This window comes from Martes martes (assembly GCF_963455335.1).
Source record: "Martes martes genome assembly, chromosome: 10".
NCBI lineage: Eukaryota > Metazoa > Chordata > Mammalia > Carnivora > Mustelidae > Martes > Martes martes.
This window is the reverse complement of record NC_137898.1, coordinates 1461575-1528619: the sequence shown is the minus strand read 5'-3', so window position 1 is coordinate 1528619 and position 67045 is coordinate 1461575. Positions and strand designations below refer to the sequence as shown.

At 63.7% G+C, this 67045-nt stretch overlaps 3 protein-coding genes across 36 annotated transcripts; 1 reads left to right on the top strand and 2 right to left on the bottom strand.

The window, feature by feature from the left end:
- Nucleotides 1-8657: 8657 nt before the first annotated feature.
- Nucleotides 8658-29539, bottom strand: TNNT3 (troponin T3, fast skeletal type). 27 transcript variants are annotated; one of them, XM_080815885.1, is made up of 14 exons: nucleotides 29440-29539; nucleotides 23022-23058; nucleotides 22359-22376; nucleotides 21100-21147; nucleotides 19730-19744; nucleotides 17177-17195; nucleotides 14581-14626; nucleotides 13765-13881; nucleotides 13587-13664; nucleotides 13187-13300; nucleotides 12992-13101; nucleotides 12772-12862; nucleotides 11717-11757; nucleotides 8658-9447 (listed from the first exon to the last, which is right to left on the bottom strand). In XM_080815885.1, exons 8-14 carry the CDS (start codon nucleotides 13846-13848, stop codon nucleotides 9393-9395), a joined length of 573 nt encoding a protein of 190 aa, XP_080672011.1. In that variant the 5' UTR covers nucleotides 13849-13881; nucleotides 14581-14626; nucleotides 17177-17195; nucleotides 19730-19744; nucleotides 21100-21147; nucleotides 22359-22376; nucleotides 23022-23058; nucleotides 29440-29539; the 3' UTR covers nucleotides 8658-9392. The 27 variants fall into 27 exon arrangements, with proteins under 27 accessions (XP_080672011.1, XP_080672025.1, XP_080672022.1 ...); XM_080815899.1 differs by lacking the exon at nucleotides 29440-29539 and adding an exon at nucleotides 26020-26249; XM_080815896.1 differs by lacking the exons at nucleotides 11717-11757; nucleotides 29440-29539 and adding exons at nucleotides 11089-11129; nucleotides 26020-26218.
- Nucleotides 29540-29808: 269 nt separating this feature from the next.
- On the bottom strand, nucleotides 29809-66465 carry LSP1 (lymphocyte specific protein 1). Of its 8 annotated transcripts, none has more exons than XM_080815868.1 (11): nucleotides 66334-66465; nucleotides 41647-41784; nucleotides 38960-39112; nucleotides 37031-37226; nucleotides 36611-36703; nucleotides 36307-36350; nucleotides 36074-36155; nucleotides 35032-35166; nucleotides 34652-34729; nucleotides 34409-34514; nucleotides 29809-30327 (listed from the first exon to the last, which is right to left on the bottom strand). In XM_080815868.1, exons 1-10 carry the CDS (start codon nucleotides 66399-66401, stop codon nucleotides 34422-34424), a joined length of 1080 nt encoding a protein of 359 aa, XP_080671994.1. In that variant the 5' UTR covers nucleotides 66402-66465; the 3' UTR covers nucleotides 29809-30327; nucleotides 34409-34421. The 8 variants fall into 8 exon arrangements, with proteins under 8 accessions (XP_080671994.1, XP_080671996.1, XP_080671997.1 ...); XM_080815870.1 differs by having other exon boundaries at nucleotides 36074-36149; XM_080815871.1 differs by lacking the exon at nucleotides 66334-66465 and adding an exon at nucleotides 54795-54943.
- On the top strand, nucleotides 31649-33004 carry PRR33 (proline rich 33; the record flags this gene model as incomplete). Its single annotated transcript, XM_080817868.1, has 1 exon — nucleotides 31649-33004. One exon carries the CDS (start codon nucleotides 31649-31651, stop codon nucleotides 33002-33004), a length of 1356 nt encoding a protein of 451 aa, XP_080673994.1.
- Nucleotides 66466-67045: the final 580 nt, after the last annotated feature.

Below are 67045 nucleotides of genomic sequence, written 5' to 3'. Positions count from 1 at the left end.
AAAACCTGCTGGGATTTTGGCTGGGACCGCCTCAAATCCACAGGGTAAACTTAAGGAGACCTGGCATCTTAACAGTGTTGAACAAGCCTCCAGTCCGTAAAGACCGCTCATCCCTCTGGTCATCTAGGTCTTTAACTTCTCAGCACTGTTTCATATTTTCAACATATAGGTCTTCCACACCCTTTTTCTTGTTTTTCCCTATTTCTTGATACTACGAGGAAGCGGTGTTTTTTAAATGTCAATGTCTGATCACTCATTGCTATTTTGCAGAAGTATAACTGACTTTGTAGGGCAACCTTGTGCCCCGAAACCTTGATAAACTCCCTTGTTAGTTCTTGTAGCTTTTCCTGTAGATGCCATGGGACTAGATGGTCCAGTTGTCTGTGAAGAAAGCAGCTTTCCTTTCTCCTCTACAGTTTGTATGACTTTTTCTTGCCAAATTGCACCGGCAAGAACCTCCAACACAATGGGAAAAAGAAGGGGCGAGCAGACATCCTTGTCTTGTCCCTGCCTTTAGCAAGAAAACTTTGTCTTTCACCACTTGATGGCGGGCGTTAGGTTGAGGGGGTTCCCTCTATTCCTGGTTTGCTGAGAAATTCTCTCTCTCTCTCTTTTTAAAATCAGGAATGGACGTGGAATTTTGTCCAATGTTTCCTCTGCGCCTATTGGGATGGCCCTACGACTTCTCTTTTTTAGTTTGTTAAAATGGTGAATTACTCCGATTGATTTTGGAACGACAAACCCGACCTTCCTGGGATAAAGCACACTTGGTATTTGTATTCCATACATTGCTGATTTCCACCTGCTAAAATTTTGTTTTTGCATTGGTGTTGGTGAGGGATAGCTGTCTGTAGTTTTCTTGTATTGTCTTTGGTTTCAGTATCAGGAGAATGCTGGCATCATAGAATGAGTTCGAAAATCTTTCCTCCTCTTCAAAAAAAATTTTTTTTTTTAAAGAACGTGTACATAACTGCTCTTGTTCCTTCCTTAAATGTTTGGTAGAATCCAACAGTGAAGCCAACTTTCCTTGTGGGAAAGGCTTTAACTGCACTTTCAATTCTTTAATCCGTGCCAGGCTCCTTGGGTCGTCTACTTCTTCTTGAGTCAGATTTGATCTCAAGAAACGTGTGCACGTCCTCTAACCTATCAGATTGATAGGCGCGAAGTTGCTCATATTATTTCCTTGTTACTCTTTTATCTTTTAACATCTGTTCAAACTGTAGTGATGTCACCTTCCCCATTCCTGATTTTGATACCTCCTGTTCTCTCTCTCGTTCCTAATTAAATTGATTAGCGTTTTGTCAATTTTTATGGATGTTCTCAAAAAACCAAGTTTTGATTTGATCCTTGAAGAGTTTTTTCTATTTTTTTTTCTGTTTTCTATTTCATTGACTTTCATTTGATCTCTGTTATTTCCTTTCTGATGCTTACTTTGGGTTTCATTTGCATTTATTTTTCAACTTTCCTGGAGGTGGGAGCTGAGGTCATTGACTCGAGACCTTTCTTACTTTCTACGACAGTCATGTGGTGGTATAAATATGGCCCTCAGGACTGCTTTAATGGCATTCCGTGAGTTCCCTTAAGCTGCATTTTCATTTTCATTCAGTTGACAACACTTCCTAATTGCCTTTTTTATTTTCCTTTGACTCATGAATTATGTAGTAGTGTGTTATTTAGATTCCAAACATTTGAGAATTTTCCAAGGATCTTTCTGTTATTAATTTCTAGCTTAATGCCACTATGGTCAAAGAATATAATTTATGTGACTTGAATCCTTCTCAACTAATTAAGTTCTGTTTTATGGCCCAGAACGTAGTCTGCACTGGTAAATGATGTATATTTGAGAGGAGCGTTCTGTAAATGTCAAGGAAGTCAAGTTGGTTGGTAGCGTTGTTCAAGTCCCCTACGTCCTTGCTGATTTTGTGCTTGCTGGTCCGACTAATTGTCTGGAGAGGGTGTTGAAACCTTTGACCAAGACCAAGGATTGGTCCATCTCCTTTCAGTTCACTTGGTTGTGGCTTCATGGAACTCTGTCATTCCTTATAACCAGTTGGTGTGTTTGTTTGTTAAAATGAGTTTCTTCCAACGGAGGGCTGCTGGAGGGGGTTGCGGAGGGGGGCTGGCATAACTGGGGGGCGGGCGTTAAGGAGGGCACGTGATGGGATGAGCACCGGGTCTGATATGCAACTGATGAATCACTGACCTCCACCTCTGAAACTAATAACACACTAGATGCTAATTAATTGAAATGAGTTTCTTGTAGGTAGCACAGAGTGAGGTCTTGCTTTTTAAATCCATTCTGACCATCTTTGCCTCTTAGTTGGGCTGTGTAAGCCGTTTATGCTTAATGTACTTCTTGGTGTGGTTGGCTGTGAGTGAATCATCTTGTTATTTGCTTTCCATTTGTCTCACCCGTTCTTTCTACTCCTTTCCTCTTCTTCCGCCTTCTTTTGGACCCATCAAGTCTTATTTCTTCCCTTTTATCTCTTCCGTTGGCTTTTGAGCTGGGACTATTCATTTTATTTTAGTGATTGCTTTAGGGGTTTAAGTTTACAGTGTTAACTTATCACAGTTTGTTTTGATGGATTTTCTCCTCCTCGTGGGTCACGTTCTCCTATTTCTTTGTCTGTTCGATCATTTTTGATCAGGTGCCAGACATGATGAATTTTTCCTTGGTGGGAGTGGGGTATTTTTGTATTTCTACCAACCTGCTAGAGCTTTGTTCCAAGGGGCAGTTAAGTTACCCGGGCACGATTTGGTCCTTTCCGGTCTTCTCTTTCTGATTTGTAAGGCAGCTCTGGAGCACGGGCTCCATTATTTATCCGGGGTTAATTATTCCCGCTACTGAGACAAGGCATTTCTGAGTTCCCAAAGCCTCATGAATTATTCACTTTTCCAGTCCGTTTGCGGGGCACAGACCCTCTTCCCACCCCTGTGTGAGCAGTAGGCATTGGTCTCTCCAATCCTTCCCAGTGGCTCTCTTCTTAGCCTCAGACAGTTTCTGTCCAGACCTGTGCCCTGCTCCTTGCTCAGTGCTGGAGGACACCTCTGCATGTCTGCAGCGTTCTCTCCCTGGGCGCTCCGCAGGTCCTCCTTCCTGCAACGGGGCCCGGAGACTCTCTCAAGAGAGCAAGCTGGGCAATCGTGGGACCCAACCTGACTGCTCCCCATCTCCCTGGGAACACTGGTATTCACCGCCTAACGTCCACACTCTTGAAAAACACTTTTTTCCCCCCCTTTTTGGGTTGTTTCAGACAGGAGGATAAATCTGGCTTCTGTGACTCCATCTTGGCTAGAACGGGATGTCTGCCTTTTGATAAACACTTCTTGATATATAGAAACTCAGCATTTCCGAGTAATGAAATTGACCGGCTTTTCCTCGACTTCCCTGATGCTTCCACTGCTCGTGAGCTTAGAAAAATTTCCCCAGATCGACTTGCACCTACGTTTCTCACTAGTTCTAGTTTTAATACTTTTTTTTCTTACTGAACCCTCTCGTTCTCCTGACGTGTACTTTGGTATTTGGGATGGAGTGAAAATCTCATTGCCTTTTCTGCGTCACACACACGTCTGATTTTCTCAACCTCCTTCATTCAGTATCTTACCCCGCTGGCACCGACCGGGGCGCTTTCATATGCTTACACGTACGTGGTATCGTGCTGGTAGATACCGTAGGATTGGGAGAAATTTTACAACCGTCAAGAGCAGAGCATGTGGAGTTGTCATTCACTGTCTATGGTTGAGTAGACGCTTCATGGCTGCGTGACCTTGGGGCTTGGTGTAACCCGTCGGAGCTTCGGTTGGCTCCTCTGGAGAGAGCAAGTGATGAGACTATTTGCCTCTTTGGTCTACTGCGAACGTTGCATGGGGCAAAGCAAAAGTGGTTTTGTCGGACCGTGGGTCTGCAAGGAGCTCTCAGCACATATCAACCGTAACACCTTCCCTTGAGAAATCTGCTCTTAATTTTCAAATTTTTCTTAGCTATCCCTGGCTGTTTTTCCTCCTCTCTGAATTTGAGATTCGTCTTGCCAATGACCTCCCCGCTCCCTGGCTCACCCTTCTCTCCCAAGTAAATCGTATTTGAATTTTGCTTGAAAACCTGGCAAACCTATACATTGATTTGGGAAAGAACTGACTTTTTATAAACTTCTTACTCAAGAACAAGTCGTGTTTTTTCCTCTCTCTCTCTCATTTTTTTCTCAAAGTTCATTTTTATGTTTCTCGTTAAACTTTGTCCTTCTCTTCCTACAGACCCTGGACATTCCTAAGAGGGTTATTGCTGAGTATTTTATGCTCTTTGTTTGGTTCGGTTGTGTTTGAGGACCGTGTTTTTGTTCCAGTTTATCTTCTTGCTGGTCGTTGCTACAAAATAATAAAAAATGTCTATTTAAAATATGTATTTTGCATCTGGCTACTTTCCTGAGTTCTCTCATTTATTCTGAAAGCTCTTCCGTTGACTCTCTCGGGGCTCCGAGGAATGTGGTAGTTCGGTTTCCTCCTTTCCAGAAGTTATACATCTTATCTCCGTTTAACATCTCTCTCATTGTCTTCAGTTTCCAGCCCAGGGTTGCGACTAATGGTAAAAGCAGGCATCCTCGTTTGGGTCCTGTCTTGGACTACGTTCCACCACCAAACGTAGATAAAGGAAGTGCTTATTTATAATTTCTATAGTTTCTCGAGCCTTTGTTTTGTTCTCAGAAATAAAGACTGAGTTTTGGCAAGTGCCCTGCCCCCGGCGTTGAACAATTCTGAACTGGTTCAGATGCACCAGGAGGTATAAGTAAACATAGGAAGGCCCGCGTTGCCCGCCCACCGCTTGGCTGAGACCTAGAGCGTGACATGCCCTGTCTCAGGGCTCTGGGTCGCCCCTTCACGATAAGATCCCCTTCCCCTGCTGGAGGGCACTCTGCACCTGCCACGTGTGTTCCCCACAGCGAGGCACGGATCATCTGTCGTTGTATTTTGAAAACTGTTGTGTGAGCAAGTTTTCCCTCCTGCAGCTCACTTGTGTCATGCTTTCAAAGCTTGGCCAGGGCTTGCGTCGAGCAGTAGGTCCTGTCCGTCTGCGCCTCTGCCAGGATTTACCTCGCTGCTGCGCCCCGGGGGAAGGCTTGAACTCTCTGGGATTGCCCCCAGCGACCTGACCTGTGCCAGGAGAGGGACCGGCACGCCTCGAGGAGCGGAGCAGGTGGGGCGAGCCGCCCCCGCGCGCCTTCTCCTGAGCGCCGGAGCCCACCGCCGTGCCAGTGCTGGCTGCGTTCAGACCCGGTTCCGGTGCACCTGCTCCCCCCCACCCCGAGCCCCGCAGGAGGCCTGCGACAAGTCTCAGAGCATCGACCTCTACCTCCACGACCATGTTTCCACCGTCATGCCACCGACACACGGATGGCAAAGTGTCCTCTGTCGCTTGGGGCTTTGGAAGTGGCATGTGATCAAGGCTGATGCATTGTCTTTCATGGTCATGCCTTTCCTTCTTTTTTTTAATTTTCTTTTTGGGGGGCGGGGAGCTTTCAGGTCAGGGATGGTTTTGAAGAGTCCGAGCCAGATGTCCTGAAGGCGGGGTCCCACAGCCAGATTTGTTGGACGGTTTCTTCATGAATCGAATCGGGTTGAACTTTGGGCTAGAATAACTCCGAGGTGGTGGGTCTGCAGCACGACCCCTCGCCGGGGGCTACCGCCTGGCTAGCGTGCTGTCACCCGCTTCTCCGTTTTCAAGGTGCTTTGAGCTTTACGAGTCATCGGCAGGGGTGCTCCGTTCAGTGCCTGGAGAGGGGACTGGGGGCGCCGTTCAGGGCCGCACCATCATTTCCTGCCCGTCCTGACCCTCGCCTCCCGCCTCCCTTGACTACGGCACCTGGGGCCGCAAAGGGGAGCCTTCCCCGCCCCGTCCTCTCCCACCCGCACGCGCGGCCGGCGAGCTCCGGGAAGCACGAGCTCCTCCTTCCCCTAGCCCACCTCTGTCCTTTGCCCCCTCGTGTGTGTGGACTGGCGCTTCATGGCTGCGGAAACGTGGTCTCCCGCTTCCCATACATTCACTGACCGTCCGGGCTCTTCTCTGTGAGCTCCGTACCCCCTTTGCCCATTTTTCTCAATGGCTTGCCTTTCCCCTGATGGTGCCCCGAAGTCCCTTCTACGCACCCGACCCTGCCAACCCTGGCCTGCATTGGGGATGTGCTACAGATACCCACTCCCAACACCTGGCTTGCGGTCCACTGGGCTCACGGCATCTTTTGGTGCAGATGTGGGGAGAGACAGCAGGGAGAGACCGACAGAGTCCCTTGTCTGGAGCCCACGCCAGGCAGCTGAGCCCCCCCCCCCGCCCCTCTCCCTGTGCGGCCTCACCCTTTGTTCCCTGGGGCCCCTTCCTGCCGGCGCCTTGGCGCTGCCTGAGTCCAGCCGACGAGGACCTCAGAGCTCGCTCACTCGGACCTTGTTTTCTAACCCGGAGAGATTCATGTTCTTAAAACATGCTTTACGCCCGTGGCGTTTGTCGAAGTCTCGTCCTGTGCTTTGGAGGTTTCACACCTGGTTGAAGAAACCGCTCTGTTCCGACAGATTTCCGATGCCCTCCCACGGCCGCTTCCTAAAGTTGGGATGTTTCCCTTCTCAGGCTCAGTTCTTCAAACAGGGGCCGACCCTGGGACCACGGTGCAGAGGTGGTGCGCGGCGTCCCCTTGTTTATTCTCAGAGTTGGTCCATCCACCCCTCAGGCCCTACCGCCTGCCCGCCTCAGCACAGCCGGTGTGTCCGTGGCCCTGCGCGCGGGGCTGTCCTCAGTGTCCGTGTCCACGCCCGTGCCCCCTGGGAGCCGGCGTCTCCCCTCACGCAGTCTGTGTTGTCCTCTCCTTCCCCGCGCACGTTAGGATCAGCGTGAATTTACACGGGTCCCTGTGGGAACGTGGTTGAGTTGCCCTGAATGCATAGATTAATTTAGGGAAAATGAACAGTCTTAAGACAGTACTGCTTTCTCTTAGGGAACATAAAACCGTCTCCAGGTACTGGTGCTTTTTAGATGTTTTCAATAAAGCGATTCTCTTATGCCTGGCCGTCCTGCACATGCTGGGCTGGATTTATCCTTATTATCGTACGTTTTTACATTTCTGTTGTAAATGGTATTTTAAAATATTGTCCTCTGACTCTCAGAACTTCTATCTTATGCCCTCACGCACCTGCACGAACTCTTGATTTTGATAATTCAGAATATTGCAGATTTTCTTGCTCATTTTCTTTTCTTTCATTTTTTTTTTTTTTTTGTAGATAATCATTTGGTTGGGAATAGCGCCAATTTTTTAAGGCACAAGTAGGTAAGACAAAATACTTTTTTGCCCTTCTGTCTTTTTTTTTTTTTTTTTAAAGATTTTATTCGTTTATTTGCTGTAGAGAGAGGGCGTGAGAGGGAAGAGAGGGGCAGAAGGAGAGAGACTCTCAAGCAGACCCAGTGCTGAGCCTGGAGCCCGACACGGGGTTCGATCCCACGGCCCTGAGATCATGACCTGAGACCAAGAGTCAGACACATCGGTCACTTGCTGCTCTAGAACCATCTGGAAGCACCTATGACTCCAGAACCCCGGGAGAGGGGATGACATCATCCAAAACAATTCCTTGCACTTCCAGTGGCTCAGCCTCTCGGGAGCGAGACCCGTCTGTTCACGTCCCGCTCTTCCCCTCAAGTCAAGGCAGTGACGCCCTAGTCCCCTGGAAACCGGCCGTCGGACGCAGTTTTCAAGGACACCGTCACGAAGCGGTTTCTGACCTCTCCCCGCCCCCAACCCTGGGGCTCTTGCCTAGTCTCCTGGTGTCCACCGTAAGGTGCCAGGCGGGGCCCCAGGTGTGTTCGCGTTTCTAAACAGACGCTGATAAGTTACCTGCGCAGGGTGGGCCTGGCCGCAGACGGCTGGCCTCGGGCTCCACGTGCTGGTCGCAGGCCGAGGCTGAGGCCGCTCCTGGAAAGCTTCACGTGTGCTCCCCGTTTGCAGGAATGGCCTCCCACCAATGCCCGTCTCCCCCGCCGGACCGTCCGGTTCAAATCTGCCCCCATCCCTCCGGCCCTCCCGGCTTGTCAGCCATGCAGATGTGCTCTCCAAGCTCCCACCAAGACGCCGGGCTTGTTCGTGTTCCCTGCGGCTGGCGGGTGCCTCCGGAGTTCACCCCTGCAAGGGCGGGGGTGCTGGCCCTCCTGACCCCGTGCTGACAGGCGCCTCGGGGCAGCCTCTCAGAACAAGGCGGCAGGAGCAGGGGATGGAGAGGTGGGCTCCGTGGGTCCCACCCGATGCTCCCCTTGCATGCCCACCGTCGAGCTGGCCGGCTGTAGAGGGTCTGCGTACAGGGGTGGTGTGTGGAGTTGGGGTGTACGTACTGGGGGTCACGAGCGTGTTGGCAAACTGGTGAGCCCCACGTGGGGTGTGCGTTCACGTGGGGCTCGGATATGTGTGCTGGGGCGGGCTTGCGTGTGTGCATGTGCCGTCTGGGGGCTCGCCCTTGTTGCTGGGATCCCCCCCACGGCAGACCGGGGGCACGCTCCCTCCTTCCCTGCAGTCCGCGGAGCCTTCCCGGAGGGGAGGCTCCGACTCTGGAAGCCTCGTCCGTGAATAGTCCGCTGTGCGAGGCTCTCCGTCTCCATCCAAGTTTTGTGATTTATATTTTCCATAATTCTGTTTGGTCAGGATTTTCACATTTATTACACAGCTGTGCACTGTGCTCTCTTACGATATAGACAGAGCGGTCTGTGTCTGCCGAGTCTGCCTCTTGACACGTGCTTTCCTGCTCCTTTCCTTGGAGGCGAGAGGCCCCTCAAGCTGTGTGCACCCCCTTGTTCTTGACGCTGCTTCTGCCCCCACATTTCCAGGGGACGCCTGTAAGCGCTCCTAGTGTGTTCCCGCTCCCCTCCCCCCAGACCCTCCAAAGGCAAAGCTCTTCTGCCCCAAACTGGCTGCAGAGTGCGCTCAGGCGCTGAGGGGCCGCTCTCAGGGCGCAAAGACCTTGGCTGAGGTGCAGATCTGAGGGTCAGAGGGCCTTGCGGGCCGGGGGGCGAGCAGACGTGGAAGCCACTGGCAGAGCCGGGCAGGGTGTCCCAGTCCCCGCGGAGCCATGTGCCCTGACCCCTAAAGGGAGACCCCAGTGTCCCTTGGGCCCCCGACCTGCGCTTCTATCCTCCTTAACCCGCCCGCGCGGCCTCTCCTCCAGGCCGTGCCCCCCAGAGCCCCCCCGTCCGAGAGCCGGTGCACACTTGGGAAGGGAGTCCGTCAGCTTTATTCACAGACCCCAGGACATGGGGGAAGCCAGGACAGAGACGTTTGGCGGGGGGACCTCCGCCCCCAGGCGTGGAGGCCGGACGCCGCCCCGCGGGCTGCACGGGCCCAGGGTCGCTGCCTCTGGGACCTTCTCTGGCTGTTTCACTTCCAGCGCCCGCCGACTTTGCCCTTGGCCGGGGCCCCGGCTTTCTTGCTACTGCAAAGGGAAGCCAGTGGACCGTCAGCGGCTGGGCGTCTGCGCCCCCGGCCCAGCCCCTCCTGGCCCCCCGCCCACCCCCAGTCCTGACAGCTCAGCCCACTCAGGCCGCTATTGGGGCCAAGCGTCCAGTCTGGCTTTGAAGCCCCAGGCACACACTCCGAGCTCCAGTCACTCACCTGTACCTGGCCCGGCTGGGCCGGGGCGCCGTGTGCTGGGACGGTTAGTGTGGTTAGGGGAGGGACCAGAGAGCACAGGACACCCTCCAACCCCTGCCAGGAGCTTGGGCTCCAGGGACCTCACCTTGGGTGGACCCCAGGCCTGCCAGGGAAGCCGTCTCTACAGGTGGCTCTCATCGCCCCTGTGACTGTGGCCTGGGGAAAGCAGCCCAGGTCACAGCCTCCTGGGGCAGGAGAGGCTCTAGACAGTCAGCGGCCCAGGGCCCTGACTCCTGGCCACCAGGCCAGGCCTGGCCGACTCAGGGCCTGGGAGGCCTCCGTCCCAGCCCTTCAGTCCCCTGTTAGAGCCGGACCATGGGGCGGGGAGGAGGTCAGCACCCTGCAGGGTGGCCATCCTTAGGAGCCTGGCCCTGTCTGTCTGAGGCCACTGCGCACCAGGGAGCCAGGAGGGACCTGGGTGCTGGGTCAGGGTCCCGCGGGTGGGGAATTGGGTGTGTGGGCCCCAGGAGCCGACTCCGTGAAACAACTTCTGGCTGGTGGAGGCCATGCAGTTCCCAAGGCTGCCTTCGGGAGAAGCCCTGGCCCCCGTGGCCGTGCCCGTGGCCCGAGTCCTGCAGGGGTCAGCCTGAGAACACTTCCACGCATGCACACACACACGCACACGCATGCACACATGCTGGCACACACGTGCACACACCCGGGAGGGCTCTCACGGGGCCCACATCCACTGCACACAACAGAGCCCAGGGAGGAGGGGGTCACCTTCACCCGTCCCCCAGGCTGGAGAAGTCCAGCTCCGGGAGCAGGAAGTGGGCAGGGGCAGGGGAGGAGGGAGGGGAAACCCCAGTCCAAGCAGTCCTGGGGACACTGCCCTGTGCGGGATGGGAACCAGCCCTGCGACCAGGCTGGGAGGCAGCATCCCCGAGTGGGTGAGGTGGGGAGCACAGGCCCTTGGGGACAAGCAAGGTGCGGGCCTCTCTAGGCCCCTCCCAGCCGCTGTGCTGTCCTGGAGCCCGCAGACCCCGGGGTGACCTTATGGACAGAGGGTTCAAGTCCCGAGGAGCCAGAGGCTCCCCCAGGGCTGCAGGGAGAGACCCGTGACAGAGCCCGGCCTTCTGACGGCCCAGACCAGCTCACCGCTGAAGTGGCACTGTGAGGGGACATCTGGGAACCCCGCCTGCCTTTGCCAGGCTGCGGGGGGGCTGGCCCCGGGTCGCCCACGTCCCCACGGTCGGCCTCCTCCTAGGCTCTGGGGGTGAGGAGGGGGCAGGTGGAGGCCGCCGGTCCAGGGGCGTGGGGCCCCGACCCGCGGCCTCCCTCAGCTGCTGGTTAGTCTTGATCCTGCTCTGCGGGGGGCCGGCTGCCCCCGGGACTGGCCGAGATCGCGGGGCCCAGGGGCAGGCCGCGGCGGCCAGCCCCAAGGGGCCACGTGCCCGGCACCGACCCCCCGAGGGCTACTCACTGCTTCTGGGCCTGGTCGATGCGGCTCCTGAGGTTGATGATCTGCGGACAACACGGCGACTTACCTGGCGGGTCAGGGCAGGGCCAGGCCGGCTGTGGCCGGCGCACCCTCCTTCAGCGGAGCCCGGCCACCTCGCCCGGGCCACTCGCTCCTTTACTGTGTCCTGGCTCCTCCGGGCGGGAGACGCCAGCCCTCGGTCCTGGGGACGCTTGCCTCTGACTTACTTGGGGTGGCCCGTGCCGGAGCCCTGGGCCAAGACACACAGCAGCCCTGGACCGGCCACTTACCTGCGGCAGGCGGCGGGGTGCGGGCGGGGCGTGGGAGGGGGCCGGGCTGGCAGGGCCCTGGGGCTGGTGGCTGCGAGCGATCAGCCCCGTGGCCCCCTGACTCCATGGCCCAACGACTCTCTCCTTCCCACGGCCTGGCGGAGAGGCTCGGGGGAAGGCAAGGCCCTTCCCCACCTGCCAGCGAGGGCCGCAGGTGCAGGGGAGGAGGTGGGGGCAGGAGGCCGGCCCCCGTAGTCTCCGTGCCCACCGCTACCATCCGCAACGAACCGGCATTGCCATGCGGGAGGCTCACTGCGCAGTGCACACCACGAGCCCGTCTAGGGTGGGCTCTGGCTACTTACAACTTGGCCAGCATCTCCACTCTGGCCCGCATGTTCATGATCTAGAAAGACCGAGATGGTTAACGGGCTGGGCGCAGGCTGAGGCTCCGGGGCCTTGCTGTGTGCTGGGCTAACCTAGGCCTGGGCCCTCGTGGCCCTTCCAGACCCCCCGGAGACCCCCCGTGGGTCGTGTACACGTGTGTCAGGAGGCAGCTTGTCCCTGAGTCCACCCCGTGGACCCACACCTGCCAGCCAGCCTTCCCAGGGGACCATGGGGAGAGGGCAGTGCCGGGGCTGGCACGACGGTCCTCCCCTGGTAGAGGTGAGCAAGCTACAGGTGAAGGCCCGCTGCCCTAGGGCACGGCTCCTGCGAAGGGGCCGGGAGTCACCCGTCACTGCACACCCTCTATCTTGGTGGCCTGTAGGGATGGCCACAGGAGACGCCCCTCGGGTGTGAACTGTCTTCCCCCAGGGACCCGGGAGGACACTGAGGGGCAAGGGCTGTGCCTATGATGCGGAAGCTGGAGGTGTCTGAGTTTGCACGGAGCAGGTTGGTTCCCAGGACATTTCCTGCTCCCCAGGCCCCGCAGGGCCTCCGAGGGGACACTATCTGAACAGGACTGCCGTTTTGAGCTGTGTGTCCCTCCCAGGAAACTCTAGGCAGCCACCCCTGAGATGATCGAGCCCCAGACCCTTTTCCCAGCTGCTGGACGGGGGCCCGAGGAGGTGACCGCTCAGGGACCGAGGCTGGGTCCCCAGGGGCTCTGAGGAAGCCGATGTCTCCGCGGGCACGGCTGGGACCTCACTTTACAGAGAAGCTGCATCCAAGAAACCCACTGGCACAGCCGGAGGGGCTTTCCGCAAGCCCCCGGCCGTTCAGAAACGGGACCGCAAGGCCGCTGGGCCTCTGCTCTGTCCTGCGGCCCTCAGAGCAGGGCCAGTGGCTCGGGGGCACAGAGGCGGGCTCAGAGGGTGCCCCAGCCACGGCCGCTGGCTTCTGGGGGGGCCGAGGTGGTGGGGACTTGTGGGGGCGGCGGCCCCGGCGGGCGGCCGAGCGGTGAGGCGTCCGCACTCACGTCATACTTCTGGCGCTTCAGCTTCTCCCCAAACTCGAACTTGTCGGTCTCCAGTTGGTAGAGGGTGTCCCAGAGCTCCTTGGCCTTGTCCCTGGGAGGGGGCGAAGGTGCCGCTGGGCCGGGCAAGCAAGGGAAGCAGGGCCCAGGCGCCCCGCTGGCCGCCGCGGAGGACCAGGGCAGCCTCCGGGTCCCCCCGCCCCCGCCCCCGCCCCGAGCCTACCTGAGCTTGTCCTCGCTGAGGTGGTCGATGTTGAGCGGCTTGCGCCTCTCGGCCAGCACCTTCTTCTTCATCTCGCGCGCCGTCTGCTTCTTGCCTCTCTTCTGGTCGGCCTGCGGGGCACGGCGGAGGGCCCTGGCCTCAGGAGGGGGCCCCGCACGCGGCTGGGCGGCGGGCGCGGCCGGGGCCGGGGCTCACCTTGGCCAGGTAGCTGCTGTAGTTGGCGCCCATGGAGGACAGCGCTTTCTTCTTCTTCAGGTCGTCCTCCGCCCTCCGCTTGGCGTCCTCCTCCTCCCTGCGAGCTTTCTCCTCCTGCGGAGACCCCAGCCTGCGGGCCTCAGGGCCGGGCTGGGCCTCTCTGGCGCCGCCCCCCCCCCCAACGGGGCAGGTGTCGAGGACCCACCCTGGGCCTGGCACTGTCCGAAGGTTCTGCAGGACGTGGGGAACCTAGCCGGCCCCCCCCTCCCCGGTCCCTGGCCGGTGTCAAGGGGACGCTCGGGAGGACAGGGAACCTGTCGGGGCCGGGGGTGCGGGGCCGGGGTGCGGGGCCGGGGTGCGGGGCCGGGCTGCGGGGCCGGGGTGCGGGGCCGGGCCTCACCGCCAGCCTGTTCTGGCGCTCCCGCTCCTTCTCGGCGCGGATCCTCTGCTGCTCCGCTCGCTCCGCGCGGCGCTTCTCCTACGGCCAGACCCAGAGGAGCAGGTGGGCCCGGCCCCGCCGCCCCAGTGTCCGGGCGGCCCCCCCTCCGCCTGCTGCCGCCCCCTCCCCCGGGACTCACAATCCTCTCCTTGAGGGCGATCAGCTCCTCTTCCTCCTTCTTCCGCGCCTCAAAGTGGCTGTCGATGAGCGCCTGCAGCTCCATGAGGTCCTTGTTCTGACGCTTCTTCTGGATGTCCTGTGGGTGGAAGGGGCCCCTCCTTGCACACCCCACCCTGCCCGGGCCACCGTGCGGCAGGCGGTCCCTTCCTGGGCCCCGGCGGGGACGCCCTCCCTCCTCTGGCCACCGTGAAAGCCGAGGGTGACAAGGGACCTTTTGCCCTCACCACATCCCCGTGGCCACTGCACTCCTGGGGGCCAGAGGCTGCCAGATCCCTCAGCCCCAGGGTAGGATGGGTGCCCTCCCCGTGGGCGAGTCCAAGCCCTGCAGAGTCCTGAGGTCATAGCACCCCTGGGAAGGACTGGCTCTGACTTGGCTCTGTTGTCACCCCCAGAGATGCTCTGCATGGGCCAGACACAAGGAAACTGGGGAATGAGGTAGTTTGTTGGGTGATGGATGGACGGACGGATGGATAACCGATGAAGAAGAGGATGGGTGGAGGGATGATGAATGGGCGAGTGTGTGGATGATGGATGGGTGGACGGATGGATGGACGGATGGACGGATGGGTGGGTAGGTGGGTGGGAGAGGAGGGAAGACGGGCGTCTGACACTGCGGGTGTTTCCTCTGGTCCAGAAATAAATTAAGGCAGAATGGCCTGCAACCAGGAAGGGCTAGCTCTGGCTGCGTGGGAACAAATGACCTTCACGGGTCTGGAGGCTGAAGGCTAGGGCTTGGGTGGTGGAGGCCATGTGGATCCAGGTCCCATAAACTTACATCGAAGTCTACTTTCTCCCCTTCCGGGATCTTAGGAGCAGTGAGTCTGGAAGAAGAGAGAGGCTCACGAGCGGGAGCAGGCGGAGACGCTACCAGGGGGCTGGTCGTCCTGCCCTTCCCCTGGGGCCCCCAGCTGAGGACCCACTGCCTGACCTTTATTCTGGTCAGATGTATAACCCATGGTCCCCAGAGTGGCCTGACCCCTTTGAGGACGTTTCAGTCTCTTCACGTCCCTCCGTTTAGCCAGCATCTGGACATCGAGAGGGCCGTTTCAGCCCCGGCCTGTGCAGGAAGGGCACTCTCGCTTTCTCTCTCAAAGAAAGAAAGAAACACAGCCAGGCCAGGCCAGAGGCAGCCTGGTCACTGCAGGCCCCCGAGGGGTGTTGGGCTCTGTGGTCGGGAACGGCTGTCTTGACCCTTCCCGGGTCTCTGACCCCTCTTGAATCTCTCCTTCTGGGGACCCGAAGGAGGGGGGCTGGGCAGAAAGCAGTTTGGGGAAGAAATGAGACCCTGGGACCCGGCCGGCTGTAACCCGCCATCAGCCCCGGGCTCGGCCCCCGCGCATTCCAGATGGAGCAAAGAGTTAAAACAGCAACACGGTTTTTTCAAAACAAGCCACAGAAGGACGTGGAACTGAATATGGACCCAAATGCTGGAACAGGAGAGGCTTTCCTAAGCTCAGAAGCCCCAGAACGTCCCGCTAGGGGAAAGACAGCCAGACGACTCCACGCAAATGAAAAACTTATGTATGTGAAAAAAAAAAAAAAAAAAGCAAAAATTGAAAGGGGAAAAAAAAAACCCCAACCCAGACTAGAAAAATATTTTCAGCAAGCACAGAGAAGACTTATATCCTTGTGCACGCGGATGGCTGAAAACACGTGGAGACGTCCGTGCAGCGAGATAAATGGGCAGGAGGCGCGCGCCGCCAAGTCCCGGGAAGAAAGGCGGCCAGTGAGCGGGCGCGCGGGAGGTGCTCCTGGAGCCCTCGGAGGCGCGCGAACAGAGCGGCCCTGAGAGGCCCCCCTCATCCATCAGTGTCCCCGGGCCGGGCGGCGGCGGCGCGGGGTGCAGACCCGCTCACGTCCGCGGCGGAGCCCGCCCTGGCACGGCCCCGTGGAGAGCAATTTGGCCGCGAGCGCCAGGAGCCTGAAGAACGCTCGCACTCTTTGACCCGGTAATTCCAGTTCTGGGAACGCGGCCTAGGGAAATAACCCGAAAGACGGAAAATGCTTTCCACCCGGCGTTATTTATGATAGTAAAATATTGGGGGAAGCTTTAATGTCCTGCAGAAGACGGACGGTTAGAAAAATTATGGTTTGTCCAATTCATGGAATATTATGTGGCCATTCAAAATATTTAAGAAGACTATGTAAAAACACGGAAAAATACTTATGAATAGTGCTAAATTTTAAAAAAGCAGAATGGAAGGTTGTATAGACAGTACGATGTTTGTAAAACAGCTCAGAGTTTAAATCTTTTTTTCCGAGGCCGACGCACGGAAAGAGCGCGTAAAATTCCTCCCCGGGCCTTCCCGCAGTCTGGCTGGCGGGCTGGGAGAGTTATAGACGATTTTTTTTTTCTTCATTGGACTTTTACGTATTTTCCAAATTTTCTTTAATGAGGTGTTTTATTTTCATAATGAAAACACAAACATTTTTTTAAAACTAGAAAATATCTGGGACCCAGCCGCGTTATTCAACATTGCTGAAAAATAAAGTGCAGGGCACGGGAGCGTGCTGGCCGAGCCCTGGGCTTGCCGCAGGGCCCACGGACCCCCGAGGGCACCCCAGGTCCGGCCAGACCGTGCAGAGCACAGGCGGGACACTCTGCGGGGCGAGGACCTGAATCACACACCGTGTGCCCCCAAGTGCTCGCCCAAGACGAGACGTCAGAATCGACGGGTTAAAAAACAAAATCCCTGAAATCTTCACAAATGGCTAAAATGAGGGAAAGGCCCCCCCAGATGAGGAGGACGGCGCCCGGAGGCCCTGGGGCAGTGAAAGATGGCAGGTCCGCCGTGGTTCTGCTCGGAAGGGGCCGTGGGAACGAGACCCTCCCTCCCGCTGCCTCTCATGGCTGCCTCTCAGCTAGGACTTGGGGGCACCCGGTGGCAGGCCAGCAGCCGCAGGGGCAAGGGAGCCCCGTTCTCTCTACCCCATGTCCCCCAGTTCCCTGCCCTCCCCCGTCCTCCCTGGGCCCCCCGCCTCCTCGCATAGGGAGTCCTCCTTGCCCACGCCGGACGGCAGGGCATAGCCACGCCCTGCCGGGCCCCCAGAGTTCATCTTTGCTCCTTGCTGGCGAAGAAGTGCCCCAGTGAACTCTGCTCCCCACCTGTGGGAGAAGGCACCAGCCGCCCCAAGTAATCCCGCTTTCATCAGGACCCTTCGTCAGACGCCTAGAGCTTTAAACACCAAATCAAGGAGCACAGGCGCGGCCACCTTCCCTCAGGGGGTTGGGGTGCACTCTCCACGGTGCCCAAATGCGCTGTCTTCCGTGGGACCCCAGTTTCTCAGGTGACCTCGGTCTTGACCTCCAGGCCTCCCACACTGCCCATCCCCCACACCTGGCGTCCAGCCCTGCCTGGGCCTGCACTCACCTGGGTCTTGGCTTCTCCTCTGGCCACCACAGCGGGCATGGGGAAAGGGAAGAGAAGCGTGGTGAGTGGGGCGGCCCGCTCCTGCCCGTAGACCCCTGGGGGCACCCCCGCCTGGGGGCTGGGTTTCCTGCCTCATGCCCACCCGCTTCTCCCTCCGCAGCTGAGCCTACTGCCCATGCTCCTGTCCTGCCGGCAACAAGAGAAGGTGCCTGTGGGGTCCCAGGGGGAGAGCTCAGGGTGCGTGACCCAGAATGTGGCCCGGGAGGGGGAATGTGGGGGGAAGGAGGGATTGCCAGCCAGAGGCATGGGGTCCTCAGGGACCAGTAGGGCAGGAGGAAAGGAGGTGGTCTGATGGGAGGTGGCAGACACGGGGACCAGTGGCAGGGCAGGAGGCAGCCCCTTTCCAGGCCCCTGGTCTGTCCAAGCCTGCTGGCCGAGCCCCACTGACCACCCCGCTTCTGTGTGGGGGCACGCAAGGCCTGGCCCGTGGAGTCCCATGGCGGGACGATCAGGCCTGACCCCGGGAGAAGAGGAGAAGAGGAACACAGACAGGCGGGCAGTGGCGGTATGGAGAGCCAGTGGCCATCCAGACACAGTCTGGAAGTGGTGTGGCCAGTGGACCCGTGGCCCTGACCTTCTCCGTCCTCCCTCTGCTCCTCCACAGTGGCGGTGGGCATAAGGGCATACACAGGAGAGAAGCCAGCAGGCTCGGGGCACTGGGGGGGGGGTGCTGGGGGGACCGTGGGGGCAGCCCCTGGGCCCCTCGTCCCTTGGTGAGCACTGGCCTGGACCCCATCAGCGGTCTGCTGTGTGGGGAGTGGGCAGAGGCGCTGGCTGCTCCGAGGGTTTCCACGGGGACCTGGCGGAGCCCACCCGGGAAAGCTGAGACCCTCCCTAACACTGGACCCGTGGAGCCGGGGGTCGGTCCCTGCGGCCCAGGCTGGATTGCCCCGAAGGTGAAGGGGCTCCTGACCTCCCGGGAGACGAAGAGCCTTCTCTTCCTGACGTGGGATGCGCCCCTCCCCGCTCGCCCGTGGCCACCTCCTGGGGCCTGCCGTGTGTCTGTCCACCCAGGCCTCCAGGCCTGAGGTGAGCCCCCCCTTCCCGGGCCTGCGGGGGACTGGCTGCCCTCGCGTGGGGGTGCTTTCTCTTGAGGCACGCCTGGCCGGCCGGGTCACAGCCTGGGGTCGGCACAGCCCCGCAGGGTCTTGTGCTGGGCCCTTGGTCTCTGCTCCGGGCCCTCCGGCTCCCCACACCCAAGGAAGCCCGGCTGGGGACACAGGTGGGCCTCCTGCACCGCCTCCTCCGCCCGTGGCCGTGCAGGCGGGGGTCGGGGGGCTGGCTGCGAGCACACGGGCGCGTCCCCTCGTCTCCCGCTGGGCTCGGGTCCCCCTGGGTGCTCGGGAGCCTGCTACACGCCCATAGACGGCACCTTGGCTGCTTACAAGCGGGCTTGATGTCACTCTTTCCCCACACCTTGGGGGGCTGTGGCGTGAGGGAACTGAGCAAGAAAAGGGGGTGCTTTGGGGGCAGGAACCTCACGGAGGGGCAGAAGGAAGGGCTTGGTGGGGAAGAGGGGTGCCACTGAGGTGTGCTTGCCTTCTCCGGGGGCCTGGCCGGAGCCGCCCCGTGTGCAGGGGGCGCGTGAGGGGAGGCCGAGAGCTGGTGGGAGACGGGCCCCGCGCCAGAGCTCCCGCAGCGGTGTCTAGTCGGGGGCAGCCTGGCATCCCCCCGGCGCCCCATCTGCCTGTCTGACTCTCAGCCTCAGGGTGGGCTCCGGGGTCCCTGCTGACCGTGTGCCCCTACAGGCCCGCAGCCCCCTAGACGCCTCCCCCTGCACCGCGAGTGTCCACCGCCCCACACCGGGGCCGGCACATCCCTTCATCGTGCAGGCGGCCTCTCTGGGGCCCCGGGAAGGGAAGACGCTCTCAGGGCTGTGCTTGCGGTTCAGGGCCAGCCCGGAGGCCCCACGGCCCCGCCGAGTGGAGGGCCCCTGACTCGAACCCGTGTGTCCCCTGCCTCCGCCCCGGCACGGCCCACCCAGGGGCCCCCTCACGTCAGGATGAGACTGGCTGTGGCCCGGGGCGGGGGGGTGGGATGCGGGGCCTGAATGATCGCTCCTTTGCACGCGAGGCCCCTGGCTGTCCAGTCTTGCCACGGGCCTCAGCCTGACTTCCCGCTCCACCCGGCTTGGCCTCCACCCTCCCTCCACCCGCACCCCTCTGACGCCCTCTCTGACATGCCATCCCGGGCAGGGTGGAGGCGCCGTCCCTGTGTCTCGCCCTTGCTCTCCCCCAGGTCCAGAAGGCCCTAGTGGACCTCAGCACCCTCCTCCCCAGGCCGGCACCCTCTCAGGGCTCTGCGCTCCACCTCAGGGCCGGCCGCCCCCACCTTCCTGCCGGCGGCCCCGGAAGGGCCTCCTCCCCGCACCCCCGAGGGCACCCAGACCCAACCCTTCCCACCGTGTCCCCAGCCCATGGGAAGGTGGCGGGAGTCAGCCAGGGAGCGGCGCAGGGGGAGACGAGCGGGGATGTCCGCAGGGGCGGGACGTACCTTCTTGGACCTCCTCTGCGGGGACAGCACCGTGGGCGGGGGAGAGAGAGAATCAGCGGTGAGCCTGGGCAGAGGCTGAGGGCAGGGGCGGTGGGAGTGGGCGGAGGCGCGGGGTCCGAGCGGGACCACACTGGACAGAGGTCACACGGCCCCTCTTGTTCCTGCGCGGCCCGGACGCCTGCTCACCCCTACACGTGTCACTCGTGTGCACCGGCACCCACACGGGACTGAAGTCATGGCACATACCTGGTTCATGGACTTCATGGGGGAGGGAGGGCAGCAGAGCAAGAGGTCAAAGGAGGAAGGATCCAAGGTTAATGGGAGCACCGGTCGCCATTCGGGAGGGTCAGTGGCCGAGGACAGGGGGCAGGGGGCATGCGGGAAGCCAGTGAGACACGGTCAGTGTTGGCGGGCACTGCCGTCCCCAGATCCTGTTCCCGCCTCGCTGACCTGACAGGGAACCAGGGCTCAAGGGTGGCTCTGTCGGGGACACTGGGGTCCCGCCTGTCCTTCACCCCCAGGAGCGATCGGCAGGGGCTTATGGGCTCTGGCCGCAGCCTGATGAGGGGACACAGGAGCTGGCCGGGCAGGGCCCACAGCCCAGGGAAGCAGCCCCAGAGGGCACCGCACTTCCTGCCCCCACTGTCCTTCGGGTCCTAGCCTCTGGGGGCACATAGACCTGGGCGCCAGGCCCGGCTGCCCTGCCCACTGATCTGAGCGCAGGTTCCCCAACCCGCCCGTCGTCACCTCAGGGCCCGAGGAGGGGCCCACGGGTTGGGATATGGGGGGATGGTTGCAGAGTGTCCCTGCCGGAGGCTGATGGGCTGGACCTCTGTCACCCCGTGCTCACCCACCCTCTGGCCGGGGGCCCTGGCCTGGTCCAGGGGTCGGACTCAGCCGCGGGCTCTCAGTTCCCCACCCTGGGCCTGGGTTCAGGGCCGGTGAGGCCGGGCCTGTCCAGCAGTCCCACTGCCGACCCGGTCTCCCTGTGCTGGGGGCATGAGCCCCACCTGCAGCCCAGCCCGAGTCAGGGGGGCGCCTGGCCCTGGGGGACCCACCCCCGGTCAAGCGTTGGCCGTGGTTAGCGGGTGATGTTAGGGCCACATGTGGGAGTCCTTTGCTGGCTGGCACCTCGCTGCCTCCCTGCCCCCTCCCCCACCCCACGTGGCCTCCAGCCAGGCCAGGGCCCCACATGGGGACCAGAAGTCCTAGGTGCTCATACCTTCCTCATGGACTTCTGCGGGTGGAGGAGGCCGGGTGCACAGGCGGCGGGGGGAGAGAGGAGAGGTTAGGCCAAGAGCACACGGCATGTCCTTAGGGGGTGGGGACACACTGGGGGGAGGCAGAGCGCTGAGAGTACTTGTGGGGGCCGGGGTCTGGACCCCGCTTTCCCCACTTACCTTCCTCCTGGGTCTCCTCTGATGTGGGAGCAGTGGGAGCAGGAGGGAGAGAGGAAACAAGGAGAGTCATTTAGGGGTTCACGCGGGGTGGCGGGGAAGGAGGTCTCCGCCCTGGGAGAAGGGGCAGCTGGTGCCCTGGGCCGGAGATGGCGAGCCCTGGAGACCCGGGCCGAGACCCCGCCTCTGTCCCGTGACCCCCTCTGGGACCCCAGGGCTCTGGCTCCTTTCTCCCTCCTTGGGGTCTGGGCCCCCCAGATGGGCCTTGGGACCCCGCCGCCTGCCTGCCCACCCCGGCGTGGCGTGTCTTTGGTGTAGCCCAAGTCTGCTCTGCGGGGGATGGGGGTGAGGACAGGGGACGAGACCCCCTGTGGCAAGAAGCTCCCGGGAAGGCCTGGGCGGGCGACGCGGTCTCTGTGCGCGCCCGAGCTGACGTGGACGCTGAGGGTCTTGGAGGAAAACGGGGGTGGGGGACCCTTCCTGCCCGCCACGTGGCCTTCCCTTGGGGAAGGGGCGGCTCCCCAGGACCACGTGGCCCGCTCAGAAATGAGTCTTTCCACCTTTCAGCACAGAAAAAGAAATGTTTTTCTCACGTTGTTAGGGCAGCCAAGTGTTTTCAAAATATTTTCAAAACATAGCACCCGGCACGACTTACAGCTGAGCCTGCCCGGCGGAGTTGCGGGGACGCTTCCCCGGGTTCGAGCGCGTGCCAGGGATTTCCAGGGCCTCCCACCCGGCTTGAGAACCGCCTCTCTGCGCGGTTCCCAGGTGTGGCGGCTCCCCTGCGCCCCACACCTGCCCGGGCACGACTGGGAGGGTCCCCGCCCAAGACGGGCTGTGCGAGGGAGGGGTCTCCAGGTGAGCCTGGAGGTTAGGGCCCCAAGGCGGGGATGCTGGGAGACACGGGGACACAGAGATGGAGAGAGACAGGGACAGAAGCAGAGAGAGAGAGACACAAGCGGGGTCCACACAGCTCAGCCCTCGAGGTAAAGGAGGGAGAGTCGTGACGCACACATCCGCTCTGTCCGCAGGGCGTTACCAGGATGGGGATTAATGACGAGTGTGTGTCTGTTAGTGGACGCGGACATGGGAGACGAGTGCTGGTAGCAAGCGTTCATGCATGACAAGGAGGACAGGCTACGGGAGCGGAGAGCACAGTGGGGCTGAGGCCGGGAGCCGAGGCAAGGGGGCAGCCTGGGTTGGGGCGTGGGGCATGGGACCGGCAGCTTTACCTTCCTCCTCGCACTGCTCTGCAATGATAGGACGCGGGAGCCGTGTTAGCAGGCGGCCCCGGGAACCAGCCGCCCCACTCCCAAACCACCGAGGATGGGATGTAGGGAGCCTTGGGCCCCAGACACCTGGGGATTCCTGCTGGGACGGGGGCTGGGGGGCCAGATCCCCCTGGGAGAGCATGGCAGGGTCCCGGGCCAAAGGCTGCCCCGGACGGGTCTGTAGGGTAGGCTGGGCATACAGAGAGAACCACATCTTGGGATGTGTCCTGGGAGGAAGAGGGCCCCGGTTGCGGGAGCAGGAGTGGGGAGCCCGTGTTCAGAGGGGTGGTTCTGCTGCCCACGGCAGAGCACGGCAAAGCTCGGGCTTCCCACCAGGGCTTCCCGCCAGGCGTTCCGGAGGAGAGCCCCGCTGTCAACGGCCAGACGGGCCTGTGTCATGTGTGACTTGTGCACTGGGTGTGGATGTAGGGGAAAATCACTGGACACTTACCCTCGACCTGTTCACTGTTGGGGGCCGAGGGTTGGGGGGGGAGAGAGAGAGAGAGAGAATGGGTGAGCCGGGCTTTCACTCAGTGTCTCCCAAGAGCCCTGGGTTCTCTGGCCTCTGCACGCAGCCCCGGTCCAGGGGCCCCACGCGAGGCGGGTGGTGGCTGGGGCTGGTACTCACACTTCCTCGTCAGACATGGTGGCGGGGTGGCTTCTGCAGGGGAAGGAACGGGACCAGAGTCAGAAGGGCCTTGGTCTGGAAGTGCTAGAAGGGGTGAGCTCCTGGGGCTGGGGGTGTGAGGGACTCCAGGGACAGGGTGGAGGCCAGCACTCTGGCCGTGGCCGACCTCCTCCGCAGCACCCATCCCCCGCCCTCCCCGCCGAGCTCTGATCCCACCCCGCCCCCTTCCTGCCCTGGCTCCAGCCTGGAGCTTGGGATCCCAGGGTTGGACGGGATGTTGGAAGGTCGTGGCGTCCACCCCCACCCAGGGCAGACATCCTCTCTATAGCGTTCCCCGAGGGGGGTCATCCAGGATGCCCGGTGCCGGTCCAGGACAGTAGGGAAGTTGTGCTGGTGGGGCTCGGAGCCCGTTTCTTGACAGCCTCTGCCTTTCCCCGAGGCGGTTGAGGGGTTTGCTGGGACCCCCGCTCTCCCCGTGGACATGCTGGACCTTCCTGGGTCTTTGGGCCTCACCAGCGTCCTGACAGCCCTCCTGGCGTGAACCCAGAGCTCCCTTCCCCAACTGACGGTTTCCTGCAGGGACCCCACATTCTCCTACATGGGTGCCCCGGGAGTCCCCCACGGCCCCTGTGCTGTCCTCCCTCCCCAATCACAAGGGTGCACAAGCCATTCTCCTTGTCTCCCCTTCACTCCCGCCCAGAGGAGACTGGGCCCCAAGCTCACGGGGCCGGGGTCTGGGCTGTTTGCGCATTCCCCAGCCCGGGGCCCTGAGCAAAGGACTGCGCGGGCAGCCCCCTCTGGCCGCCCCCTCCCCCCCCCCCCCGCTTTCCCAGGCCCCGTGGCTGCTCTTGAATTTGTCACCGTCTGCAGGGAAGCTCCGTGCCTGGGCCCGGCCGCACGTGCGCAGGTGCGGCTGGGGCGCTCGGGGACCCCGGTCCCGTGAGCTGGCCTGCGCACCGGGCTGGGGCGGCCCAGGGCCTGGGAGCGCTCAGAGCAGCTGCCTCCGCGTGCTGGCCTGGGGCTCGAAACGCAGAGCTCGCGCCGGCCTAGCGCAGCTCCAGTGGAACGCGACCGTTGGGCCCCCAGCCCCCTGGGAGCTCTGTACCGGGAAACCACAAGCTCCTCATTGAAGCGTGTGTGTCTGTCGCACCGCTAAGGTGGGAACGGCTGTCGAAGCCTCCGGCCAGCATGTTAATTTTCCCAGAGCCGTTGAAGCTCCGTGCGACGTCAACCCCCAGATCTCTGCTCCCCGCACCCCAGCCCGAGACACGGCTCTTTCCTGAAACAGGGCTCTGCTGCCCCCTCAAGTTACAGCCTCTCGCCTGCGTACAGCGGGGGTCTCGGCCTCCCGGTGGGCCTTGCACTCACCCCCCGCCAGCCCCCGGGGCCACTCTCCGGGGAGGGAGGGTCTGTGACAGCCCAGGGCCTCGTCCTGCTGGCCCCCCTGACCCTGGCCGGGCCCTACACCTGTCAGCAGCCTCGAGAGGGGCGGGGTGACCCGAGCCCAGGGTAGGTTATTTTTAAGAAGCCGGTGGCAGCTGAGGTGTCCAGAAATAGGCTCCCGAATCAGCCAAGACGCCTCTGACCAGAAACCCAAGATGCAGGGAGGGGGGCTGAGGGCAGCCGCTGGCTCAGGTCTCCACCTGGCCCACTCCCCCGGCCCCCGCCGGCGTCCCAGGCCTGCCTGAGCTCCTGCACCTTGCTCTCCTGCTTTCTGGGCTGGAGCCCAGGGGGCGGCAGGAAGACCCCCGTATCCCCGGGTGGGGTGTCTGGAAGCCCCTTGTGAGTCGGGGCAGCAAACCCCACTGATCCCGGGAGAGGCTGCGGCTTCTCCGGGATCCTGCCGCTCTGTCCAGGGGAGCCCCGGAGGCCACACCACAGAGTGGCTCTGTCCCCCCAGCTCGCCATCTGTTGGGAGGGGCTGGGGTGGGGCGTGCTGGAGGGCAGGGGACAGCGTTTCAACAGTTGGGCAGGAAGTCAGATGTCCGTTTCATGCTCTGCCCTTGGCGTTGGGGGGTGGGGTAGAGGGAACATAGCCGCCGAGGTCAGACCTCCTTGGAGACACACATCTCCTTCCCAGGTGACCAGACGGGGTGGGGAGCAGGGAGTCCCCGCCCGGCTGTGTCACCCCGCACGGCCTCGGCCCCCATCCTATCCTGCAGGGGCTCCTTGCCCGGGTCTCCCCCCCAGCGAGGGCTGAGGGTGTGCAGAAGGAGCTGGTGGGTGAGGGTGCTGGGAGGGCAGCGCGGGTGAGGCCGTGGGGAGCGGGGAGGGCGGGCAGGGCAAGAAGCCTGGGCAGGGCCTCCGGGCACACGTGCTGCTCCTCCACGGGCAGCAGTGGGACGCGTCCAGGGCAGCGGGATAGATCCCAGGTCCCCAGTCCACCTTGGCCTGGCCCTGTTTGCTCCTGTCCTTGGCCTCTAGGAGCTGTCCCTGAAGCGCCCACCTCTCTCCGTGGAGCCGCTCCTGGGGTGCATCCCACCAGGTCACTCCTGTTTGTCTCTGCACATGGCGGCATTGGAGGCAACGACCGCTCGAGGCCAAGAGCCCTCAGCCTCTGAGGGAAGCTGGCCTGGGCCCCTGCACTTACTGGAGCCCCGTGGAGAGGCCCAGATGGCCCGGGGGCGGGGAGCCAGGACCCGGCACTGGGCGGCCCTCGGAGCTGTGGGCAGTGGCCTTCCGGGGGCCCTTTGTCTCGACCCCTGCTCCTCTCCCCACTTCTCCGTCCCCTTCCCTCCAGGGAGGCCCCTTCCGCCTTCTCGGGCCTCCCCGGCTGCCAGGCCGCGGTTTGGGACAGCTTGCCCGTGTTCGCATCCCAGAGTATCACCCTCCGTGCCAGTACCCTCGGGACCCTAGGTGGCTTTGTGGGTTCTCCAAGCTGCCGTGCTCAGAGCTGAGACGTGGAATCACGGTGTCCCAGACCCTCAGCACCCCAGAACCCCGGACGCGCCTCAAATGGCAGGCCGGCCCTGCCTAGCCCCGGGCCATACCAACCTGTGGCCGAGTCTGGAGAGAAGGCTGGAGCTCCCTGTGGACAGGACGGCCCAGACACTGCCCGCCCGGCTCACGGCCTCATGTTATAGTGACATTTGATCTTGCCCAGAAGGCCATTGGCTGGGGACTGGGTGGCCGGGCTCGTGGGGCAGGCAGGAAGGGGCCGTGCCCATGCAGGCCCCTTACCAAGTATAGGAACAGCAGAGGAGGAGGCCCAAGGAGGCAAGGATGGGGGGACGTGTGTGGAGAAGGAGACAAGGAAGTGTCAGCGTCTATTTTTAGCCCCCCCCCCCCCCCACACCCCCGGCAGCGGGCACATTCCTGACGGGCTGAGGAGGGCTGACAGGACGGACTGGGTGGCCCAGGGCTCTCAACCAGCCCTAGCCTGGGGCCCCGATGCCCCCAGCCCGGCCGCCGGCTCTCTGCGGCGTCTGGGGCATGTGTCCCTCGCCGCAGCCCCACCTGCCTCCTCCGTCAGAGCACGTGGCCCGAGGGCCCGGGTCCCCCGCGGAGTGGAGGGCTCTGCGAGTCCTCAGCCAGGCGTCTGCCATGTCTGAGCCCCGCGTAGTGCCCAGACCTGGGGCGTGCGGGACAGACGGGCCTGAGAAGTAACAGCCCAGGTAGGAGCTCGAGCACTGAGGGTCCTCGTCACCCCAGGGGCTGGCCCTCCCCAAGGCCAGGGCCACACCTCTGCCCTCAGCCTGGGAGCTCCCCTTCTGGGGGTCCAGACCGTGGGGGCCTCTGGCCCCGCAGCCGAGCTCCGCGAGCCGCTCGCTGCACGTTCCGCCCTGTGCTGGGGGGGCCTGGCCTTTCTGTCCATGGGACTCCACGTGGTACCTTCTGTCTTCGGGACTCTAGGTGGCACCGTCCGGCTGGCAGACATCTTGCCCGGGCCTCTGATGGTCCCCTTGCTTGCCCCTCAGCTAGCGAATCCGAGAGATGGAGAAGAGACACAGCCATCGGGCACCTCCTTCTAGACCTGAGGGCTCCGGGCAGGGGGCTGCCGAGCACGGACAGTGGGGTCCGCTGGACAGCTTGGTCCAGGGCAACAGCTGGTGGGCCAGCACGTGGGACAGGGTGAGCCCTGTGGAGACGCAACCGAGGCCCCTGCCCTCTGGAGGCTTCGAGTCAGGGACGACAGCGTGGCAGGCAGGAGACTCATGCCCCAGCCCCAGCGCCACAAGGCCCATGGTCCTCGGAGCCTTCTGGAAGGGTCCCACTAGCACCTCATTCAATCCCCCCAAACTGGGGATAAGGCCACAGGGACCCAAGACAGGACAGGCATACCTACAGGCATACAGCAAGGGGACACAGAGACCCTCTCCCACCTGCCCCCCCGAGGCCCGAGCTGCTGGGGACAGCCCTGCCCTCCTTCTCTGAGTGCTGTTCCCTCCACCTGTCCAGGTCCTCGGACCGGCAAGGGCTTGGAGGGCCACATGCCCTTGACCCTTGGCCAGCTCTGCCCAGTGGGGCCACCCGCAGAGTCCCTTCCGGGGAAGCCGCCAGGGTAGCTCCTTCGGGCTCGCCGTGACTGCCTCCCCCATGGGGGGCTTCTCCCTGGCTCTTGTCGCTCTGCTCGGAGACCTGAGGACAGCCCCAAACCTACACACAGACAGACATGGGCACACATGTGAGGACAGCACATTCTGGAGCACTTGGCCTTGTCTGTAAGCCGTGCTGGAGTCTGGCCCGGGAGGCCCCGCACGCACCCAGCCCCGCTCAGCCCACGGGTGCCCGGCTCCTGGGAGCCTCCAGCTGCCCCGTTGCTGGGGCCCGTGGTTCTTAGCAGCTGCACCTGCAGTGGCCCTGCCCGGACCCTGCAGTGGCCCTGCTCGGCCAGCAGAGGAGGGTGGCTGCCCACTCAGTGGCCTTGGCCCCTGGCAGGTGCTCTCCCGTGAATGGGCGAGCCAGGGAGCGGACGCTGAGGTCAGAGGAATCGCACAGGTTTTATTTTGGGCATCCGTGACCTCCTCCTCGGGGCACCAGGCCCGTGGTGCAGCGGGACAGTATTGAGCCGGCACTGCTGGACAGGCCGCAGGCCTCTGAGAGCCTTCGACAGGTAATCCACACCCCAGTCCACTGGGCCTGGCCCAGTTTGGGTGGGAGGAGAGGGCCGGGCAGGAGCCTGCTCTGGGGCCCGGAGGGGGTCTGGAGGCCTGGGGTGGAGGCAAGGGACGGGGTGACCCAGCCCTGGTTGGGGCGGAGGACTGATCTCCACCCCAGAAAGGGGTTGGCTAGGGGGACCTCGGGGACAGCTCCACCCAGGGGCGGTGGGGTGCGGGCTTCTGAAACCAGCAGAGCTGTTGAGGCCACAGAGCAGGGAGGAAGCTATGAGGAGAGGTGGTGCCCCAAATATCTTGGCTCCAGCAGTCTTCAGAGGTGACCCCAGGGTGGGTGGGGGGAGGTCAGGGCCCCCCACAGTCTGGGTCCTGGCCCCAGTTTGCATGGATGGGGGAGGCGGGGCCCGAGGGACCTTGAATGGGTTCTGGGCGCCCTCGCTGGTGCCAGCACCACCAACTTGGGCTCTGCCAGGCCACAGATAGAAGCTGCTGACACAGCACTTCGGGGACAGTCCTTCCCCAGCCCTGGGCACCTGCCACCCCACACACCCTGGTGCTCCTGCAGGACCTGTAGCGGACGGTCGGCTCCTGTGTCGGGAGCAGAGGAGTGGTGGGGCGGACGGGGCTCTCAGGCAGGCAGGACATCCCAGGCCAGGGACCCCTTGGGCAGAGACCATTCCGATCCTCCGGACCCTTTAGTGGGTAGGCCCTGACCCAAAGTCTCTGGGAGGAAGTGGCTTGCCATCACGCCGCAGTGGGGTCAGTGGTGCTCAGAGGCGTCAAGCCCTGGGTCCTCATCCCCGGGGCGCTGAGCAGGTCGAGCGGGGCCCGCGTGGGTCAGGGCCGTGTGGCTGGCTGGCTGGCACCATCCCCCCACTTGCCTCCCATCCCATGGTGCCAGCCACTCCGGTCCCTGCTCTGTGTCCAGCCCTGGACCTTTCATGGTCAACTCTGCTGCTGCCCTTGGACGTCCCATCCAGCTGGGTGGGAAGGGAGAGAGTGGCATGTCCCCTGGGGGACGTCCCCCCCACCCCCAGCAGAGCAGTCTCTGAGGTGGGCTGTGGTGGGAGGAGACGGCCGTGGCTTCGTGGAGTCTGAACGCTCCGGGGTTGGACCTATTTACCCCATCCTAGGGGATGCAGGCAGATTGCGACCAGAAGACCTCAAAAAATGGGCATTTGAGCAGAGCCAGGCCTAGAATGCCAGAGGCCTAGCCATCCTGGCCTTCGAATGGGTTCCCCAGATGATGAGGGCATCAGGGCCCAGGGATGGGGAGCACGGCCTCCAGCCTGTCTCCCCCTTCCCACTCTGGTCCACTCCCGACCCAGCCAACCATTTGTTCCCACGCATCCGTTCTCACGTTTACTAGCTGCCGTCCTCCCTTCCACGGTCCGTCCAAGCAACGTCCAGCACACTCACTACCAGCACACTCACCCGGCCTCCCAGCCAGCTGTCCACCCACTATTTATTCATTTTGTCCTTCTATTTATACGTCAGTCTGTCCACCCTCCATCCTCTCGCCCTTCACCCGCCCACCCATCCCTCCACCCACCCACCCTTCATCGGTCCTCCCACCCACTCATCTCCACCCTCCCGCCGTCCACCACCGACATCTGTCCATCCACTAAATCTTCACTGAGCATCACCCAGGTGCCAGGATAGGGAATAACCCCGAGGGGGGTGTTCTTTTGGGAGGGGACACAGTCTAGGGACAAAGACCAGAAATGCACACTGTTTCAAGCGCAGTAAAGTTTAATCAGGCCAATCAAGGGGGGAAGCATCACAGGTGCTCTGGGAGAGGAGGACCGGATCTCAGCCATCATGAGCGCCCGGACCGAAGCCACCATACACCTCGGATCCCAGAGGTTAACACTGCAGAAGGCCATGGGACAGGACAGGCTGTCTGAACCTGGAGGCCAGAGGCCTGGGGGCTACCACCGTCCAGGGTGGGTGGGGAGGGCTTTCCAACTGGGCTGACACCACTCCCTTGTCCCTCCCCCAGTTAGTGAACACAGAAGGAGCATTTGGAACACACGAGGGCTTTATTGCACTAGGAGGAGGAGGCTGCAAGCAGGGGCTGGGGGCCGGCTGGGGCCTGAGAATGTGGTGCAGGAGGTGCTGTCTCTTGACCTGGAGATCCCCCGGCAGGTGTCCTCTCTCTGCCCATCCTGGGCCTTCCTTGGGAACCGTTGGCCTCTGTGAGGGGTGGCTCCTTGGTCAATCACCAGTGACGGTCCCTCTCCTGCCCCTGCCATGAGAGGCAGAGTGGCGTCAGAGAGTGGGAGGGGAGAGAGGTCAGGGGGTCGAGGAGCAGAAAGGTGGTGATTATAGTGGGTGACGGAGGGGTGTGGGCAGGCCAAGTGGGCCATGGCAGCAGCTCTCGCGGCAGGGCCGGGGTGGGCTTCGGGCTGGACCCCCCCCCCCCCGCCCACCCCGAGCGTGGAGGTTGCTGCCAAGAGGTACCTGTAGTCTCAGGAGAGCTGAAACGCAGGGGTGTGTGGGAGCATGAGGCTGCGGTCTAGGGAGGGGCTACCTGCCCTGCCCTCCGTGCCGCCAGCCTGGCTCCGATGGCCACCTAGGCCCTGCCTACGCCCGCCCCCCCCAGGGGCAGGCTCCCCGTTCCAGCTGCCGAAATGCTGTGTCTGCTCCCACCTGGGAAGCTTGCTTCCCCGACGCTGGGCCCCAGGACCCCGAGCCTCTGTGGGACTCAGGGTGGAGGGGTTTCTGCCCATTGCCTGCTCGCCCGCTGGCCGCGCAGCCCCAGAGCGGAACCCGGCGTTCCCGCGGTTCCTGGGGTCCTGGGCCCCCAGAAGCAGGCGCAGCCAAGAGTGAGCCCCAGGCAGATCCGCTCTTGCCTGACAGAGCCGGCCCCCACAGGGCGGCGGCCCCAGGCCTCCTTCCTCCCACAAACCGGCCGGCCTCTGGCTTGGCCCAGACGCCATTTGTCAACGTCCTTGCAAGCACGTGGCGCCCAGAAACCAGGGCGGGCGGCTTGGCCAGGACCACCCCAGCCAGGATGTCTGCGGGAATATCCCATTTAGCGTAGCTCAGCGAAAACTGCTCCCACCTCCCGGCCAATCTACCTCTGATGATGCAGCCTCTGGCCGCCGCCCTCGCCGCTGGCTCGCAGTGGACGAGCCTGTGGTCTGACCGGCGACGGCGCGGCGCCCCTCACGCGTCTGCGGGCGGGCGCTCTTCGTGCCCTGGCCGGCCGCCGGCCCAGCACGTGCCTCCCCTTGGAGCGTTCCCGTGGGCCCCACGGCCCAGGCTGTGCACCGGGGGGCATCCTCGTCTGTCACCCGCCAAGGGCCCCAGGCCTCTGTGGGCGGCCTTCTAAGTCAGCGTGAGGTGCAGCCGCCCCACAGAGTCGCTGACGCAGACGGATTTGCTAGGGACGCCCCCAGTGGGTGCCAAGTGGTCGGAAAGCAGAGCCCCCGACGGTCAGGCGGGGACCCCTGGACCTCCGGGCCTCCCACAGAATGGGGGAGCCACGTGCCCCTTGCAGGAGGGGTGCTGGCCGTGAGGAGGGCTAGCCTGATGGCTGTCTCTCGCCTCCCCAGGGCGCGACGATGCTCATCGTGGCTGGCCTGTGCCCCCAGGGGCCCTCTGGACCCCCGCCGCCCCTGCTGCCCAAGCCGGGGAAGGACAACGTGCGTCTGCAGAAACTTCTGAGGAAGGCCGCCCGGAAGAAGATGACGGGGGCCGGGCCTCCTGTGCCACTGGGGGCTTTCCGCACCTCCCTGTCCCCCGTGAGCGAGGCCAGCCACGACCAGGAGCCCACGGCCCCGTGCTCCCCGGAGGCCCCACCTCCCGCAGAGGCCTCGCGCCCCGTGGCTGCCCTGCCACGCTCCGCCCGCAGCTCCGTCATCCGCCACGTGGCGTCACCTCTGCAGAAATGCCCGTTCCCCTCCAGCTTCACCCAGCGCAGGAGCCTGGCCGCGCACTCCAAGGCCACAGGGCCCCGGCTTGCGACCCCAGCTCCGGCCCCCGCCCGGCCCCCCAGCGGCCTCACACAGGTCTCGGCCCCCGCGGCAGGCGTCACCCATGTCAGCCACTTGCACATCCAGCTAGTGCCATCCCCACAGGCCGGGACCCCTGAGCCCTGGCAGACGGCCCCAGATGGGGGGCCTGGGGGGCAGAACCAAGACACAGCCCCGTGCCCTCCCGGGGCCCAGCCCCTGGTTCCCGTGGCCCACATCCGCCCACTGCCCACTGAGGCCCAGGCTGCCAGCCCCTGGCCTGAGGCGCCCCCCGCACCCGGGCCGCCTCCAGGCTCTGAGGTCTCGGGGCCCAGAGAGGCCAGCACTCGGGTTGTGCTGCCCGTTGCCCCTACCTCCTGCTCCCGGGGACCCTCGCCTCACGAGCCCGCCCCCGAGGGCCCTGCTGTGGAGCCCTTGGAGGGGCTCCCCGCATCCGGGCCTGCGGCTGAGGCTGAGCTGGGCTCCAGACCCCCTGGGGCCTCACCCCCCGCCCCACTGTCAGGCCCGCACCCGAGCCCTGTCCCCAGGGTGGCTCCCAAGCCCCAGCTCAGTGGCTGGATGCGCCTCAAGAAGCAGCTGGTGGAGGGGGCGGAAGCGCCCCCGTTGCCGGGGCCGGAGCAGAGCCCGGAGCGCGGGGAGCAGGCGGTGACAGCCCCCGTGGGCCCAGCGTCCCGGCCCCTGGCCTCCCGGGCCTCCAGGATGTGGGACGCGGTGCTGTATCGTATGTCGGTGGCCAAGACCCAAAGCGGCCCCGCTGGGCCCGAGAACAGGGCTGGTGCCCCGGCTGGCCTGGGCCGCCTGCCCTTCCTGTGCAGGCCGCGGTTCAACGCCCGGAAGCTGCAGGAGGCGGCCCCCCGGCCCCCTCCCACCGTCCGCCCCGTCCTGGACCCGAGCCCCAAGCCCAAGAACTTCAACCGGACGGCGGCCGGCTGGAGGCTCCAGTGAATGGCCCGGGTGGCCCCAGGGCCCAGGACCATGGTGCGGACTGAAGAGGGACGGGGGTCCGGGGGAAGGCCGCGGCCACTGAAGAGGACGCTGGGGCCAGACGGACGCTGGGCAGCCAGGAGGGGGCAGGGCAGGCGGGTGGCGGCCTGAAGGAGGGCAGCAGAAGGGCGATGAGGCTGGGGGCAGGTGGGGTGAGGGTGGAGGGGTCCGTGTGGGGGTAGAGTGTGGGGGCTGACGGGGGAAAGGAAAGCGGGGGGTGGGGGGGTCGACCCGCATGGCCGGCCCTAGGCTTGGGCCCTGGGGCAAAGAGGGGCAGGGGTGCGTCCGGGGTCCCGAGGGGCTGCAGGCAGGCAGGGAGGGTCTCTGAGCCTGACGTGATCTCTGAGGCTCGTCAAGGCGGGGAGGATTCTGGGGCTCGCTCTGCGGCACCCCCACCCCTCGCCCGCCGTGAAAGTCTGGGGACAGATTGACATTTGCTGTGCAGAGTGGGACCGGTCGGGGGAGTCAGCCGTAGGTGGGCACCAGGAGCTGAGGCAGAGGCTCCACATTTCAGGGAGCCGGACCCCAGGCCTTGTCCCTTCTGGTGCCCACCTCGGATTCCCTCACCGAGGGGCCAAAGCATGAGCGGGGCTCACTGCTGGGAGGTAGGGGACGGTCTCACCATCAGTCAGGAGCTAGCTTCGCTGGCCAGGTGAGGAGGCTGCCCTCCGTCCTGGGGCAGGAGAACACCCCCGCGCGGTGGGTGACACAGTGAAGGAGACCCCAGGCCTCCGGCAGCTTTTGGGCCCCAGCGTGCAGCCAGGGCGAGGGTCAGGGCCCTGATGGGGTCCGCAGTGATGGGAGGGGGTCATGGAGGTGACTGAGAGCAGGACACAGGAAGGGAACCAGCAGCCAGTAGGCGGCCCGCCGTGTCACCCGAGGTGAATGGGAGCTGTCCGTGGACCCCGAGACCCGGGCCACTAATAAAGTGTGTCTCACTGTGGCAATGGGCCGAGTTTCTTCACCAGGGGATGGGCAGGGGAGTGGACACTGGAGTGGACCCCCACCAGGGGAGTGAGACCAAGGTTCTGGCCCCTTGAAGACCCAGACCCGAGCTCCCAGGACGCTCCCGTCTGTTTCCTCTGCAGTGGCCAGGACGAGCTCGCCGGCCTCCCGGAAGGAGGGCCGAGCTCCCCCGTGGCGCAGAGCTGGAAAAGGCTGAAGCTGGCCGCGGGAGAGCAGCATCTGCGTTCAGTGTAAGATGCGGCTTGGTTCGGGGAGTCTGCACGGCGGGCAGACGGAGCCACGCCCGGGTTCCGGGGAGCTCTGAGGCTGCCCTGGCAGCTTGTAACAAGCGGGCCCTGTCCACGCCACCATGTTCCCACAATACGACGCTTCGTGCTCGGGCCACCGCCCTGGACTTACCAGGAAGGGCCGCCTAGGGCCCCGAGCCCTCGTCCATGAGCACCTTCTCATACTTCCCATGTCCGGTGGCCACGAACTTGTACCTCTTTCCAGATGGGGTGCTCTGCTGGGGAAGGAGGCCAGGAGCAAAGGTGAGAGCCGCAGAAGGGCCACGATGTTGCCTCTGGGGGTCCCTCCAGGTGTACCGAGGACGGCCCTCTTTGCTCTCGACTGCTGGACCTGCCGTCCCTCTGTCAACCCTACCTTCATTGTTGATGGCGCCTTGGAGCCTCCTTTCTGCTCCCAGAGGCTCTTCTTGCTCATGTCTCCAGCTACAATATCCTGGGGGCACAGGAAGGGCATGTCACAGGTGCAGACCCTACACTACGGAGAACTCTCTCTCCTGCCTGGCCTTGCCAGACTGGGGCCTAGGCCTGCCCACCTGCCTCCCTATGAGAGCCCCGGGGCAGGAGGTAGGAAAGGGAAGATGGTACCGTCCACCTGCCCTGGGCAGACCCGGTGTCCCGCATGACCTTCTACTCTGGGGCCAGCCCGGTGGTGGCCACCCCTCAAATGTCCCAGTGCCTGGATGGTCTCATACTCGCCTCGCCGAGGGGCGGGCCTCGCCCCGGGATGAGTCCTACCTTGCAGGAGGGGGCCTTGGCCGTGGACTGAGCCTGCACTTCTCCCGTCTCCCACCGGCTCTTGGTGCTCGCCACGGCCATGCTGGGCAGCTCGATGGAGGGCTGGCGCGTTGGCTTGGAGGCCCGGCCGGCAGTCTGCAGGGGAGAAGGCGCCTGCTTTAGTGAGCCGCTACAGGAGACACGTCAGTGAGGCCAGTGTGAGACCGTCCGACGTACGGACGGTTTCCTCCACGTCTTTGCATCTGCCCAGGAGCGCCTCCCCGGCAAAGGGCTGGAGCAGAGCTGGGACGAGAAACGCACAGTCCTCCGCTCGGCGTCCTTGGGACACGGCCTCTTAGTCCGAAGAGCACAGGGGACACGGTGGGGCAGGGACAGATAGGGTGCTGCCACGCTGCTCGCGACGCCGGGCCGGAGGAGCCAGGGTCGGACGGAGGGGTGTGGGTTGGAGAGAAGAATATTGCCACGGTGGGGGGTGGGGGTTGCAGGGGGGTGTGGCCTGGGGTAAGCGGTGGCTGGAGGGAGGGGGCATTGTTGGACATGAGAATACAGGTTAGGGGCGCCTGGGTGGCTCAGTCAGTTAAGCGTCTGCCTTCAGCCCGGGTCACGGTCTCAGAGTCCTGGGTTCAGCCGCTGAGTCCCTGCCCAGTCGGGGGTCTGCCTCTGCCCCTCCCTCTGCCCCTCCCTCCGCTCATCCACTCCCTCATTCGCTCTCTCTCCCCCAAATAAATCAATGAAATCTTTTTTTAAAAAGAATCTAGGTTAGACGAGTGGGTGTCGCCTGGATGGAGGGGTGTAGGCTGGAATGAGTGGCGGCTGGATGGGGGGTGGCGTTTGCACGGGAGGGTGCGGGTTGGATGCAGGAGCACCGGCTCATAGACGAGCGGCGTCGGTTGAAAGGAGACGCGTTGGTTGGACGAAGGGCTCGCGACCGGATGGAGGGGTCCTGGTTGGACTGAGAGGTCCTGGACAGAGGGGTCTCGGTCGGATGGCACGGTGGGTGCGTGGGTGGAGGAGGGACCCAGCAGAAGAGGCCTAAGCATACCTCGACGGCCTGAGTGTACTGCTCCAGCCGCTCGTCGATCTTGGAGATGGGCAGGGCTGGCTGGGACTTCTTCACACTGTTACTGGAGGGTGGGAGGAGGGTCACGCCCCATGCTCCCTCACTTGGCTTGGGCAGCCCACCCCTCAGGCCCCTGGATCTCTGGCCCCCAGACCCCTCTCTTCAACCCTCTCTTGGGGAACCCCGAGTCCTAGTCTGGAAAACAGCAGACACACCTCTTCTCGATGGAGCGGTTCAGGGACTCGGTTCTGTCGATGAGCTGGAGAGAGCAAGCAGAGGTGTGAGCCTTCAGCCACCCCCCCACCCCCCCCCATTGCCCCCGTGGCTCCTGTTCACCCGTCCAGCTTTCTACTGATTCATTTCTCAGGGCTGGGCTGAGTGCTGGGCTTGGGGGGATAGCAGAGGAAGGGCAGGACGTGCTCCCTATTCCTGGAGGTGACGTGTGGCTGCCTCTCTGGGGCTGCCATTTGGTCGTGATTCTGGGAAAGAGAAGGCAGCAGGCTCTGGGCCTTGACCTACTTTGGTGCTGGGGCTCAGGGGAGGTGAGCCCTGTTCGGTAGCGCCCTCCAAGACCAGGGGGCTGGGTGTCCTGGGCTGCTGGCTTTTCTGGTGCTAGAAAGAGAGCATCTGAGGTTATATGATGAGCGCACCCCCTTTGCACCCCTCCTGCCCCATCCAGGACTTGTTGGAGCAAACATTTTCCCCTCCCTGGGCCTCAGGCCCGTTCCAGCCCTGACACGCTCTGGTTCTCGAATTCTCTGCAGTTCTCACTTGATCCCAGGGTCAGCAAGGCCCTCCACCCTCCCAGAATGTGGGCGCTAGAGTCTGGGGGTGGGGGCGGGTCCTCCTTGAAGCCAGACCAGCAAGGCTCGCAGAACACGCAGTCAGCAGAGACCCCGCCCGGGCTCGGAACGTGCCCACCCCGAGTGGAACCACCACCTGCTCTTCTGTCTCTCCAGCGTCTCCTGGCCCCGGGCTGCCCTGGATGGTCCCCTCCGGGCTCCTGGCCTGGGTCTCCTCCGCTCCCGGCCCCGCCTGGAGCTCTGAGCTGGGGCTCAGACGCAGCTCCTCTGGGCAAACGCTGGCCGGGCTCCGCTCATCCCCGTCCTGGCTCCCGCAGGTGCGCCGGTGGGGCCTGGGGAGGAAGACGATGGTCATCCCAGGGAAGGTCATTCCGTTGCCTCAAGGCCCCTCCTGTTTCCAAACCTCAGTTTCTCATCTGAAAGATGAGGGCAGTCGGACCGGTTGAGTGCCGAGGAATCCTGACCCCGGCCTCACTGGGGAAAGGGGTCCAAGGACCTCAGAGCCAGCCCCCGACCCTGCTTTCTCTGACTGGGGGCCACCCACACTCTGAGGCTAGACCCAGTCTCCAGGCTTTCCAGGTAGGACCCAGCCCAGGTCGTGCTTGTCTGTGTCCATCCGGCCGGACTCGGCCGCCACTTGCTCCTGCCCTGCTCTGGGAGGGGGGCAAGGAGACCAAGGATGGGGGCAGAGTCTGTGGGTGGTTTGGGGGCTGCTCAGCGGGAGGACAAGGTGAGTGTAGAGGCCACAGCAAGGATCATGCCCCTGAGGAGAGGGGCTGCCTGCACTGGCCATGCCTGCTGGCAGCCAGCGTGGCTCTGCATTTGAGCAGGACTGAACCCGGGTAAGATGGGAAATCCTTGAATTTTCCATGATTTCACGCTCCTTGGTGCCGGTGCCACCCAGACCCACCGCCCAAGGTGGGTCGGTCCCAGCCAGTGGCAGGCACACAGAGGGCCCATTCAGCGGCGGTGGGTGCGGGGACTAGGCAGGTGTGGGGCGGGAAGAGGCCTGCTTGGGAGCACGAGGGTTCGACCGAAGAGCCAAAGTGCCCCCTGCTGTTGGGAACGGCTGCGGCGGCCTGTGGCCGTGGGGAGAGAGGAGGGAGCTGGCGGGGCTGAGCCACCAGACACCCGTGTATAGGCCAGCCTTGCTGACCCCAGACCCATCCTAGAAATGCAGAGTGTGCACTGACTCCCAAAGGCAGATGGGGGAAACTGAGGCCCAGAGGGGGTGCTGGTAGGCAGGGGCCGGCCAGGACCAGGGCCCCGGCAAGGCAGCTGGCTCCCGGGGCGTGGGAACTTGCTTATAGGGTGAAGAAAGGGTGGTGGGACCACTGGAGGGGTCTTAGCTAGAGCTCGAGCCCCCTGAGGGGCCGTGAAGGGCCGGGAGGTGACCCGGAGAGGGAGTGACGTGGGTCTGGTGACCCTCAAGTTACCGGGGGGGACCCTGCCCCCCAAGCCTGAAGTCCCTGAGCAGAGCTTGCACCCTGTCCAGAGCACGGTGTGGGCGCACTCAGACCCCTGAACTGAGGCGGGGGTGAGGCTCCGGGGGCAGCCCCCCATCCCATCCCTGGGCCCCGGGGGCGCCTCGGCCCCCGGCCCCGCCTGCCCCGTTCAGACCAGCAAACACGTCTGCACATCTGGAAAGCTTGTCCCTCCAGGCCGGCTCACAGGCCCGCACATCTGGAAATACCTGCTCCCCTCCGTGGGAATGGAGATCAGCCAGCCCCGAGGGAGGAAGGGGCGGGCGGGCGGCAGGGGCGCAGGGCCTCCATTACGTCAGCGGGCCGCAGATGTGTGCTGATGTGGCAACACCCCGGCCGGGGCTGCAGCTGGTCTGGACGGGGCCCAGGGGCCCTGGGGAGCCCAGGAATGAGATTTCCTCCCCAGCCCTCCCCGCAGCCCCTCGGCCCGCCGCCCCGCCGTCTGGCTCTCTTCCTCCCTTCCCCCTGCCGCGGCTCCAGGCCGCTTTGCGGGGCCCGTGCCGGTTCTCAGGCGCGCGGGTCAGGGCTCGGAGAGAGCCCCTGTCCGGCAGCCTTGCCTCCAGACGCTGACTCCCACTTGCCTGTCCTCCTCCTCCTGCTGGCCCTCCGGACTCTCGCCCCAAGGGGCCTCCCCAGCCCCCCAGTGCTGCTGCTGCTGTTCAGGCTTCTGGGACCAGTCGCCGAAACCCTCATCCTCATCCGGTTCCGGAGCCTCTACGGGCTTCAGGCTGAGGCTGAAAGAGAGGCACGGGGTGTCCCCCCCACCCAACTCAGAGCCGGGCCACCAGGGGCCACAGACATACTACCCACATTCCTCCTCCCTTCCTCAGACCCCGGCTCCAGGGGTGGGAGGCCCTGTCTGCCGGGGCAGCACCCCACGGCTGGGCCGAGCCTCCCCATGGTCAGAGAGTCCCTGAGGGCAGGACTGTGTCTCCCTCAGAGTCTGGAGCTGCCTGAGGCCAAAGTTGTGTCTCACCCTATTAAGCCGGGCCCCCCCCCAGAACAGGCTCTACCTCTTTCATGAGTCTAAGGTTCCCAAAGAGCTGGGCTGTGCCTCCCCCACCAGTCTAGAGTGCCGTGAAAGCTGGGCTATGTTTCTCCCATCAGTCTAGGGTCTGTTAAGCCTGGGCTGTGTCTCTCCCATCTGTCTAGGGCCTCTGAGGACTGGGTTATGCCTCCTCCATCACTCTAGGGTCCCCTGAGAGCTGGGCTATGTTTCTTCCATCAGTTCAGGGCTCCCCAAGAGCTGGGCTGTGCCTCCCCCATCAGTCTAGGGTCCTGTCAGAGCAGCGCTGTGCCTCTACCATCAGTCTAGGGCCTTCTGAGAACTGAGCTATGCCTCCCCCATCAGTCTAGAGTCTCTTGAGTGTTGGACTGTGCCTCCCCCATCAGTCCAGGGTTCCCCGAGAGATGGGCTATGCTTCCTCCATCAGTCTAGGGTTCCCTGAGAGCTGGGCTGTGCCTCTCCCATCTGTCTAGAGCCTCTGAGGACTGGGCTATGCCTCCTCCATCAGTCTAGGTTCTCTTGAGACCTGGGCTATGCCTCTCCCATTAGTCTAGGGTCCCCTGAGAGATGGGCTCTGCTTCCTCCATCAGTTCAGTGCTCCCCCAGAGCTGGGGCATATCCCCCCATCTGTCTAGGGCCTCTGAAGACTGAGCTATGCCTCCTTCATCAGTCAAGCATCCCCTGAGAGCTGGGCTCTGCCTTCCCCATCAGTCTAATGTCCTCTGAGAGCTGGGGTGTGCCTCTACCATTAGTTTAGGGCCTTCTGAGAACTGAGCTATGCCTCTCCCATTGGTCTAGGGTCTCTTGAGAGTTGGGATGTGACTCCTCCATCAGTCTAGGGTCCCCTGAGAGCTGGGTTGTGCCTCCCCCATTGTCCAGGGCTCCCCAAGAGCTGGGCTATGCCTCTACCATCAGTCTAGAGTTCCCTGAGAGCTGGGCTACGCCTCCTACATCAGTCTAGGGCCTTCTGAGAACTGGGCTATGCCTCCCCTATCAGTCTAGAGTCCCTTGAGAGCTGGATTGGGACTCCCCCATCAGTCTGAGGTCTCTTGATAGCTGGGTTGTGCCTCCCCCATCAGTCCAGGGCCTCTCAAGAGCTGGTCATGCCTCTCCCATCAGTCTAGGGTCCCCCAAGAGCTGAGCTATGCCTCTACCATCAGTCTAAGGCACCCTAAGAGCTGGGCTATACTTCCTCCATCAGTCTAGGGTCTTCTGAGAACGGACTATGCCTCCCCCATCAGTCTAGGGTCCCCTGAGAGCTGGCCTATGCTTCCTCCACCAGTTCAGGGTTCCCCAAGAGCTGGGCTGTGCTCCCCCCAAAATCTAGGGCCTTCTGAGAACTGGGCTGTGACTCCCCCATCGATTTAGGGTCCCCTGAGAGCTGGACTATGTCTCCCCCCTCAGTCTAGGGTCTCTCAAGAGATGAGTTATGGCTCCCTCATCAGTCTAAGGCTCCCCAGGAGCTGGGCTGTGCTCCCCCAACAGTTTAGGACCCCTGATTGCTGAGCCGTACCCCCTCTGTCACCCTAGGGTCCTCGTGTGTGGGGCTGTCTCCCTCTGCCCCCTCAGCTGTGCCCCCAGGGCTCTGGTGCCATGCCCCTTCCCCAGGAAGCCCGTGCACCCCGTCCACCCAAGGCAGGCGTGGGATCGTGTGCTAGTGGGCTCCCCCTCCACCCCCAGTCCCTGCCATCCAGACCGAGGCCCCGGCCGGAGGGGCCATGACCGCCGCGGCACCCCACCCTGCCCGGAGCTGCTGACTCGGAGAAAACGGAACAAAACAGCGGCGGGAGGAAGGGGGGCATTATTGTAAAAACAGCCCAGCCCGGCCGCGGAGGCCTCCTGGGCCCAGGGAGGAAACGAGCCGGCCTGCGGCCCGCCAAGTTGGACGTGGCCTCCATGAGTCACCGGCAGCGGGGAGCTTGGGCGGGGGGCTCCGGGGCCAGGGCCGCGCAGCTGGGGTCAGTGTCGGTCCAAGCAGGGGCCAGGACGGCGCGGGGCGGCCAGAGCCTGAGTCAGCGCTCTGGGAGGCTGGCTGGGAGGGGTGGCCGCACGTGAGTCCATCCGGCCGGCCAGCCAGCAGGCTCTGCTGGCGCCGGGGGCTGCGGGGACCCCCCCCCCCGGGGAACTCTCCCCACTCCTGCCCCTGCTGCTGGGCTGAGCTCCTGCGTGGTCTCTCCTGCTCTGGGACCCCTCGCCCGGGGCCCGACTGCCGGCACGCCCCTCTGCCCGGGGGTACGGGGCCGGGCCGGGCAAGCAGCTTACAGGGTCTCCTGCTCGGGCAGCTGGGGGGCCCGGCTGCCCCCGTCCTCGTCCTCGGCCCGCAGCTTGCTGTCCCTCTCCCGACGGCGCCGTTCCCGGGCGGCCTCTTCCTCGTCTTCCACGCTCCACTGAGTGGTGAGCCTGGGGGACACCGAGAGACGGTCATACCACAGCCTGTGCCCCGCCGCTACAGTCCCAGCAGCCCTCCTGTCCCGGCCTCGGTTTCCTTGTGCATAGAGCGGAGGTCACGGGAGTCGGTCACCGAGGTGCCCTCGGGGCCCGGGGGGAGCTCCCAGGGCTCTCCGGGCCTGGGGACGGAGGGGTTCCGGGGTCCGGCCAGGCCTGCAGCAACCCTGGTTCCGCTCCACCAGCTGGGCTCCCTTGGCCCACCCAGAGCCAGGCCATAGAGGGCGTGGGAAGAGGCGGCGGGAGGTGTCAGGGGCCTCCCTGATCTGGGGGTCCGGCCGCAGCCCATCAGGTACGGCCGGGCTGGGCTGGGGTCTGGCCCAGCTGCCTCCCAAGCCGACGCCCCCCCAGCTGGGGTGCTCCCTCCTGCTCCCCAGGGACCCGGTGTGTTGGAAGAAGGTGGCCCCCCAAGAGGGCCCAGACCTGCAGAAGAGGCTGTGTCCAGCCCAAGCCTGACCCCTCTCTGAGCTGTTTCACCGACGAGGAACTGAGGCCCCCTGCAGAGCCCCTCGCTCAGTGCACATTGACCCCAGAGCTTCTCAGGGTCCCTCACAAGGTGGGCCTGGGACCAGGGGCCCACGGCCTGTTTCCCCTGACCCTGGCCCAGTAGGTCTCAGACTATTGGTGTCGAGAGGGGGGAGGGCAGACAACCCAGTCCTTGGCCACTGACATGGCCCTGCCTCCCCCAACTCCCCTGGACCCCGGGAGGGGAGTCCTGGTCTCTGCTTCTGCAGGGGTCCCACTGCCCCAGGCCGGGGTCTCCGTCCCTTCCTGCTGGTGTCCGCTGCCTGACCCCGCAGCCCTCTCCTTCTGGGCCTCCACCCTTGGCCAGGATGGCCGGCTCCGTGGTCTCGGCAACCCTGCTGGCCGTGATCTAATCTCCCTTCAGTCCTCCCAGAGCCTCCTAGACAAAAGCCAGGCTCCTGTGCAGCCCCCGCTCTGGGCCCCCTCCCCCCGTGGCAGCCCCCGGGGACCTCAGCCGTGCTCAGACCTCAGCATCCCGTCCGCCTACCCTCACTCCTCCGCGGTGTCATCGACCCCGGCCCCAGGGCCCCAGGGAGCCCTTCCTGCCCTGTACCCGGCTCCCATCCTGCTCGGAAGCTGCAGGGCCATGTTTTCTGGGGAGGTAGAACCTGGAGAGCTCTCAGGCTGTTGGGGACCTGGGCTCCGGGGTCCTTCCCCGCCATTCACACCCACAGGCCCTCCTCATGGAGGGTGGGAGCCCGTGGGTGCCGTGGGAGTCGGTGCTGGATCCCAGCTGTGGGGCGGAGCGCGGGCCCCCCAACCTTCTTGTGGGGCGGCCCCTGGGGACACCCCAGGAGGAATTCCCGGCCTTTCCTGTTGGGACTGGCCATCTTGTCCCCCTCGCTCCCACGTCCCAGGTGCGCACGCCTGTGGGCGCGTTTGTGTTGGGACGTCGTCGTGTCCCGGCCAGTGGACGGTGCACGGGTGCGCAACCGTGGGCTCAGGTGGGGCGTGGGTGGCCCGAGGCCGGAGCTGAGCCTCAGGTCCCCCTCAGGCCTGCTGTCTGGAAGCCCCGTGGGGCCTCTCCCCAACATGGCCATCGCTCCTGCTCTCCAGACCCTCCCACCAAGATCTGAGTGCAAAACCCACAATGTGTCCCGTCACTCCTGACGCAGACAGGGGCTGAGCCCCCGGGGTCTTCCCATACGGTGACGGGTCCCGGCCACGAGAGCCCCATGCGGCCCCACACTCGGCAGAGCCCCATGCACGGACACGCAGTCCCTGGCTGGGCCTCCCTTGCACACACAGACACACGCGTGCACACACACGCACGCACACGCACACAGAGTCCCTCTGTGGGCTCTAGCTCCCCTCAGGCCAACGTCGGCACCCACGCCCGCCCTCCGTACGTGGCCCCCAACACTCCCCGGCACGCAGGCGGGCGTCCCTCTGCACACGCAGACGCGGGAGTGGGAACGAGGTGAGAGGCGAGTGGGCAGGCCCAGGCCCCCCTCCCACCACCCCTGCCTTCGCCTTGACAGTGGCCCAGGAGGGAGACCGAGAGCAGCATCCCCGGGGAGGCGGCCCCTCCCAGGGTCACCGTTCACGACCTGCCATTGGCGTGCGGCCCCCGAGCTCCCACAGGCAGGAGCTTTGGGGGGGAGCAGAGAAGGGGTGCGGGGCAGGGTCTTCTGCTGTCTCCCCAAAGCCCCACGCTGGGAGACCCGCTGGCCTGAGGGCAGGGAGCCCTCCCTCCTCTCCTCCTCCCTCCCGCCAGCCCCAGGATGTGAGTCACGCAGCCTGTCCCGGCCCCTCCTGTGAGCTCACCCCTCACTGTTCCACAGCTGGGCTCCGTTCTGGGAACTGAGAGGGGGCGGCTCTCCTGGGGTGGGGTGGGGGCCTCTGGCCTGGGAAAGGCGCCCCCCTTCCCCGGCCAGCAGCCCAGACCCCTTGGCAGGCTCCGCGGAGCTGTCAGGACACCGGCGATGGCCGCCCCCCACCCCCACCCCGTGGCCCCTGGCTCGGCCCGAGCGCAGCTGTAAGGGATTTGGTGTTCCTTAGCAAACGCAATTAGGCTGTTTCCTGTGTCTGTTCTGGCTCTCATGCGGCCATCGGTTCAGCCCCGGGGGCCGTGGAGTGCGGTCCTGCATCGGGGTCCGCCACGGGGCCTCGCTCCACCCGGAGCAGCGGCGTGGGCAGACCCCAACGGGCCCCAGGAAGGCTCAGAGCTCCCCATCCTGGGTCGGGGGGACCCCCAGCCCAGGGGCTGCCCCTGCGGGACATGTCCGCTGTCTCCCAGCCCCGACTCGAGGCGCCAGCCCCCCCTCTCCTCCCTCTGCAGCACCCCCTCGTGGTCCCCCCGGCAGGCCTGGGGGGTAGGGTCTGAGCCGGCCTGGCCCCTCCGCCGTCAGCTGTCCTGCCTCCTTCCTCCCCCGGCCCCGGTGGGCTCCGTCCCTGCTTGACTCTGCCCCCTGCAGGCGGCTTCTGGGGCACCCGCCTGTCTCTGGTGCCCAAAGCCGGGGGCTCAGAGTCATGGGGAGAGCTCGGGGGCTGGGCTTGGGGGCCAGGCAGGGCACCTTCCTCAGGAGAATTCTTCTTTTAGGCTTGCAGGGGACCCTCTTGGCCGCAGGGGACCTGGACACAGTGGGTGAGAGCTGCCCGAGAGGCCTGGGGAGTGGGACCAGGCACCCCGCCAGGAGCAGGGAACACAGGTCTCCCCGCAGACCACCAAGGTCTCTGTCCCCTCCATGCCCTGCCTCCCCACTGTCCCCCGGGGTGGACACTTGCAGAGCGACTGGTCCCCCAAGTGACCACGGAGCCCACGAGGGGAGGCACAGTGTGGGGGAGAAGGAGCCCACGGAGAGGCCTTCTTAGAGTTGGCTTCCGGGGATCCCCAACTACCAGAGAGCAGGTCCCCCAAGGGCAGAGGTCAGTGGCCCTGTCAGGGAGTTCAGGGGAAGGCAGTGGTGGCTGGGCTACCACGAGGGTGCCCCCCACGGCTCATGCAAGGCAGGGTCCCGCCCCAGGCTGTGTGGGAGGGTTCTGTGGGTGTGGCATGGCCTGGGCACCGGCTGCCACTCGGCCTTGCAGAGAGGCACAAGGGTGCACCTGTGGGGGTGAGCCCGGAGTACAGAGGCAGCGCCAAAGGGGCACGTGGGCAGTGGGGGAGGCAGCAGGGGGCTGGAGGAGATGAGCTGGCAGGAGGGGGAAGGAGGAGGCACAGGGCTGTGGACCGGGGAGGTGCCGGGAACCTCGCTCCCCCATGCCCCACCCACCTGCACTGGAGCGGGTCCAGCCCACACTCCAGGCCATCCTTCGTCCAGCAGCACCTTTCTGGGTGCGCCTGTGTCCTGCTGTGCATGGGGAGAGATGACCCCTTTCCTCGACGGCACAGACAGTCAGCGGGCCAGGGAGACAGCGCCCTGGGCAGCCCAACCCCATTGCCCCGGAGAGCCCAGGAGGCGACCTTGAACTTGGGTCTGAAAGATGAGCTGGGGTTCGTGGGCCAGGGAGAGGGTACAGTGAGAGCAGAGCCATGGAGGCCGGTGGCCAGAGTGCTCAGTGCAGTCATGGCCAGAGAGGGACAGCCGTGGGGAGATGGACAGGAGGGTCTCTGAGTCCCTTGTGGGGCACAAGTGGGCTGGGAGGGGGAGCTACCAGCCAGGAAGGTGGTGTGGGCAAAGGGGCAGCAGCCTCCCAGGAGGGAAGGGGGGTTCCGGGGGTGGGTGGATTGCGGGGAGGTCCCAAGTTGAGCTTGGGCCAGCAGAGCGTGGGGGGCATGGGAGCTCCTGGGGAGATGGTCAGGATGGACTGCAGGTGAGGAGGGACCCAGGCTGGGGAGAGCCCAGGGGATGAGTCACACCTCAGGGAGCTGAGGGGCAGCCATGGGGCACCAGGGTTCCAGGGTGACCAGGGAGCAGAGAGCGGCCGCGGCCGCAGGGAAAGGCCTGGAGTCCAAGTCCCTTGGCCCCTTCCTGTCTCCGTCCCGCCTCCTCCAGGCTGGGCGCCTCACAGAGGTTAGAGCTGCAGGGGTGGGGACAGCCTGGGCCTTCACCCCCGCCCCAGGGCCTCGGTGTCCCTGCAGAGCCCTCGGCTCTGCCCCGGCGGGGCGGGAGCGCAGCCCCTCCTGACCCTCCCCTTTGCAGTCACTCCCAGAACGGGCAGCACGAGTGGGGCAGCACCCAGCAGCCTGGGGGTGATGTTAGGTCTCTGGGAGACCCAGGGCAGGGCAGCTGGGGACCCTGGGGGCTCTGGAAGGTTCTAAGCAGGAAGGAGCTCAGTGGAAGGCAGTTGGAGGGGACTCGAGGTGGGGGGACATGTTGCCCTCCCTGGGGCAAGGAGGATGGGGGCTGAGCGGAGGGAAACATAGGAGGTCACCTCAGGAGGTGGGGCTGTGGCTTCGGTCCCTCTGACCCCTTTCTCAGGGTGAGACGCCGGGCCCAGCCTCAGCTCCGCAGCTCCCCGGGGCACAGACCTCACTCAGCCGGGTGCAAACCAAGACCCCTCCCCGGGCCGCCCTAGCTCCCACTGCCTCTTGACTGGTGCTATTGGCAGACCTGGCCCCCCAAGAGGAAGCTGGAGCGCCACGGGACAGGGCACCCCTCCTGGTTCTGGCGGCAGGTCTCATCTGAGGAGCCTCCCCGGAGGAGGGGACCCCTGCTGGCAGAGCCGGCTTCCCCCTCCCACAGAGGGGCTGGCTCCCCAGAAGGCACAGGCTGGCCCTGAGGTGTGGGGAGGGAGTGAGGCCCCAAGGGGCTGGTGCTGGGGACACGGGGCACCGCCACCGCTTCCGGGAGCCCGCAGCTGGCTGGGCAGTGCGCTCTCGAGCCGCGAGCCCCAGGCCAGGCCGTCCTAAGGTGACCCCACCCACACTCTAGCTCCTTCCCGGCCCCCGGGCAGGGGAACACAGCCCTGTGGCCTGGGCAGGGGCCCTGGGCTCGTTCCTCGGGTGGGAAGGGCCAGGCGGCCGGCGCGCTGGCATCTTTCCTTCCACGTGAGCCCTGAGACCCCGGCCAGGACCACCTTCCGCCCGGGCAGCCCCTTCTCACAGCCGAGGCCAGCCCGTCCTCAATCAGAGCGTCATCTCTGTGGGACCCTCCCCCGGCCTCTTCATCCAGTGCCCCCTCGTCTTCCCACAGTGGGGCAGCCCTTGTGGGGGGAGCCCCCAGCTGCCCCCAAAGCCAAGGAATCCCCCTTCAGCCCCTCTTTCCTGGCCGGCCCCAGGAGCGGACTGGGGAGTGTGGCCCCTGTCTCTGACCTCAGGTCACCAGGGAACCCCCCCAGGGGCCGTGGGGCAGGCCCCGTTCAGCCCAAGTCAGCCCCACCACGGGCTCAAAATGCCACCTGGTTGTCACCCCATTCAAGGGGCACCTCACCTCAGTTTGCAGCTGAAGAGTGGGGTTGGGAGGTCTCCCTTGGGAAGGGAAACCAGGAGACCACAGCTATGGCTGCCACCGTCCCCAGCCTCCCTCCCTGGGCCGGGGTCCCCTCAGTGACAGTCCCATATCTGTCACCTGCTCCATAACCTCCCAGGCAGCCCAAGTCCCTCCTGTCCCAGCCCCCTGCTTGCCGGCCTGGGTAGGCCTGTCCCCCGATTGGTCCCTCCCCTCCGCCCCAGGCTCCGGCCCCCTCCCCGAGCTGGCTCTCCATCCCTCCGGGAGCTGGGGCCCACAGTGGGGTCCGGGACCTTCGGGGCTGCCAGGAATGCCAGTGCTGACCTCTAGGCGGGGCTCAGGGACCCCAGGAGAGCCCCTATTTGGAGCCGGGGGTGGGGAATGCCAGCAGGTAGTCCCCTCAGAGGAAGGACATCTGTGCCTGCGCCTGTGCCCGGCCCGAAAGGACAGGGGACGTGGACGGTGACACCTGTCAGAAAGGACGGGGCAGCAAGTCAGCGTGTCGCCCTCCTCTCTGTCCCCACGCCCCTCCTGGGTGACCCACAGTCCCAGCACATCCCACGCAGTCCCCCCTCGGGGACATAGTCGCGCGGAGGGCATCTGTCCCCATGGGCTCCCTTCCTCCCACAGCCCATTCCAGACGCGCCCAGTCCCAACCTGCCCCCCGCCCCGCGCTGAGCGGCTCTGCTGGTGCTTGGCCCGCCTGCCCCCCCGCCCGCCCGCCCACCATCCACGCAGATGGGAGCTGCCCGGGCCGTAGGGCTCTGGGCCAGATGGGTCCCTCCCTTGATCCCCCTGTGCAGCCCGGCCCCCAGTTTCCTGCCACGACTGTCTCCCCAGACCTGCGGCATCCTGGGTTCCTGGACCCACGCAGGCCCTATGGGGACCAGCCTCCAAATGCTGGTCAGGGCAGCCCCAGGCCAGGCCGGCCCATCACACCGCAGGCTCCAAAGGTGTCCAGGCCAGGCGGGCAGACCTGGTCGTCTGCTCTGATGGCCCGACAGGGAGAGTGCCATGCGGGGGGTGGGGGGTGGGTGGGGTCCCTGCTCCCCTGGTGCCCACTCGCTGGGGACAGCTCCAGCCTGAGGGCGGAGGCTGTGCCCCCAAAACCCACCTAGAGGGGCTTTGCCCAGTCAGGGGTCCCCTTCACAGTCTGGCTCCACAGAGCCCGAACCGTGGCCCCACAAAGCGCTTTGGGCCCCCAAGCCCCTCTCTCCCAGGACTCCCCCTGGTGCACAGAGGCTGGCTCCGGGACCGCCCCCTTCTGCCCCAGAGTGGGGTCCGGAACCGAGCCTGACATCCCTCTCGCTGGCCCATCACCCCCCTGTGGCTGGGGGTCCTACCTCCTGGGACGTGCTCCCGGGTCAGCCTCCTGGCCCTTGCCCCTCTGGGCCTGGGGTCAGAGGTCAAGCCCCTTTGCTCTTCAGGTCCGGCCTATTGGACGCTGGTGTGGCTATACCTGTCTCTGCCCCGCGCACCGTAATCGCCGCTGTCCCTGCTCTGGGTCCCTGACCCCAGCGCCGCAGGGGTCTGGGCCAGGGGTCGCGGCCGCCCAGGAGACCGCCGGGCACCCCACTCACCGCCACGCCTGTGCCGCACTCAGGACCCCCTCTGGGGCCGCGTGGGGGGTTGACCACAGGGCGCCCCGGCTGCTGGCAGCTCCCGCCTCGCCTCCGGGCCCGGCCCAGGCTCTCTTGGCGCCGGCCGGCCCTCCAGGGGAGCCCGTCCCTCCCGAGCCAGGCGGGGGCTGCCTGCCAGCTCTCACTGCGCCCCCGAGGCCAGGCTCCGGCACATTCCGTGACACGCGGCTGGTGGCTGGCACCGGCTGCCGCCTCGGCCATCCCTCCCCGCTTTCACCTTCCCCGGGGCCTGGCGGGGGGGGGGGCACCTGGGTTTTCCCGACAGCCCGGGGTCCCCCGCACGGCTCTCCTTCTCGGCCCACCCCGGGGTCTCCAGACGCGGCCGCCAAGTGCGCGGAGTCGCTCGACCCCCTGCCTGACGCTGCCATCCGTCTCTGCCGCAGGAGCCCGGGGCCCAGCCTGCCCCCTCCCCGGCCTCTGCTGCCCTGCCCCCCTCTCCTGCCCTCTCCCCTCTGCACGGAGCATCCGGGGCTCGGGGCGATGCCTCCCCCTGCGCGCCCGACGGGCCGCAGGACTGCCTAAGCCTCAGTTTCCCTGTGCACACAAATGGGGACGCGGGGCCAGCCTGGGACGGTCTGCTGGCTTGGGCCTCTGTCCCCGAGGACCCTGCCGGGAGCTGGGGGCTACGCGGTCCCGCCACAGCCAGCATGCGGCGCGTCACCCCGTTACAGAAGACGAAGTGGAGCTTAGCAGGGAGGGGCCCGACCCGGGGCTCCCCCGCTCCGGGCCCCAAGGAAGGTGTGCCCGGGTTCCGGCCCCACAGCCCCCGCAGGCTGGTGCCGGACGGCAGGAGGGGCGGGGCGGGAGAGCCTGGGCCCCATGTGTGGGCCCCAGTCCAGACGCAGGCACCCCCACCTCAGTCCCCTTCCCCGTCCTTCCTTCCCACAGGGGTTTTCTCTCCTCCTCTCTGCCCTCTCTTGGCCTCACTGGCTTCCTTCCCTCCTTTCTTTCGGGTCCCCACAGCCTCCTGCCATCTTCCTGGGGGGCCAGGAGCAGGCAGTGGACAGGGCCGTCCCACCTCCCACACTCAGCACCCACGGCACCTGGCCCTTGGGGCCTCCTTCCCTCCGCTGCTGGGGACAGCGTGGGACAGACAGCGTGGGGCAGACAGCGTGAGAGGAATAGGGTGGGAAGGGACGTCGTGGGATGGACAGTGTGGGAGGGGACAGCGTGGGAGGGACAGCATGGGAGGGACAGTGTGGGAGGGGACACATGGGAGGGGACAGTGTGGGAGGGGAGAGTGTGGGAGGGGCTGTGTGGGAGGGGACACCTGGGAGGGGACAGTGTGGGAGGGGACAGTGTGGGAGGGGCTGTGTGGGAGGCACCCTGTGGGAGGGACTGCTGAGTGTCCACAGCACCCGTTGCCCGCAGCACACCCTGATGTCCCCGTCCCTTCTCGTTGTTGTTTTCACTCAACCTCTCCCTCCTCTTGGCCACCATCCTGTCCCATCCCATCCCCTGGTCCCTTCCTGTCCTGTCTCCATCCTGTCCTGTCCCTGTCCCATCTTGTCCCTGCCCTCATCCCGTTCCCGATCTTGTCTGTATCTTGTCCCAGTCCATCCCCGTCCGACTCTTGTCCTCTCCCCCTCCTGTCCCCTCCTGTCCCCTTCCTGCCCAATTCCCATCCCTGTCCCATCCTGTCCCTGTCTTGTCCCTGTCCTGTCCTCTCCTGTCTTGTCTTATCCCTGTCCTGTCCCCATTCCTGTCCCTGTCCTATCCCATCCTATCCATCTTGTCCCCATTTTGTCCCCATCACTGTCCCTGTCCTACCCCAATCCCATCCTGCCCTGTTCCTGTCCTGTCCCCATCCTGTCCCTGTCCCTGCCCTGTCCTTGTCCCTGTCCTGTCCCCATCCCATCCTTCCCTGTCCTGTTCTCATCTTGTCCCCATGCTGTCCCTGTCCCCAACCTGTCCCCGTCCTTGTCCTTGTCCTATCCCCATCTCATCCTGCCCTGTCCCTGCCCTGTCCCCATCCTGTCCCTGTCCCCATCCCTTCCCCATCCCGGCACCCCTCCTTCTACCTTCTCGGGGACCTCCCACCCCCGCCCCCTCCTCTTTGTCCTCCATCACTCTCACTTCCGTTCTCTTTTCATCTCTCCCTCCCCTCCATACCTGGTAGAACACATTTTGGGATTGCCTCGCAGCCCACTGGGGACAAAACCCCTGGCCCCCCACCTCACGGCAAGGCCACCTCAGGACCTCTCCCTTCCCAGGTAGACAGCATCCCTCCTAGCCACACTCTTGTCCTCCGGGGTGGCCCGCGGTCTGATCCCACACTCCCCCTGCCCCGAGGGGCCGCCGACGGCTTCCCCCACACCCAGCTCCCACCTGTGCCCCCGACACCTGCGTGAGCTGGCCCCAGGCCACCCACCTGTGCTGAGCCACTCCGCGCTCCCCGAGCTGTTCCGGGGAGCCCTGCCCGCTCCAGCCACCCCTCGGGGCCCGGGGGCCACAGGCCGCCCTCTCGAGGCTCCGGCAGGGGCACGGGGAGGGGAGCGAGCCCTCGGGTGCCCGGTGCCCCCGGGCTGCCGCCTGCTCGCCGCCCTGTCCTGCTCTGTTGGCGGGACGGGACTGGAGCCTGAACCTCAGGGCTCTGGGCTCCGGCCCTGACGCCCTGCCCAGGGGGTTGGGCCACTCAGTCCTCGCGCCCCCGCGATGCCAGCTCCCCCGGGCTCCTGGGGCAGCTCCGGCCGACAGACCGCCTGGTCCCGGGGCAGCACCACCCACCAGACGCCTGGGCTCTGCCAGGGCCAGGGCCAGCCCCCCTCCCCTCTGGGACCCTGGGTGGGCCCGAGGCAGCCACGCCCCTTTGGACACTGGTTTGGAGGCCTGGCTTCCCCCGTCCCACCCCCCACCGCCTCCTCAGGCTGGCCCGTCCCTGGCCCTGCTGGCCACCCTGGGGTCCCCGGAGGCCTCCCAGACCCGGCTCCCCAGGGTGGGAGGCCGGGCACGAGGATTGCCGGGTGCCTATGGTGGACGTGTGCCCTGAGCAGTGGGCAGAGGGGGTTTGCCTCAGGGCTCCTCCAGCTCCCAAAGCCTCCCTGGGGGGGACCAGGAGCCCGAATGCCGGGAGAGACACCAGCAGGGGGACCCGGCCAGCCCCTCTGGTCTGTGCCAGACAAGGCCCCCCTTCCTAAAGCCAGGCCTCCAGAGAGCCGTGGACCAGGCAGGCAGCCGGAGCCCAGGGGGCCTGTGGGACCACGAGCTGCCCCCTGCTCGTCCTGAACAGCCACCTGGCCCAGGCTGAGCTTCAGACGACCAGGCGCAGTAGGAGGGGACAGAGGGATGGGGCCAGGCCCGGGGGCACAGCAGGAAAGGTCGGCCCAGCCGGCCACCTGGAGCCTCCTCCTGGGCAGTGACAGCCAGCGAGGACCTGCGTGGCAGCCACAGGGATGGTGCCGAGCTGAGACGGGGACACAGGTGGGCACGGGGACAAGTGCCCCCGCCCAGGCCCATTTTTAATCTACTGAAGCCGGAGCCGGTTTGCCCCCACCCCCACCCCTGCTGACTTCCCGCACGTGCCCATGAGCCCGTCACAGGGAGGGGTCTCACCCCGGCGAAGGAGTAAGGTGATGCGGGGGGCACGGCCGGCAGGACCCCCTCGCCCCCCGAGTGGCCCCGGGGCAAGTCTCTAGCCTCTGTGAGCCTGGTGTTCTGTCTGTCCAACAGGGACCGGGGCCACCTGCCCGGGCTTCGGGAAGTGAAGCCTGTGGGAGGCAAGACAGGTGCTAACGCCGGTGAGGGGGCGGGAGCGCCACGAGCCGCCTGGGCCCTGGAGTCCACGGGCGGGAGCAGAACACCAGGCCCAGGGCTGGCTCCGTGCCTGCGAGCGTTTCCGTGCGAGCTGAGTGACCTGCCCGCCGGGGCCGGACGCAGACCCCCCGCTGCCGTGCTCCCCACCCGGCCCCCCAGCCGCAGGACGGTGCACGGCGCTCAAAGGGGCACGTCCTTCTGTCTCTGTTTTGCTGGCCTCTGCAGGTCCCCCAGGGGCTCCGGGCTCTCTCCCCAGGCTGCCCCCGCCCTCAGCCGAGCTGGGGCTGCACGTTCGATGCCCCGTCGGTGCCTCCACTGCCCCCACCAGGGCAGCAGGTAACGCTGGGCTTGGGAGCAGAGCCAAAGCCACTGTTGGACAGACATTTGTGACCCAGATTCTCCTGGGACGAGCAGCGTGAGTGCAGCCCACCTGGGGACTCCTCCTGTCACTCCCCAGCAGACCATACGACTGCCCTCTTGGGCCTCAGTTTCCCCATTTGTTAAGTCGCGAGCCTCCGGTATTGACCCTGGGCACCTGTGAGTCCTCGGGCCACAGAGCTTTCCGGAGAGGGACAGGAGCTGTGCCCCCTGGGAGGACACATTCCGGCCGGGCAGGGAGGAAGAGCCTTGGCTGGGGGTCCCCTAGTCAGCAACGCTAGGGCGGGCCTGGCCGAGCCGGGAAAGAACAGAGGTGAAGCCCAGGAGCGGGGTCCGCCTTACGAGTGGACAGGGTGGGGGTGCGGGGGCCACTGCCAGCAGGGGCCTCCCCCGGACCCCGTAGCTGGTCCTGACTTGAATGGTGGCCCCTGTCACTCAGCGTCTGAAGGACCCGACCGGCGGGAGCTGGAGGGCTCTGGGGTGGCTCTCCGCCCACCTGCACGCTGTGTCTCTCCTCCCTCCCAGAGTGGAGCTGTGGGTGGAGCTGAGGAGGCTGGGATGCCTGTGTCCCTCCCGCTAGGAGCCTGCAGTCTGCCCAGCACACTCCTCGCCATTGGAGGAGAAGCCAAAGCAGGCTGCATGGAGGAAGCAGCATTTCAGCTGGGCCTTAGATGCCTGGAAGGGTAGAGGAAGAGGAAGGGCATTGCAGGCGGCTCAGAGTAAAGTGCCGACTGGCCCATGGTATGGAGCGGTGGCTCCGGGCCCATCTCTGGCCCCTTGTTTCTGCTCTTTCTACTCCCGTTTGAGGTGGGTGATGCCACGCCACCATTTTATAAAGGAGGACACTGAGGCCCAGAGAGGACAGGGTCCTGGCCCGAAGCCTGAGACGTGGGAGCCAGGACTCCAGCCCAGAGAAAATCGGACTCTGAGGCCCAAGCCCTCACCACAGCCCCGTGGTGCCTCCCACGCAGGGCTGCTGTGCTAAGGGGGGTGGTGAGTGTGGCCACAAGGTCCGGCGTCATCATCTGTAAAGAAGGGTGACAGAACAGTCCCCAGGAGCCGGGGGAGCCCAGGCGAGGCCTTGGAAGCGTGCCGAGGACACCCTGCGCGTCCTGGGCGCAGCAGACCAGGCCAGAGGCCCCGGAGTCAGGGGAAGGCGTCTGGAAGGACAGCGGTCCTGCGCGGGCAGGCGGGCACGCAGGTGGGGAAGAGCGCGGGTCGCGTGCACACACCCGGCGCACGTGTGCGCCCCTCACCCTGGCCTGGGTGCCCGGGCTCCTGGCCCTGTGGCCCGGCCCTGCCCGCCCTGCCCCAGCCTGGGCCGGGGGGCACCTACCTCACCAGCTTGTCCAGGCCCCATTTGCTGGAACTCCTCAGGAGGGCCGAGCCGCTCATGCTGCTGGCGGCCACCCGCGGGCCGGCGACCTGGCCTGACCCCAGCCCTGGGGACGCGGCAGCTCCTTCTTCAAAGGCCGCCGGCCTCTGTCTGCCGCCCTCCCCTTCTCCTCCTCTTGCCACTGGACCCCTCTCGCCCCTCCTCCCTCCTTTCTTCCTCCTGTCCCCTCCTTCACTCCCTTGTCCCTGTCCCCGGGCCCAAGCCGTCTCTCCGACCGGCTGGCCGTCTGGGCTCTCTGACGTCCACACCCCCTCCCTGTCTGCGGCCTGCGTCTGTCCACCCGGGGCCCTCTCGCCCTGGGGGTCTCCCGGGCTGCCTCCCCATTAGCCGCCCCGGGCTGCCGGGTGCCCGTCTGTCTGTCCCCGTCTGTGCGGCCTCCCGGACTCTGTGGGTCTCTCCTTCAGGACGTTTAGCAGCTGCTTCCCTTTTGCTCCCCCCCAGCCCCCTTCTCCCCCCTCAGCCTCCTCCCCCTCCCCCTCCTTCCGAGACTAGTAAAAATGTCAGAGAGAAAACCCTCCAGCCCAGCAGCCCCGGGGCTCAGCGGGACCTCAGCGGCCTGGGGTGGGCACGGTCTCCCTTCGGCCACCTTGGCGGCCGCTCTGGCCTCACTCTGCCGTCCACCGGCTCATCCCCGGCACTGGCAGGGCATCGGGGCGCCCCCCTCGGCCTCTCCATCCCTCTGCGCCTCTCCCCTCGCTCTGGGCCCGGCCTAGCCAACCCTTTGGCCCTCCTCTTGTCCTCGCCTTTATGGGTCTTTCGGGTCAAGCCCCCCTGCCCTGCACCTCTCCCCTGCCCTGCGCGCTCCGGCCTGGGCCCTCCGCTCCTTCCTTGCCGGCCCCCAGCCCTCCCTGCTTCCACACTCAGACCCTGCCTCCTCTCCTCTGCCTCTGTCTCTCTCTGCCCCTATCTCTGTTCCCCTCCCTCCCCCTCTTTCCCTCCCCCTCCTTTCCTCTCCCCTCCCTTCCTCTTCTCCCTCTCTCCCCTCCCTCCCTCCCCCTCCCTCCCTCCCCTCCCTCTTGGTTCTCCAGTTTTCCCCTTGTTTATGCCCAGCTCTCTGCTCCACTTATCACCTCGAGGGGGAATCTTCTCTGCTCCCCAAGTGGGGAGGTTGCTGCCCCCCCAGCACCCGCCACACTGCACTGGGAGGTCAGGGCAGGGAGACCCCAGAGGCAGGGACAAACCCGGCCTGCCCCGGTTGGCAGCGGAGAGCATGCTCCCAGGGGGACCGGTGGGCACAAGGTCAGCACGGTGCCCTGGCCTGCGGGCCCCCTGCCCCTCGCGCTCTGGCCAAGGCCGGGGAGGCCCAGCCCAGCCCACTGTTCCTCCGGTTGGGCTTAGTCGCCGTGACTCACTTGAGAAGGCTCGCGGGCGAGTGACCGGACGAGGCGGGTACGGGACTCGTGTCTGCGGAGCGTCACCGAGCCCAGCTCGGTGCCCAGCAGTCACGTCCAGCAGCGTGGCCCGGCTCACCCACCCTCACAGCCGCTGCACCCAGGTCCCGCCTGGGGAAACCGAGGCTCAGACTAGTGTCCAAGTGTGCAGAGCTGGGGTCGGCAGAGCCAGAACCATGAGCCGGTGGGCTGACCGCCTGCCCCCACTGCCCTCCATCCCCGGAGCACGGAGGAACGGCCCCTCTCACTTCCCCGGCTGGCCCGGCCTCGGCTGGGCCAGGGGGCCAGGGCCGAGAGCACCTGGGGGACGTGAGGCTGGATGGGGGTGCGGCTAAGATCAGACGGGCAAGCAGCGCACTTGCGAGCAAGTCACGGCAGCCACGTGGCCCGTAGCTCTGGTCCGTGGTGACTCAGGTGGTGGCTGGCTGGTGCAGACTTTGTGGGCGTCGTGAAGGCTGGCTCTGATTCGTCCCCTGCTTCTCCCCCCACACCCCAGGCTGTGTCCTATGACCAGCCCTGGAGGGGAGTTCACAGCTCTCTCCTCCCACAGCCCCGGGGGAGCCAGAGAATGTGGGGGTGTGCCCCAGAAGCAGCTGGGCCCACCACGCGTCCCCAGCACCCAGACAGAGCTGCGGATGTCAAGGTTCTAGAGGGAGGGAAAGGTGAGCGGGCCCGGGGTCGGCCTCAGGCGGAGCCGGAGCGCCCAAGGGAAGTTAGCCTGAGCCTCATTTCCATCACTTACGCATCGCCCCCTTGCCTCCTGCTCTTGGTTCTGGAATCCCAGTCACAGACGGCCAGGAAGGAAATGTGCCAAGACATATTTTGGTTCAAAAGAAGGAAAAATATTCCCATGGGGAGAAGGCCGCCTTGGAATGGCAGGAGTTCTCTGTCACTAAGAACTTAAAATACAATTACTTGATTATCTATCAGAAATGCTGATGGGTGGGAGGTGGCAAAAACAGACCTTTAAATGCAGGGCCAGCATCCACAGCTGCATAATTAGGGCACGCCCTACCAGGAGCAATAGGGCAGGGTGTTTGTCACCAACTCTACGGTTATTCGCCCATGCATAGATCCATCTATCCGTCTCCCGCTCCTCCGTCATTCATTCGTGCTATCATCCATCACCCATCCACCCACCCACCGACCCATCCATCCCCCCCCATTTACCTATCCACCCACCCATCCAACCAACAGTCAATCCATCCATGCATCCATCCAGTCATCCATCCACCCACCCATCCATCCACCATCCATCATCTGTCCATCATCCATCCATCCACCCATTCATAATCCATCCACCCACCCATCCATCATCTGTCCATTTTCCATCTATCATCCGTCCTTCCACTCACTCACCCACTGACCCATCCATCCACCCCCTATTTACCTATCCACCCATCCATCCAACCAACAGTCAATCCATCCATCCATCCATCCACCATCCATCTATCATCTGCCCATCATCCATCCATCTACCCATTCATAATCCATCCACCCACCCATCCATCCATCTGTCCATTTTCCATCTATCATCCGTCCTTCCACTCACCCACCCACCAACCCATCCATCCACCCCCTATTTACCTATCCACCCATCCATCCAACCAACAGTCAATCCATCCATCCATCCATCCATCCATCCACATACCCATCCATCCACCATCCATCTATCATCTGTCCATCATCCATCCATCCACCCATTCATAATCCACCCACCCACCCATCCATCCATCCCTCATCCATCCATCCATCCCCTCACCCGTTATCCACCCATCCACCCACTCATCTGTCCGTCCATCCGTCCATCCATCCATCCTCCATCCATCCTCTTTATATAGTTATCTGTCTTCCCATGCATCATTCTCAATCCATCAACTTCTCAGGATTTTGATCCATTCAATTATCCATATAAACACAGTATATCCTTCCATCAATCCATTCAAGTATTTTTCAATACATATATACCTATGTCTATTCATCTCTCCTTACATCTCTTTATTGAGCAAGTATCCACCCATCTCTCCATCCACACACTCATTCAACCCTCCATTTATCCATCCACGCCCCACCCACCCATCCAGCCATTTATCTCAATGTTATAATACATATAAAATACTTAGAAGAAGGATTCAGATAGTCATCCAACCACTTGGAACATAAGAACCCCTCAATACATGTTAATTACCATTAGGTACATATTCAGCCACCAATTTGTGTATCTATTTGACCAGCTACCCTACACGTGAACTATCTGTTCATTCTTCAATATATCATTTTATCTCTGCAGATATTTTTCTGTCTTTACTTTCATTCGGCTCTCCAAATATTTTGCTATTGATCAATCTCATTTATACACCGACTCATATATCTATCTGACCAATATGTCCACCCATATCCCTATCTAGAAAGTCACACATATGTGTATAAATGCATACATGTTCATATTTCCATATACATATTGCCCATTACTCTGCCCATTACGCCATCCAAATGAGTTAAAACTTACAATAGTGCTGCAACCTAGTAACCCTTCCATAGGGGCTACTATTTTTATCCATACATTCACTCATCCATATCTCATCCAACCAACCATTGATTTATTCATAACTCCATTTATCTTCATGTTTGTTCATCTATCCATATGGTTTTCAACAGACTTATTGTATCCATTTTTTTAGGCACTGGGATTCGGCATTAACAAAGCTCATGCTCTCACAAAACTGACATTTCAGAGGGAGCAACAACAAAAATAAACAGTAAACTCTGTAATATATCCAATGGCGGTAAATACCATAGGAAATATAATTCACGGTAGGAGGACATGGAGTCTTGGAGGAGATTGATATTTTATATATGATAGTCAAAGAAAACCTCATAGAAAGGAATAATCTTTTCCTTATTTGAAAAAAGACTTGAGAAAGATTAGAGATGGCTATATACATTTGTGGGAGAAAGGGTTGTAAAAAGAGAGAACAGTGAGTGAAAAATTCCTGACTTAGGTGCTTCTGTTCACCAATCTATCTGTTTGGTAGTTTATCCAGCAACAACCATACGTCTATTTACACACTATCTTTCCTTTCATCTATCACTTCCTATATTTCCCAATCTGTCCATTTAAAAATCAACCCATTATCTATCTCCACCCATATGTCTTGATAACATTCTATTAGTCTATCTGATCATTTATCTGTAAGGATTCCACCCATTTATCCATCAACCTACCTATACTTCCATTCCATGTGACCATTCACCAGTCCATCCACCCATCCATCCATCCACCCATCCATCCATCCACACACCCACCCACCCATCCACCCATCCATCTAACCACCCACCCATCCATCCATCCACACATCCATCCATCCATCCTTCATTCAGCTGTACATCCACCCAACCATCATCCATCATCTATCCACACATCCATGAACCCATCCATCCATCCATCAACATACAATACCCATTAATCTAGTCATCATCCATCTGTCTATTCATCCACCCATATACCCGCTCATCCATCCATCCATCATCCATCCAACCAGCTGTTCCTGCCTCCTACTTTTCTTTATTCACTTTTCTTTCATTAGTACTTTTCTCCGTCATTAAGTATTTTAATTTCCTTTTAAGTCTTTCAGTCTTTTCTTTCTTCATGGTTCATAAGCTTGTAGCCCAAGAAGATGAAAGAGAAAACTCTCATGGCCCAGTCGGCTGAAGAAGTAGGAATCTGTCCTCTTGTTCAAACATTCTCAACACACACACACACACACACACACACACACACACACTCACAGAGTGGTATCTTGATGAAATGTGCAGTAGGCAGTGGGGCCCAGGTCGGGGTGGGGACAAAGGGTAAGGGGGTGGCCTCCATGGCTCCTAGGTGACCCTCGATTGAGAACTGTTCTGACTTACAGAGAAGGTAGCCTCCAAATGCCTCGAGTCCCTATCTGCTTCGTGTGGCTCAGCCCAGCAAAGGGAGAGGACCCAAGGTGGTGGGGCGGCGGGTGTTGTGAGGAAGCTGGGATTGGTTTGGGGATGAGACCAAGGTAAGGACTGAAGCTTTGTTTCTGGGTTCCTCCAGAATCCACTGGCTAGATCCATCTGTCCTGTGTCCCACTTCTCTTTTGAGGCGAGGTAGTGGGGGGAGGATGGGGGAGGAGAAGACAGCCTCAGTTAACCTCAGAAGCAAAACCCTCAGAATAGCCGGTTCCATTCAGGAACAGGGTGCAGACCTGTGGGAAGCAGGAAAGCAGCAGCACATGAGATCCCACCTGTCAGGCACAGAGCAGGGCAGTGGCCCTACCTGCCACTCCCCCCCATTACTGTCACACCACCCCCCTGCCGTCTTCTGAACATCCACACAGCTGCCCCTGCTGCAGGTTCCAACACCCAAGTCTCTCCCACACCTGTTGGGGGGACGTGGGTGCCTCAGAGGGGGCCGTAGGCAGGCTCCGTGTTCCCAGACAGCCGCTCCCTGCCAGCCGGCAGGACCAGATGGTGGTCCTACTAGGACGTGCTAGGACTTCCCAGCTTGGAGGCGGTTAGCAGATGGAGTTTTGGCAGGACTGGCCTGACCCCAGGAAAGGAGGAGGGGCTTTCTTCCCCACCTCCCACCCTCACCTCTTGTCTGCCTGTGTCTGACACCACAGAGCTGCGTCGGCCGGCAGGGTTAGGAGGCCTGATTTCTTCAATTCCCTAGTCACCGGGTCACCCCATACCCCACATAGGCCCTGGCTCATCTCTCCAACCTGATGGGGGTGGGGGAGGTGTGGGGGTTGGGGGCCTGTGGCTGTGTACTACCACCCACTAGGAGAGGTTTGAGAACTCCCTTTGCTGGTTGTCCCAGATCCCCAGTCTCCAAGAAGGTGTTAGAGGCCCCTGGAAAGATTCCTTGGTAGGAACGGGCTGGGGCCTGGGAGAGATGTCTCTAGAAGGAATCAGCTTGTTCTGACAGTACCACAACCTATTTATGCCTTTGGGGAGGTCTCTGGGGGTGTCTTCTTCGCCTGTTCTGGTGGGGCCGCAGGAAGCACCACCCTCGCCCGGATGGGAACCCACAGGTTCAGAGCCGTCCGGCCGAGCTGCGTGGCGTTAGCAAGTGCCTCCAAGGGGCAACCCAGACACCTTGGGTCCCCGAGGCCTTGTCGGGTCCCCAACACCCCAACTTTGTGCCCCCAGAGTAAAGAGACTCCCCAGAGAGGGTCCCTGTAGGGGAATAACCCTAGGAGACAGGCCCCCAAGCAAGGGCCAGCCGCGTCCCTCCGGGCTCTGGCCAGTGTCTCTTAACAGCACACTCAGTCCTTTGAAGCTTTGGTTTCTCCCTGTGAAGGGCCTCACTGGCCAGGAAGTGAGAACCTCTGTCTGAAGGGCTAGATGGGGCGGCACATGGGGAAACTGAGGCCTCAGGGGGCGGGGCTTACTGGTTCCAGAAGAAGGTGCTGGACGTGTCTCCGGGACCCTGTGCCCCCATCCTCCTCACCCAGGCCCCGAACTCAGACCCTGGGAGCGCAGAGCCCAAGCTCTCAGCCAAGCTGCCGGAACTCTCGTCTTCCTGACCGAGGGCTCACCTGCCACTCGACACCCTCCCGGAGAAACTGAGGCAGAGGCAGGCTGGTGGGGTCCGCAGCACCACCCTGTCCGCAGCCTGCCCCAATCTGTTCCCCGAGGCCCTCCCGGCACTGCCCCCACGTGGCTCCGGCATTGTCTTCGGGAGAAGGCAGGTGGGGGACCTGGGAAGGGCCAGGACGCAGGGGAGGATTTCCGGTTTCCCGAATCAGCAGGGCTGGGGCCTGCAACATCCCCAAGTGCGGGGTGGTGTCCTCTCCCTGTCCCCCACCTAGGGAAGGAATGTGACAGGGCCCAGATGGAAAGCAGGAGGAAGCCAGTGACGCCCGCCAGCCCCAGCACGGGAGGAGGCATCCATCATCCGGGCTGAGCTCAGCCTCCCCCTCTCCGGGAAACTTCCGGGCGCCAGAGACTCCTGACCTGGAGGGAGGAGGAGAGGAGGCTCATCTGGGCATCCCTAGGCCTGGCCCAGCTCTGGCTGCCGTCTTCAGGTCTGGACCCTGGGCAGGGCCACCCCCAAGGCACCCACCCTTCAGCCTGCCACCAAGGCAGGGTCCTGGTTCCAGCCTCCCTCCTTCGTGGCCTTTCGCACTGCCTGCTGCCCCCGTGCTGGGCGTCCTGGCCCTACCAGGTGGTGTCCAACCTCCCTGGGAGGGCAAGGGGGTGCAAGGACCGCCGGTGCATCTGGCTGCGTGAGGAGTTCTGGCCTGCGGGGTGCCGGCCCTCCGATGCCCCGGGCTCCCTCCCGCCCTGGCTCCCTCAACTGGACGGGAAGATGGAACCCAAGATGCTCTTGGCCTCCCAGCTCGCTCAGCCTCTGCTTCGGCTGCCACCCGCCTGTGGCCCTGAGGGGACCTGTGTCCTCTCTCTTAAAGACCCCGAAGCCAGAGGGCAAGGCCAAAAGAGTCTATAGGGACAGAGAGCCCAGAAAGGGATTCTGCACAGGGTGGGTCCACTGATCGTCCCTGCCTTCTCCTGCCTCTTAGCTCTGCACAGGGAGAAGTGAGGAAGGCAGCATTCCAGACTCACCTGGGACCAGGAGCTATGCCATGCCCGAAGGGTAGAGGGGGTCAGAAGCCCCGCGGGGTAAGGAGACAACTGCCCACCCAACTGCTGCCCCCACCAGGGTCATTCAGGGTCATCCGGGGCCAGAGCACCCAACAAGCCTGGGGTAGGGCGGGGTGGGGGAGGTTAGAACAGGGCTCCCAGGCAGGACGAGCGTTCCTGGGATAGAACCAGGGTTCCGGGACAGAACTAGGCTTCCCAGGGACAAAACCAGGATTCCCAGGGCAGAACCAGGGTTCCCAGGACAGAACTAGGGTTCCCAGGACAGAAGCAGGGTTTCAGGACTGAACCAGGATTCCCAGGACAAACCAGGGTTCCCTGGGGGGCCCCGACCTTGGGCAGTGCCGACGATAGGGAACCTAGGGCCGTGATCACCCAAGACAGATCAGGTGAGCCTCTGGAAAGCTGGAGAGGGGCCAGGACAGGCTGGTAGAGCCAGGAAGGATGCACCCAAGGCCTGCAGCGGTCTGGCACCTGCCGGAACTGGGAGGTGGCAGAAGTGCCAGACCTCGGAGGGGAAGTGAGGTCGGCGTGACCAGGGCAGGCCTGCAGTGGCTGTGCAGAGGCGTGGAGTTTGCTGGCCCGTGGTCAGCGGTTCCACACGTGGGGTCCAGTGGATTCGTGGGGAAAGAGCGTGGTGGGCAAGGGCCTGGAGACCACCGGGAGAGGGCATCTTGCCACGCTGGGCAGCAGGCTGGGCTGCGGCAGGGGTGAGGCCCGTCTGCTGGTGAGGGGCAGTTCTTCTGCCACGTGGACGCCGGGAGGACCAGGCACAGCCTGGTCTGGCCCTGGTGAAGTTTGGGGTGCACGTGGGACCTCCCAGGGGTTGGGGTCCCAGGATTTGGACCTGTGAAATCATGGATCCCTGGGACGTCCTGACAGCCCTCTCTCCAGGTGCTGGTATGGAGGATCTGCCCTGCACTCTTCGGGGGCCTGGGTCCATCCCTCCCCACAGGGTGCGGTGCTTGGCCACACCTCAGCTCCTCCAGGGAGGCCCTGCAGAGCCATGTGTACCCCCGTGGCCCTGGCCAGCCCCGCGGAACCCTACAGCTGGGCAGCCGGGGCGAGGAGAGAGCATCTCGACCTGGCCTACAGGTGACGCAGAGGAAGGACCAACGCCCTGCCTGGGGCTCGCTGCTGGGGTCGCCCCAGTCCTGGGCCCCAGTGTCAGGTTCTGAGGGGGTGGCCCCATCCTGGGGACAGTCCGAGTGGGGAGGCCCCATCTTGGGACAATCTGAGTGGAGACAGCCTATCCCGGAAGTCTGAAGGGGGTGCCCCGTCCTGGGACAGTCTAGGGGGCTGGCCCCGTCCTGGGACAGTCTGAAGGGGGAGGTCCCGTCCTGGGACAGTCTAAGGGGCTGGCCCCGTCCTGGGACAGTCTGAAGGGGGAGGCCCCATCCTGGGGCATCTGAGAGGGCCACCTATTGCCCAGTTGGAGAGGTGCAGCTTGACCTGGCTGGGCTGGGGGGTGATGTCCTGGTGCAGGCAGTGGGTGTGGGGCCCGGTGGCAGGTCTTGGCTGCGGTGCCCCAGCCCCAGCAGACCTGGCCCAGCCTTGGCTGTCCTGGGGGCTCCCGGGTGGGGGCTTCCCAGACCACACATCCCCACCCTGGGTTCCAGGCCTTCTCAGCACCCGGGACAGGAAAATCCCCAGTTCTCTCAGTCACCTTGCGAAATGAGAACCTGCCTCACCCTGGGGCTCGGTTTCATTCTGACACCACATTGGGGGGGGTGATGTTTGCGGGGTCCCAGGCTCTAAGGGGGGTGGCAGCCAGCGGGAGCACCTGACCAAGGCGGCACAGGTGCAGCCCCGCCTCCTGCCTCCTGCCTGCCCAGGCCTGGGCTGGGGCCACACTGTCCTCCCTCTCCTCCGTCTGCGGGACAGCTGGGAGGGGGAGCCGAGGATGGGGCCAAGGAGGGAGGCGGGGGGACGCTGCCAGACGACTCAAGCCGTGCCCTTCTATGGGCACGCAGTGGCCCGGAGGAGCACGAGGACAGTGCTGACGCGAGGGGCTGTTTCCGAGTGGGGCACAGCTGTCCGCCGGTCGCCACAGGGTAGAAGAACGCCAGGAGCTCCACGGCCCCAGCCCTGGCGACGGGTCCCCTGGCGATCTTCAAGGGGCCATGTGGCCTCGCGGGGTCACCCACCCTGACCCTGACCGCTCTTTCCAGACACTGCTCAGCCTCGTACCTTGCCCCAGTGCGCGAGCCCACAAAGCCCCCAAACCAGGGCCCCCTGTGGGACAGAGCAAGGAGAAAGCAGGCAACCGCCCCTCATCCACGTGCACACATGTGCCCACGCTCACACACGCGCTCACACGCGGTCACACGTGCTCACACAGGTCACACATGCGCTCACACATGTGCTCACGCACTCACGCGCTCACACACGCTCACATGCACGCTCACACACGCTCGCACGCACTCACACACACTCACATGCGCTCACACACACGTAGACTCACAGCACATGTTTCGCTCGTCCCCTCCTTATGAATAAATGCTTTGTCACAGGATCAGCCACCAGCCTCCAGCCACCAGCCTCCAACAGTGGGTCCTGGGGCTCTGGGGAACCCCGTGCCCTGGGGCTGCAGAGGCCAGGCCTGGGGACCCCGCCCAGCCCCGCCCAGCAGCTGTCCTGGGGCAGGTGACCGTGGCCCTGATGGCACTCCCGTCTCCAGGCTTGTGCTTCTGGGTGTCTCGCTGCCTCTCCCTCTGGCCTGGGGCGCCAGCTCCTTGCCTTCGGCTCGCCGGGGTGAGCAGCCCCCACCCACGGTCCTCCTGCGCGGGGGACCTCTCTCCCCACTGGCCGTCCAGCCCCGGCCTGCTAGAACGCGGGTCAGCTGTGTCTAGAGCCGTCGGACCCCGTGGCCCGGCTCAGCCCGGATGCCTGGCCTCCAGCAGCCCCTCTGCCCTGTCCCTGCTCAGGCTGGCACCCGACGGCTCCGCGGGCTCGCTGCCCAGTTCTGGCTGCAGTGGCGCAGTGCATCTTTTCGCCAGCACACGGCCTCTGCCCGTGTCCCCCTCTCGCCCCATCTTCCACCTCAGAAGAGGCCCCGGCTGCACCCTCAGCCTCCTCCATCACCGCGAGGCAGGGGGGCGGCCTGGGGACGGGCGCCTGGCCTGGCCTCACCGCAGCCCCCATCGGCGGGTCCTTCTGGCCCAGGCCCGTCCCTGCCGCCACCCACGCCCCCACCTGCCGCCCTCGGAGCTCTGGCTCGCTGACCGAGGCCCGTCTCCTCCCAGGCTGCCCGGGCCGCGACCGAGTCCCTGCATCAGGTGTCCTCTCCTGAAGCCCGGCCCCAGAGGCATCCACTCGCCACGGGGGGAGACGGGGTCCCAGGAAAGTACCGTGCCGCCCCCCTCTGCTGCCCTGAGACCCCCACAGCCCTGTCTAGCACCAGGTCAAGCGCTCCCACCCCATGTAAGCTCAGAGGCCTCTGTGTCTCGGACCCTTACCCCGAGTCTTTCTCGGCCAGTAGCTCTTCCTGCTCCTCAGAGCTGGGGTGGCTGGGAGCCTCCGCCATCGGGCTGGCGTCGGGCGGATCCGGGCCGTGTGTCTGTGCTGTGGTTCTGGGTGCTTCCTCTGGCGGCCCCAGAGCCCCTCCCCCAGCCGGTTTCACGTCCCCTTCCGGCTGCAGGTTGAGGTCTGAGGCACACTGGGGCTGGGGTTGGGGTGTTGTTTTTTAATCGGTTGATGCAAGAGGAGGGAAAAAAACGAGCCATCAGGAAGTGTTAGGCAAGTTGCAAGGGCAGGGGTGAGAGAGAGGGTTCCTGGGAAGGCAGAGGTGGATGCAGGGGCTGGGACAGGGTCTGCACGCCTGCCCGGGAGCCCCCACGCTCCTCGCAAATCCCCTGCAGGCCTGGCCTCAAAGTCTCTTAGTGCTGGGCCTCCAGGGAGACGCCGTGGCCTCTCTGAACGGAGCTCTCCTCGGCGTTTGCTGAGCTGAGCTGAGCTGAGCACAGACGCACCTGCTCCCCGAGGCTCGGTTCTCCGGCCTCAAGGCCTCGCGCAAAGCCCCGCCGGCTGGTCTGAGCTCCTCAGGGGCCTGACGGCTGGGCTCTGCCGGAAAGGCCCTGCGCGGCCCACCCCGCATCTTCTCCGTGCCTCCTTCGCTTTCCTAAATTGTTGGGCTCCCCACTCTCCACGCTGCCCTTCCCCCGGCCCCCT

Excerpts from the sequence above, each read along its gene's own strand:
- TNNT3 (XM_080815876.1), bottom strand. The coding sequence starts at position 19,993 with ATGAAGTCCATGAACCAGGTATGTGCCATGACTTCAGTCCC. Across the intron at positions 13,665-13,764 it reads TCGCCCTCAAGGAGAGGATT|GAGAAGCGCCGCGCGGAGCG; the intron begins GTGAGTCCCGGG and ends GTCTGGCCGTAG. Across the intron at positions 9,448-11,088 it reads ATCGACCAGGCCCAGAAGCA|TAGCAAGAAAGCCGGGGCCC; the intron begins GTGAGTAGCCCT and ends TTCCCTTTGCAG.
- LSP1 (XM_080815868.1), bottom strand. The coding sequence starts at position 66,401 with ATGGCGGAGGCTCCCAGCCACCCCAGCTCTGAGGAGCAGGAAGAGCTA. Across the intron at positions 41,785-66,333 it reads CTGGCCGAGAAAGACTCGGG|GCTCACCACTCAGTGGAGCG; the intron begins GTAAGGGTCCGA and ends GGTGTCCCCCAG. Across the intron at positions 34,730-35,031 it reads CCAAGGCCCCCTCCTGCAAG|GATATTGTAGCTGGAGACAT; the intron begins GTAGGACTCATC and ends CTGTGCCCCCAG.